The following is a 72,089-nucleotide window of genomic DNA, read 5'->3' as shown; positions in this document are numbered from 1 at the left end:
TATGGTAAAATTAAAAGATGAATATGTTTCTTGTTCTGATTTTTGTTGTAACCTACCCACAGAAACATATGTTTGTCGATTATTTTCAAACAGGTCTTGGCCAGCTTGTGTTTTTCATGAAGCAAACAGTAAAATGAACCTGACAGGCAAGTTCCAAGCAGATATATTTTTCAGTGAGGTCTTCACACATTAGAAGGTGATGTACTAAATAAAGATTTGTAGAACAAAACAGGGTATGTTGTATTCTATAAAAAAGATTATATTATCAACAGCTATACAGCTCAAGTCCTGAAGGGCCACAGTGTGGCATGACTGCATAGATAAATTGATTTAGTACTTAAGACTAAGAAAGGTGTTAAATTGGTTTAATAAGGAAGTCTTTTACCTCTAAGGGCCCTGTATTCATACATGACTAAACTGACAAATGTTCTGCTTTTTTGGGTGGGTGTACTCTGTGCTGAGGTAGCCAGAGTTCTGTAGAGGCTTTCATTAAAAAAAACAGATAAGGGTTGTGGATCAGTAATCTTTAGGTGAATAGATAGTTAAAACCAGCTGAATGGACTGCTTTCATTTCTGTTAGTTATGCTCTGCTGTTAAAATGCTGCTTTCATTTTAATACTTACATGCGCTGAAAAAATCAACGCAGTCACCAAAGAACTTTTGTATATGTTTAGCTAGTCATTTATTTCCCAGCTGTAACATAAATCAAAACCTACATATTTGTTAAATCGAAAAACAATTGTGTAACATTGAATTAACCAATTTTCTAAACATCAGCCAAGTTTATACCCTATTGCTCAGGGAAAGTAATTAAATAGAAGATATGAACTGAAGTTCATGGAGGGATAACAAAAACAAGTCAATCTCACACAGCTGCACCTAATCGTCACCACAAAACTAGCTACAGGTACATAAACTGAACTCAAACGCCTCCCTTCACATTACTTTCAAGCATCCCTCTTCCATCCCCTCTTCACCTTGCAGCTACCCCTTGGTTCACCCTTGAATGGGGTTCAAGCCTCATCCTGTGGCCAGGTAACCACTAACCAAGAGAACAAACCAAATTTGGCGAAGCCAAATTTTTCTGAAGTATTCCAAACATTTACAAACATTCAATCATTGGATGTTGTTGTCCCTAGTAAAATAATACTACTTGGAGTTGTTTTCTTATTCAAATGTCAGAAATGAGTAATACCACTAATGTTCACACTCTAGTGTGAAACGTACTGTGATTTCCTTCTTCAGGTTTGTTTGGATTATAGGGTGAAAACAATAGGAAAGAACGAGAAAGGGAAGAAACCACAGGTGCTTTCCTTTGAAATGTACACTTGTTGCGATACATTTCACTACTTACTGTATGCCTGGCAGGTTACATGGGGCATTACTGCATAGAAAACTGAGAATATACAAGCTGGCTCAAGTGAACTCAACCCAGAGCTCAGTTAATTTGCCTCTACTGATGGAATCCGGTCTCAGCAGTCTAAAAGCATAGCTCAGGCTTGAATCAGCAATATACAATATGTACTGTAGGTCTCAAACTGCAGTCTGTAAAAGAAATATATATTTTTTGTGAAAACTTGGTGTTTAGCCAAAGAAGAGTTAAGCACACCTGCCTGTTATTCCATGGATACCAATTCAGGTGACCTTTCACCAAATAGGAAATGTTGTTTCAGGTGTATTATTACAAACCTGGGAGTATCTGGTCTAAGGCCTCCTACTTGATAATTCAAAAAAGAAAACTGTAGAAGATACCTTTTGAGTCATAGACATCATTGAGAAAGGTCATCATGCTTTAGGTTTATTTTAATGGAATGTTTCTCAGCTGACAGTATAAAAGACTCGAATGTAGCTACTTCTGCATTACAATTTTTGAGGGACTAGTAGGAAAACATATACAGTACAGTATATCAAAAGAACTAGAAAGGAAAAGAAAGTAATTGACCATTTATTACATTGTATTTTTTATTTAAAAGAAAGGAGTTATGCTTTGCTTAAATGTATTCCCTGGCATGGATGATTTCCTCATTTTAGAAAGGCAACAGATTTTTACAACCTTCCAGCATAAAAAAATAAGCACTTCAATTTAACCATGCCTTTGCCTGTGAATGGAAAATTGCCAGTCTATCTTATTATTGTATGGTACAAATCGGTTTTGAGTACATAAATTGTTTGCTTTTTTTAAAAAATCTGAGACTGGTTTATAAGGATGTGATTACAGTAAAAGTTCAAGTGCGTAAAATATGAATTTGTCCAAACACAGCACTTTTATTCATTTTGTAGTGGATCAAGATGCAATGAATTATCAGACGGTACAGTAGTATAACATTGAAATAATGTATTAAAAATATTTTTTAGACAATATTAGTATATTGAGAAATAGTGTGAAGTGGTATTGAGTGTTACCGTTTTGTGTTCAGTGGACTGTTTCTCTTGAAATGTACCATTATCCCTACTTTCCTTAATTGAAATTCATCTTTACTTCTGCTGTATCAGAAAAAAATTACACAGCTGAAATTGTCAGCTGTATACGATTTCACTGTAGTTCTCATTTCAAAATGCAAGTCTTCACCTATTCACCTTTTCCTCTCTGTTCTTTGTCACATTTTCTATTCCTGGTGGATCTTTCTTTGAACTATCTACCAGTGCCCTGGAATAGCCTTCAGAAGAGGCTGAAACACACTTTGTTTTCTGTACATTTATATAGAATCACAACCAGACCTATTGTAGATCCTTCTAATTATCTGTTCTTTAACAGCTGCTCGTTTGTACAATGACCAAGGCCATTTAATTCACTGCCATGCTGCACAAGATCTTGGCATTCACATTAATAATGTTTTGAACCTTTTCAAAATGTGTTTTAAAGAAGGTTGCAGTTCTAGTTCTTTTTTTGTGTGGTATATTCAGAAAAGACTTGCAGTATTATAAGGAATGAGAGCACAGACTGCATTCAAAGTAAGTAATACAATAAAATGCCCTGGATATATTGAAAAACGATACTCAGTCTACAATTAATGGTCCGAAAACAAATTTGAAAAATGTGTGTAGCTTTTGGAATGCATTTTAAATCGTGGTATACTGTAAAGACATGTCCTAGTTATATCATTGTTTGTTGTCTGCCGTATAGATGTTTGACAAAATTAATTCATGATATAATGCAAAATTCCTCTGTTTGCATACATACAGTACATCATAAAACAATCAGCATGTCCATCAAACTTCACCCAGCAAAGGATTAGAAAACATGAAGGTGTCATAGAGGTCCTTGGTTATACTGAATGGGCAGCTATTACTGTATGCTGCCTGACAGTTGTGTTTTATGCCATTTTCTTTCCCTACATCTTTGAAAGCTGATAGTGGCACTGAAAAGGGCAAAGCCTTTTTACCCGAGGGCCTGTGAATCAGAGTGTACAGTAAGTCTTGGGTAAGCTTTTATAAATTTCATTTTTTCCTGCAATTTGTGCTATGAGCATTTGTAAGTGCTATAATGCATAACAAAACATTTAATACCCATATGTAAATATCAAAATATATTCCAACATAAAATATATTATTCAACTTTATACTCATGAAAGGATAGAAAATATTACCGGATTTATTTTCGGCATTTCCTGAAAATATGCCATACTGTTATTTATTTTTTGTCTAACCACTTTGGGATTGGATTTTGAAATCCTTAATCAGATCTCTCAAATACTGCTTTTGTTTGAGGCTTTCAGTACAGGGAATAGTTGGCCTGCATCCCCTACACTTTTGAATGAAGGAAGTTTCTCCTTTTATCATTTGATGTGTGATGAAGCAAACTAACCTACAATTGTAATCAATTTTGAGCCAGAGAACTACTGTTTGACTGGTATTATAACCCTTGATTTCTACTTGATTTGTAATGCACAATATGCATTAGCTAAATGCTTTAAGCTTGTCTTCATAATTCAAAATCAATATAGCAGAAAAGTTTTACACTTAACCTCAGATCTCTTTAACCTGGCACTAACCAGCATTCCACAATTTTAACCATAAAATGTACTACTTTTGTGGACTGGCAGAATGTGAACTAAGAAAAGTTCCTGATTATCAGTATGACAAGTGCAGCTTTGCCCTTGCTGAAATTGTCTGGTCTGTTCACGGGCCAAAAGGCAGGGCCTCCTGCAGTGGGAACCTCAATGCTTTTCAGGTTCCAAGGGAGTGACATCACCTTGTGTGTAACCAACTCAATTTAAAATAAGACCTGTTACATTTTCTCCCTCCAAATTCCTCCACTTCCTCCATAGGAACCTCAGTAACTAATCTGAGGCATCTTTTCTGTTTGGTTCATGGTGTTTATATGACTATTAGGTACTCCCTGTGGGATTTGATCAGACCCACCCACGGGCAACTCTATTTTACATCTTGATTATGTGCAGGTATTCAGTAGCCTGCAAACTTAGATTAACATTACTTTATATCACTTCTGGGACAGCAAAATATCCCTTGCTCTTCATACAAATTCTCAATAAGTAAAGTAATACCAATGTCCTAATTTTAAACATAAAATATACTGCACATATCATTTATTTCAAATGTAAAACTGTGACTATACATTAATAAATGACAGATTTTCTTAAATGTTAGACATAATGTAGAAGCTTTGATTATGCACAACATAACCAATATTTAGCCTGCTGACCTTTCAGGTTGCAATCTGCCATAGCAATTGCAGGTTTTTGGCAAAACTCCATAGAAATAGCATGCCATTTCCTATGGTGCACATTCACTTGTGCTTCACTGCTGGCATGTCTGAAAGAGACTGCTTTTCTATAGTGCTGTCTGACAGAGCTCAACTGGAATGAGAACAAGAGTCGGTCAGTGCTAAAGCCTTGAGACAGGCAATGGAGAAGTGACTGCTGCAAGCAGTCTATTGAAAATAATTTTTTGTTAAGGTTTTTCATCTGTACATTCTCTATCAACTTTTATTACTTAAATCACTCATCCACTATCAGCAAGCTGCTTGATCCTGGTAAGGGCTGAGCCCAGCAGCACTAACCACAATTCCACTATGCTGCCACCTTTAACCATAAAAAAGGTACTCCTGTAGTTGTTACTGTAGTACAATTAACAGTATTACTTATTAATGATCTTGTCTTCCAAAGAAGTGTTTTACCAGTAAATTTGAAGTTCTTTCATCCAATTAGCATTTTACTTCTAAGCCTTGTACTTTGCTTTTTATGGATATACTGTAAAAAAGAAAAAATGTAGGAGGTTTCTGGGTAGGATTTATTATTTATTATTCATAAAAAGAACAGCTAATGATATGAAACTTTGCATTATTGGAATTAACGTTTACAATGCAGTTAACCTTACAGGCATAATGAAGCTAAAGTCCTAATATTTATGTATGAGTTACAAAATTTTGAGTTTGCTCAGAATGTGTCCTTGAATGCTGTATATTTTATACAGCAATAAAGAATGGAGATTACCATTTTTTGCCAATTTCCCAATATGCTGTTATCTCTTCTAAAGAGATGATCAGAGCTACAGTTGCAAAAACATGTAAAAATGTACTGTGCTTAGATAATAAAACAGATTATCATTAGCCTAAACCAAGTGAGTGGCCCCTATCACAAGTTTAGGAAAAGGTGTCTCCTGGGAGGTTTGTAACAATAAGAAAACTTTTATTTATAAAGAGCCTGTCCAAACTCAAGGATCCTGTACATAGTGATAGAAAGAGAAAAAATACAATAACAATAAAAATAATTAAACAAACAGGATAAACTGTAAGGCAATTAGATGTACAGTAAGTTGTCATGAAAAGGTAAGTTTTAAACTAAGATTTGAAAAGAGTCAAAGAATTAATCTCCTGAAGTGTCAGAGGAAGGGCATTCCGTAACAGTGGAGCGGTTGCAGCAAAAGCATAGTCACCAATAGTCTGACATTTAGTCATAAGCACAATGAGCAAAGGATCAGCCTAAAACTGAATAGAGCCTATGGGAGGGAGTGTAAATGTGATGGAGGACAGAGATGCATGATGCAGCCAGATTATCTAGAGCCTTAAAAGTGAGTAACGAGACCTTGTATTGAATATGTCAATTTCTGTGCAACCAATGTAGATAATTAAGTGTAAGAGTGATGTGCATGTGAAACATCTGCCATTGTAATGTTACCTGTAATGTTTTATAACTACAGGAAGTCTTTGATTCAGTTGCACTGCATCGGTGGTAAACGTCCTTAGAAATAAACAGTAGGAACAGCCTCAACATCTAAAACGCCAAACAACTGACTCTACCATTAAAGGAATAACCATCTTAAAGGTGGTTACTGAAAATCTGCCTTTGGAAGTATGTTTGGAGTTCAAAGTTCTGATTGAACTCTCTATTTAAGAAATCATGATCATTACAAGCCAGCCTATCAATTAAGCAGCTGTAATCAGGATGCCCAGCTTGCAGCATTCAATTGGCTGTGTGCCAGTCAGGGAGTTGGCTAGGATTGAGTTGGGTATCCTCAGCTCTCTGTGCAACAGTGACACTTGTGGGCTTGCAGCACTGTGAGAAGATTTAATTTGTTTAAATCTCCAGTCAAAGGCCATCTTTTCCATTCTCAGTCTAGTAGGTCTGGCTGTCCTCTGAGCATAACCTGCAAAACACAGATAATATGCAGGTAACCCATTTCTCTGTGTATTTTAAACATTATATATTGCTTGATTGATTGATATCCAGTTATCACTTGTGGCTATGCCCTAATACAGTGAACAAATTTCCTGGCCAGCATGACGTCTGGTACATTTTAAGGTGATATTTACATAGCCATTGCTGTTACACAACATGTAATTGACCATATTAAGTTAAACCTCAGTGGAAACTGTTGAAATATAGCATTGGATTGGACTGACAGGAATGGGAAAATGTTCTAAATGCGGTTTTATTTTTTATGATATTGTGGCAAACACGTGTAATAACAAGGCTTTCTTTGTGTTACAAGAAAATCTGTACAATACAGATTATTGCTTAGAAACGATCACATCAGATATACTAAAAAAAGTGGTATTTCCTAATCCTAGATCATGGAGGTTTTAATCAATAAAGCTTATTGAAAACATAGATGGACAAACTGATCAAATTTAATAGTTTACTGCATTCATGACTGTCTCGCAATTCTTCTTTATGTATTCCATTTCTAGGAAGCATAGTGAGCAAGACTTCTTGCTTAGTTTCAAATGTTTGCTTCCCTATGGTTCTGTAAATCACTCTTATCAAATAATGATGTGCAGACAAAAGTGGGAATGACATCGTCAATTCTTATAATAGGAATTCATATGGCTTATTATCTGCCAGCATCTGGCACAGGTCTCATGTTCATTTCTAACTTTTTTTGCTATAATAAAATTGGAATGGATTTTAAAATACAAGGCCAATGGTTCAGTTTAAGAACTGATGAGCCAAAAAGGGTCTCTTAGAATGAAAACCAGAAAACACAGGGATACTCCCGTACCAGCTTTGGGTAGCACAGCTTCAGAATGTTGAATCTCCCTGAGTAAAGGGTAATATTTCTGGAGGACAGGTTACGTCCTTGTCTGGATTTGTCAGGAGTTGTGGATGGGGAACTACGATGTGTGCTTGTAGTGATGATTTGAGTCTGGGGGTCTCGTCAGACATCCTACACTTGCAATACCAGGGACAATCAATAGTAGAATCTTAGTCATGAATCTCTGTGCTGCTTACTCTTTGTTTGAAATTACTTTTCATAGGCTCTGATTTTCACCTTTGTGCTCTTTCTCAATATATGACCAAGCATCTTTCTGTGAGACAGAGGAAACAGGCTGAGACATGTCATTTGTGTGATAACAGATGTCTCAAATTATTTACTCAAAGCTTCACAGAGCAGTATCTCATTGGGGACCATTACAAGCATAGCATGAATTGTAGGGATGCTTCTGTAGTTGTATTCCCATGACTGTCGCAAGGTTTTCTCCTTAGGGTTGCATGCAGTAATTTACACTAAAGGGAATGAAGGTCTTTAATAGAAAATTCTGATTCATGACTTGGTGAATTGTCACTTCTTACTCTTTTTGTTTCATAAGTAAGATACCTTTTAAGTGGGAAATCAAAAGTGAAATTCTTTGTCAATATAAAATATAGATACAGTAGCACATAGTTTGCAGCAGGTGTACTGTACTTGAGAATTCAAACAATTGCAGCTGTGAAGGTGAATGTCACCTTGTTCTATCAACATGGGGGTGGTTTTTGCAGATGGTTTTAGTACAGTGTAGTGCAGGCTTACTTTGAAAATCTGGGTTAAATACAATGGGTATTGAAAGACAAACCAAAATGTAGTCAGGTTGTCATTTTTCCCCAGCTGACTCTTAACTGAAGAGATTTGCCCCCTGGGGGCAGTTTTCTGAAGCTAAAAGCTGAGAAAGGATCTAATAGAAAAGTGTGATACAGATCTTTGAGTCAATGAATCAACTCAGTATTGTTTCTTTGCCTTTTCATATTTCATTTTACTCATTAAATGCAACACTGTGGCCTTTTGAATTCGCAAAAAACTTTGAAGGTCACATTTCTGATTCAACAAACTGTATTTTCAATTTGCAGGAGAGAGATGATGATGGCCAAAAATTCTCACACCCCTGATGAACAATAATGAAAAACTGAAGACATGTATTTCAATAATGTACATATTAATATCTATTCAAACAATTTAAATGTTTTCTCAATGCTATGTTTACATTTCTTTATATCCCTCATTGTGAAGTCTCCTAATTTGAAGTTTGTCTAACAAAGAACTTCACATCTAGTAGGCTTTACATAGGTTCTTAAACTATTGAGAGATATTTCAGCATTTCTCCATGCATTTTTTGCAAAAACAGAAAGGCAAAAAGTTATTCTAAAGCCAACGATCTCTAACTGCTACCAGCAATCTTACCTTGAAACCTTTGGATGTTAAGTGTAGATAAATATTTCACAGATAAGGCATGATCATGAAGTTAATCTTTCCAACACTACAACTAATTTGTTTCTTACAATTTTAGATTTCACAATTAACAACTTAGTGGTGTAGCGGCAAAGCTTGTTAATAAGACAGAATTAAGTGTTGCTGTGCTTTCCCAAATGAGGCCTCATCTCTCCCTTCATCTCTGTGGTGCAGCCACAGAGAAGCTATTCATGCAGGCTGATTTAAAGATGTTTTCTTTTGATAAGGGACAGCTCCCAAAGGGGGATGCACTTAGCTAAGCCTGGCTATCATGATCAATGGTCATCCATTGGCGCCTATCTGTCTAGGGAGTGCCAGATGGACATCTGGACTGCATTCCTAGGTGTCAGGAGTAAATGACTCATATCTCACCTTGATCAACCAATCAGGGACTGGTAGGGCCGAGTAACCCACGTGGGAGTCTGATGCCCATGGAACTTTCAGCCGATGAATGAGCTGAAGTTCCTCCAGGTAAAAACAGGCAACACAGAGCTCCAAGAGAATTCTGTGGACAATTCTAAAGGGAATTCAAAGGAGAATTCCAGGGCAGGATGGCCCAGGAGCAGAAGGCTCCCAAGGGCAGGACATTCTCACAGAGCGCCTCCTGACCATCCTGAGACTCAGCCCGGACAACCACGGAACGGCCAGTGTGTCCGAGTGCCAGAACTTTCCTTTGTTCTAAGTGTCTAGAGCGGGGGTTGCCAGAGAGTAACCAGAGGATCCACCCGAGGTTAGCACCAGCAGCAGGCCTCGTGAACAGGTCAGAACTGTGGACAGCTGAATCACTATTCAGAACTAGCTCTTCATCAGGAACGAACCGGTCCTCTTCCTGACTTGCTGGGACCCACAGTCATCTTTTCTCCTGTGCACAAACTTTGCTAGTTAAAGCCAACACTAACTAGCCGGTCAGTGAACATCAGCAGCGCACCATCGCAAGCTGCACAGCACAGCCTGGCACGGAGCCAGAGAGCCCGCAGGAGATCTGAATCCCCAGAGATTGGATGAGTATTCAACTTCACTGCATTACTGCTCAAGAATTCAATTATTATCCCAACCAGTTGATATCAATTTAATTCCTAAGAGTTATGTACTTCTTTTGAGTATCTACTGTAGAAGTTGTAACCAAGTTCAATTACGAAACGGTCTAAATGATTGATATACTGAACGTATGTCCTCTTGATATAAAGTATGTAACACTTCGTAACTGACTGAATATAGACCTTTTGTATTCTGATAACCCTCTCGATAAGATCTGTTAGGTTTACATACATATTCTATGTATTAATAAATGTTTCCTCGTGTATTAGTACCTGTGTGTGTGCATTGTTTGAGTTACATCGCATGGTTGGATTCTAAAGCCATCAAAAGAATCAATTTTGTGATTTACTGCTACAATTAATAATTGTCCCAGTAAATGCCCAAACCCTACAGAACTGGTGCCTTCAGAGAGCACACTACAGTGGTAAGTTTCTTTTTACATGTAGCCTTGATCAAAACTAGGTTAAGTAACAAAGCTTTCCATGTGTCTACTAAATGTAACCTGTTTGGGTGAGAATTCGATGGTTGAAATGTGGAAAGCAAGCAATTAGACCTCTGTGTTGAAGAGACTGTACTTACAGTAACTGCCTTTGACAACTTACAACTGATTACATCCTTATTGATGGTTATTGCTTTAGAAAAACTGGTCTTTGATTTTTAATTTCATGTCTAAAGGTTTAAGTCATTTCCCACTGTTTCCCTCTTCTTACAGTGAACCTCAGTGAAGACTCAGTGAAGTATTTTGATTGAAGAATAAAAAGGCTAAACAGCTGAATAGATCCATAAAACACAATATCAACTGGCTATTTTTAATTTTAATTTTACCTTGTCTACTTATATACAGTAGTTATTCTTGCAAAGTCATCTGGTTCCCTGGGTTCTGAAAGTTAAAAAAAAACAGGATCTTGAAAAGCACTAATACTTTAATGCAAAGTCAATGCTAAAATAGCTGCCAAATTAACATAAACCTCTCAGAGAGTAGATCTTAAAATATGACAATGCTACAACATGAAAGCTCACAATATTTTTGTAAATCTGTATGCATCAACACGTCTGGAGACACACAAGTTGATTCTGTCTGCATTAAAACAGTGCAAACATTATTTTTTTAGTTTTAATAAGGGAACAACCAGTCAAAATAAGCAAGCCATATGCATAAAAAGCTAAAATGAAATATTTATCATTTTTAACAGTGTATTGTATCGGAAGCACAATTTCCTATCACAAGACATCACAATGTAAAGCTATTGGTGGAATGACAACATGTCTAAGAAACTTTAGGGTTTTATTTATGGAAAATGGCAGTTAAATGTGAGAATAGGGTAATCTAAACATTAATTTTAATACAGCAAATACTGTATGCTTGAATTTTCATCAATTATTTTCTTTTTGGGCCCAATTTTTGGGATTGCTAGTTATTCCACCTATTTAAATACATACAACCTATTTAAAAACCTCTCACAGGTCCCCCACAATTTGGTGGAGTAGCACATAGGGGAGTTTAGGAATAACCCTGATATTACTATACTTTTCCTCTCTATATTTTTGTAAATAAAAGCTCACCTAACTCCCTCTTTACCCAAACACTGAATCAGCAGAGAACCCAACCCAGTTTCTCAATAACTGCCTGCTTTTTTAACAGTGGGTTGGCATGGCAATGATCAAGTCTGGTACACCAGACTGTATACCTGTCTGTCAGTTTTTAAAAAAAAATTGTGCAGGAGTTACAAGTCCAAAGCTCTAACAAGAAAACTGTCTTCAAATGAAGGAATGAAGTAGCCCTTACTGATAACACTCTGCAAGCCCAGAGAGATTATTGTTGTTTTTCATTGTGCAAGGATTTCAAACCTGTCCAACTCTAGCAGTACACAACTAATTCTGTGCCACCCTCTGTATAATGACAGAGCCAAGAGATGAACTTCTGATGAACATTACCTAAAAGGTGTGGACTGCAATGCTCAAACACCAGTCTGAGAAGATAAGCGACTCAACCCATAATTAATTCCTTATTAAGGGACTAGATGTCACAAATTAACATTTTGCTCTCTCTGACAGTCCTGTAAGACCTGTATATGGGCTAGAGTGCCTAAGTGAATGGTCATTAATATAGTTGTGGATCCCCAGAGGTGTACTTACTCAGTATCAAGGTAGCCTACAAACACACTCCAAACACAGAACAAATGCTCTTTCTTCTACCTTGACGGTTTCAATATACAAATGTTATTCTTGATACTGTTAACATTCACTGTGAATCTTTAACTGTCTGTAAATTAGATTAAAAGACTGAAACAACACACTGCCCACCATTGATATTGTAACGCAACGGGGGCTCAGGCGGGCGCCCTTGTCACATCTGGTCGGCCCCTGCACCGTCCGGGGCTCGAACCCGGGACTTCCGCGTCTCTCTGCAGCGACCTAGCCCCGTGAGCTAAAGAGAGATCTCTCTACAGTCCAGTAGCTGTGGTCCTGCTATCACAGGGAAGGGCGGTGACGTCACCCGCTCTGGTACGCCGGCTCTTACACACAGTGCTTGTCGGCCGTAAGCGTTACAATATACTGTGCCTTGCAAACGTATTTAGACCATTTATTGGTTTAAAATGAACACTTTGAAGTAGCGATTCATATCCAAGATATGCACAACCTCCTCCAACTATTCAACGAAAAAGGAAGTCAATAGAAAATATGAAGCAAAAAGGAAAAAATCAAGATTGCAGAAGTACTCAAACCCTTTGCTGTTACAAACATAGAGTAAATTAATTTAGGTGCACAGATTTGCCTTAATGAGTCACACAATTAGTTGAGTGAACTCTGTGTGCAATAATAGTGGTTTGCAGATAATCTATTGTTATCTCTATGTCAGTTCAGTCAAGGAGTGACTTTTAAGCAAAGATTTAAGACCAGTGAGCTTTCAAAGCAACTTGAGGGTAAATTTGTAGAAGGGCATTTGAGGCTAAGGATATAAAAACATTTCAAATACCCTTGATATCTGTTTGATCACGTTGAAGCTGTGCATTAAGAAGTGGAAAGCACCAAGATACTGTCTAGATCAGGAATTCCTGATTCTCTGAGAGCAACTTGAGAGGTGCTGCCTTGTGAGCTGGGTCTTCAGGGGTAGAGAAGGAAGAGGAAGACTCCCCTGACTACCTGAGAGTCACTTTGAGAAGTGCTGCCTCACAACTGGGCTATGCCCACAGGGGATAGAAAGGAGGAGATAGACCTCTTGACTCTCTGAGAGTTGTTTTAAGAGGCCCTGCCTTGCAACTGGGAGCGAATCCGAAAAGGAGAAAATGAAAGTATCCCTTGACTGGAGGAATCACTTTGAGAGCCACTGCACCAGGGGTTGAGAATGAAGAGAAAGAGCTGTCTTGCAACTGGGCTAGGCCCTCAGGGGATTGAATTAGTAGGTTAGAGCTGCTGAGAACAATGTGGCCGGGGGTCTCCTCTGGCTCATGCTGTGAGAATCTCCCCAGGAGGGGTCAAGGTGGTGCTGCAGACCTCCACTTACCCCCCGGAGAAAACCTGGATGCAAAGGCAACATGAAAGAAAGAGGAGGAGGAGGAGGGAGGTGGAGAGAATTCAGAACTTAAATGTGTGTATCGACATGTTTAGGGTTTAAATAAGAAAGAGATAATTGAATGATATAGAAAGGGAGGAGGGCCCCCAGCTTCTCCCCCCAAACCTTTACCTGTTGGTTTCTATATAGATTGATATTGCAGATGTGGCAAAAATATGACCACAAAAACAGGACAAATGTGGAACCTTCTAGTCTAAATGCAAAGTAGTACACTTTGTACTGTATAAACTCAAGATAGTGCAACACTTAGTCAACACTATTTCTTCTGTGAAGCATGGTCTTTCTGCCAGGTTTGTCTGCATTTTAATAGATCTGCTTCTCATCAACAGGGACTGGGAAGCTTGTCAAGACCGATGGTAGCATAAGTGGAGCACAGTATTGACAAATATTTGAGAAAGAATTGCTTCAGACCTAAAACTGGGGTAAACATTTGTCTGTCTGGGATAATGATTCAAAGAAGCAATGGAGTGGCATAAGAATATGAAAGTGAATGTCCTTAAGTGGTATTGTCCATAAGTGATCCCAAGCAACGTGAGAAAGCTTGAGCAACTGCACTAGGTAAAATGGGCAAAAACTGCACCAAGCTGGCATCACAGTTGACATAGATTTATCCAAAAAGACTTGCAGCTATAATCACTGCCAAAGATGCTTTCACCAAATATTCAATCCAGGGATCTGGAAGCATATGGAATCTGTATTTATTTTTTTCTTTAGTTTATGCTTAAATTAAATGGAACTTATATAACCCTAAGAAGTATTCAGAGTGAGCATTAAGGTTTTGAATAAAATTAAGTTTACAAAAATGTGCATACATCATTTCACAATTTCAGAAAATGGGTTACGATAGTAAGGTTCTGAATACTTTTGCAAAACACTTGTATAGTTAAGAATTTGTACTGAATACTGAGCATACTTACCAGATTCGGTAGGTTCTTTCCAGCAGATGATAAAATGGTTTTCAATGTCACTGTGTTTTTCATGTGCATATTAGACAAATGACAATTTCTGGAGCTACAGTCTATTCAAGCATCTGTGAAGCCATTAGGGCCCCTATAACTCAGCCTATTTGCTGCCATCATTTTGAATTCTTATTTTCCCACAAAAAATGTATTTCCAAAATCAAAGAAAATTCACATAATCTGTAGAAAAATCCATTTGCTCCTGGCCAGCATATCTTCCCTAATTTTCTAAACTTTATAGTGCACAGATCAAGGGGAAGCAGGTGTACCTGTAGCTAAACCTTGGCCACTTAGATTCAGTTTACATTTTTTTTCAAGTGTCTGAGGTCTTTTGAAAATGCCCACTTCATCCAAATGATACAATTTCATTATTAGGAATTAAAGTAGTTATGCTGAGCTACTGCTTTAAATGTTAATACAAATACTGTATAAAAATAAAGACAAGACCAAGTCTACTATTACAGTATATGACAACCTAGTTCTAGAATGACAATTGTTTATGACTTGTCTTACTCTCACTGTGCAGTGCAAGAGCTGTAGCCATGAGTACCTGTGGGACATGCTTCTCTGACAGATCTGTCTTTCAGAGCCACTCATCTTTTGACATGCACTGAACTTCACTGTGCTTTATAGCAGCTTGGAACTCCTTGCAAGCTATGTGTCTGGCAAGTCAGAGTTATCTTCAACACAAGATTGCTCTGTGTTGAAGATAATGATAATGTCCACCCCACTCTGTTAATACTTCCAATTATGGAGAATCCTATTCACAGCTAACTAGTGATACTGGATAAAACCGGTGTTGGCTGGGTTTCCCTCTGAAAGTAGCTTTACTATTTGAAACTCTCAGAGGTGCCAGTCTTTATTTATTGATTTCCTCTGTACTGTGCTGTTTTGGGCATGATGATGATGATGATAGCTATCTCAACCAGGGTAGTGCATCATTGGAAAAATATGCTGCAGCCGTTGTTTCTTCAAATATCAGAGACTGTTTCATGTGTGGTCAGCATTTTAGAAAAATCCCAGATGTACAGATCTCATTTATATGTTAGTAGTTTGGCTGGCTTAAAATATGAGGTAGTAATATTTTTTGATGCTGTTTGAAATTGTTTTGTGTATCTCAGCAAATGCATAGTGAAAAGTAAACTCAATTTACCCAGAAGCATAACCCCACCGAGGTCAGTGTGTTGCTAGTATAAAAAAAAACAACTTTCCTCATATAAAATCTTTAACTGATGACAACGGAGGACACATACTGTATAGCCATTTCTTCAGTTGGCAGTCACTTTCTAAACCTGTACAGAGGATTTTCCACATGGTTTAACATGCTACTGGGTAAATTTTATCAAATCTTCTATAGCGCTTTCTTAGATTTACCAGCTCAAACTTAATTCTGTCCATCCTATATCTATCTTACATATTTTCTTCTGAAAACATTACAGTATGTGAAGGATACTACAGGACCTTTCTGCTGTATAGTTTCAGTGCTACTGTACATCAACCGTAACTGAATTGAATTATACTTTAATATTGTTTCTTAATCTCATACTGCTTAGAATGGTTATTAGTGAATCTAGTAGTTCCTGCCTTTGTGAAACTATTTCCTAAAGGATTTTTGAAGAATGTTGCATACTAAATATGCATTTCTTTTGCATACTAAAAAAATGGCAAATCTTAGACTAGATGATTGCACTATTGTATTTTTGTGAATACATTATTTGCTAAAAGTCTCTAACATATGTTTAATTGTAATTTAATCCATTATGGAAATCACTACAATCAACTACAGAATATAAACAAAATTATGAAGACAAGCTGTACAAATGATTCACATTTCACTTATTTAATGAAATAAATTCACTTTTTTTAATCGTATGTGGGTCATCTCCTTGTACAATTCAAAATCTATCTAGTGTGACATACAGCAGTATGAAAATGACAACCTTTTTTAATCATTTGAATTAGAACAGTGATGAAAATTTCTTGCACACAACTTCAGGAGCCTGCAGATTTAATTTCTCTCCATGATTAGTCACTATAGATTTGACTAATTAGCAGATGTTTCCAAACTTTAAAAAAATCTATTCAGCATTTTTTTTATGAAAGCCTTGCATTTTTTCTTGCATCTTACTTTCTGAAACAACAGATATATAGAAATAACTTAAGTAAAGCCATATCCATAAAAAAACTAAAGACAAGTCTGAAGAATAAATACAAACTGGATGGTTCAAAGTACAGTAAGTACTGTATATAGATGACCCATTTAGCCCTCTATGGACACATAACCCCTACAATAGTCACCAATAGGTTCTTAAATGTATTTTAAGGTAATAACCTCCCTCTTGATTGGCGTCCTTCCTACTAATTTAATCCTAAACTGAAAACCTGTTCTTTGAATGAAAACACAATTTTACTATTAGGTGGTTAGTATCTTTATCCAAGAGATCTGTTTGTTTCCTATGGGGATCCTGTGAAGTCAGTTTTAAAAATGTAGATTATTGTATCTCCCAGTTTTCATTGTGAAAAGATCTAGTTTTATAAACCTACCTGTAAGGTAACAAGTTTGCAAAAGGTGTTATTGCATAATTCACACTCTCACACTGACCATGTAGTAATAATGTTTGAAGTATGGGTTATCTTTTTAGAAAGTATTTAGATTTAGGCCCAGTTGTCTTTTTTTTTTCAGTTAGGACATGCTTTGCTGCACACAAGAAGTTAACCGTTACTTTAAAGCTGTAATTACCTACAAATTACCTTGGCTGGTAATTACAGCTTGGTTGGTAGGTAAATTGGTAGGAAAAACTGCATTACCTACCAATGCCACTGTACCACTGTCTACCAATTACCACTGTAATTAATCAAGTTTAGTGACAAAATTATAGATGTTCAGACGAAGTGTAGTCTGCATTTAAATATAGTAATATGGGCTTTTGTACACAGGGTCAGACACAAGAGCTGTATTGGTTATATATACAGCCCTTAAAACAAAAATGGAGCAGATATGAAACTAAAGGCACTGACTCTTGTTTCTGCACTCGTCTACCACCAGGAGAAACTCCTCACAGATTGCCAGTGCTCCTCTCACCGCCAGTCTCGGGAGAATGAAAATATTTTAATATATTTGTTGCAGGAGTAGGAATTATTGAGAATTATTTTCATCATACACACGTTTAAATTCTGTTTGCCACTCCTGTTGTTGAACTAGTTGTTTTCCCTATTACACTGTCTCTAAAATCATGGAGGCAAAAAAATCCTCAATGAGCATTGTTGAACATGATTTATTCATGTCAGCTAAACTATTTAAATATGTTTTTTTATAGTTCTCCATCATCTTTAAAATTAATTTTCTCCAAAAAATGTGTATACTTGGGCGACAAGGCATTGCAGTGGTTACCTTTGCTATAGTACCTCACAGCCCTGACTTCAATCCCTGGGGTATCTGCATGGAGATTGTATAATCTCCCTGTGTTAAAATTGATTTTCAGCGGGTGTTCCAGTTTCTTGCCACAGTCCAAACACATACTGGTAGGGTTACTGGTTTCTGGAAAAAAATGCCCAGTAGTGAATGTGTATGTGTTAGTGTCTGTGTTTGTCATGGCATCTTGATCATGCTGTATCCTGCCTTGTGCCCTTTGCTTAGTCTTAGTTTGCTTATGCTCTTCTGTGACCCTGCCCTGGATAAAGTGATTAGAGAATGGATGGAAGAACACATGTATGCAAAGTGTACTGACTGCTAGCCGCACAACATGTGGTCAGGCCAGGAACTGGCAACATTATGATATGGATAAGAAATGTACATATTGATTTACCTCTAATCTCCTTAGGAGTCTGAATTCTGCCACTTGCTGTTACCTCTGCTTCTTAAACTTGATACTGTGAACTTTAAATGCTGGAGTAATGAGCCTCTCTGACTCTCTGCATGATGCATTAAGTCAGCATGAATGCACTTTTACATTTTCTTTTCAATTTGTGCCAATCTTCATAGCATAACTCGCTCTCTGAAATGCACCATCTCCTCATTAGTTTGAAATAAGATTTCACATCATCCTCAAAGGTTTTTCACCATAGGCTGCACCCATCAGGGGACCAAAGGCTCAGCTTTTCTATAGGCTATATGAACCATTCTTCATCAGACCTCTTTAGGATGCTATCTCCACTTTGTCAACTGTTTTCAAAATATTTTAAGATAAGTTTAAAACTTTCTAATGCTCTTCTTGTACTAGAAGCAGCCTAACATGTCAGATCTTCTGTGGTTATTTTTAATGTGTTGCTTCAGAGTTTTTTTCATACCCGTGTTGCTCATTTTCTCTTTATCCATTTCATCAAAAGTAGACATTGTTTATGCTGTGCGTAGGGAGAACATCAACATTTGAGCTGCAAAGGAACAAGTAAAGATTCATTCCCAAAAAAATTGGCTGTGGTGCCTTCTTCAGGTGTTTGTTTTGTAATGTGATTGTTAGGTTGCTAACAATAAAAGTATATGATATTACAAACCTTTTTTTAGTTCCTTCCTGACTTTATTTTCTCCCCGTTGCTTTTGTATGTGAAAAATTCAAAAGTGAGCTTCAGCCTATGTGGAAAGTGTGAGAATCATACCTATTTGTTAACGAACTGGTTACAAACTTGATGTTTGGAGCGTTGTCTTTGAGGTTTCTGCAAAGAGGTTTCTTTATCATGTACAATAAAAGTATGTTACCACACTTAACAATGGGTACTCTACATACATCCATCTATTCTTATCTCTTATTGGAACAGTGTTTATCGTGGTGAAGGTCGTGCCTATCCCCAGACTATCCCCAAGGCATAGAGCACAATGAGGGACAGGTAGCACATCACTCTTCTCACCTTAGATAGGAAGCTAGCTCATTGCAGGGCCACACAGAAAACAGGGAAAATAAACAAACAAACTCTATACTGAAAGATACAGAGTAATAAAGTCAAACATAGTAATCTAGAGTTATAAGGCAGGAGTGTAGACCCATTATGTGTAGTTTAACAAAATTAAAACTTTGTAAACCATGCTGAGCAAATAAGAACTTCTAAATTATTTTTTTCTCAGTGTTGATCAAACAGCTCTGCACTGATTGCTGTAGTGGGTAGAAGCATTTCATTAGTCAATCGAATATGTAACAATATGTTGTAAATATGTAACAATTACACCTTTATCCTATTTACTGTTTGCTAATTCTAACCATGTCACTTGATGGTGGGGTCTCTTTTTTGCCTCTTGCATCTTACCAAGGGAAAGCTACCAATTAGCACAGTATTAGGTTTGGAATTTGTAGAGAGTCTGTTGGTGGGTTGGAAGCTTTGATCTTCCCTAGGTTTTAGCCTCAGATATTCACACCCTGAAAACAATGGAACAGACATTAGAATGGAGCTAGTACTCATGGAAATAGTGTATATAGCTATAGAAGAATGTGAGAGACTCAGATTTACACCTAAAAGTGTGGATATATATAGTACAGTATATACTGTAAATGCCATAATACATTTTTCCACTAAAAGCTAATATCTTTTTAAAATAAAAAGGAGAAACCCCTTTTTTTCTGCTGCAGCATGTAATTGACTCCTACAGATTTCCATAATAGCTTGAATTCAATTATACCAGAGGCTTCCTTGAGTAAGTGAATGAAATACCTGGTAAGAATGTGATGCGGGATGCAGAAAGCTTCAATAATGCTGTTAGAAAATAGTGCCAAGAATACAAGAAAGTAAGCATCCTTAAAGGCCAGATGACACCAGGCAGGAATTATGCAGTACCATGTCCTACATGTTCTGCAAATGTTCTATGGTAGAATAAGAATCAACTCCAAAGGTATTAATTTAGTAAATATGCTATATTCCATTTTGCTCCATATTTATGCTATGTTGTTTCAAAATCAAAATGGATACAGAAAAAACAGTACTAAAAATTACGCATCATGACACCAGTAAAATATCTGGTGTTACATCTGGTGTAACTAATCAACGGAAAAGGCAAACAATTTTCACAAAGTTTATACAAGACTGTTAGAAGTCTTAAAATTTCAGATTGTCGTTCAGACTTTTGCTTTGCTTCCAAAAACCATAATGAACAAATTTTCTGTTCTAACCTTACTGTGGTTTTGCTGTTCAAGATTGTAATCAGGATCTGTCAAGGAAGATGGGAAACGTCTGATTAATGCACTGGTATTTTCAGAAGCATGCTCAAATATATCTTCCTCCTGTTCTGATAAATATGGAAACATGCCCAGGATGTGATTGGATTTTAATGACTCAAAGGTCGGGTTTTCTACAAGGTTTGAGGCTGCTTTCAAGGTCAGAAAGTGGCAAATAAGTCCATAGTCTTGGGACAAAGTGGAGAGATTTGTGGAAGATTGAGCTGGGTTGCCTGTGCCTCTGGGGAATGAAGGTGACAGGGTTATTTTAAAGAACAGTATTTTTCAAAAATAAAATCAAGATGAGGCAAGGATACTGAGCAGGTAAAGGACCTGTACAGTATGTGAAATCTTGCACAGATTGTGGTGCTTCTTTTGACTTCACTATTTATCATCAAACCTTGATAAGTGTAAGTTGGTTTTGCCTTTTGCTGAAGCCTCATGTGTTTGGAGGACATTTTTATGATTAGTTGTACAATTAAGAAGTTATGACCACAAAAACATTGCAGAAGCTTTGATCAGAGGACAATTCCAACTTTCTTTTGTTCAGTGAAAATCCTTTCTTGATAGTTGTTGCTATTGACTACAATACATGTTCTGTTATTTATTGAGTTCTCAAACCCTACATTGCTAAGCAGAACCAATGCAATTACACTTACAGTGCTTAAGAACATAAGCTAATAATAGGGGGAATAGCAACAGTGGGGGGAAAAAGCTTAGTCTGTCATTCATTTCAACTGCATGCAGATGCACTGATGTATGATAGTAACATTTTACTGTATATATTCAATAAACTACCAAGAGCAAAATGAGTATAATGCATTATATTAATTACATTGAGTTCGATTTCAAAGACAGGTTGACAAAATTTCAATGTACAAAATAGCACAACAAAAGGCTTAAAGATATTGGTCAGAATAGCCATAAATAAACTGATCCTTGGCTCTAAGTAGAAACAGTCTGGTTTTAAATATTAAAAACAAGAATTAACAGTACAAGCTATCAACAGATCACTAGAGATGCTGCAAAAGATCAAATTACTAACATCACAATGTCAAATTGAAATGGTGTTTGTTGCAAATCATGTCATACATTCAATAATGCTTTCACTATTGCTTAGGCTAAAGGTCAGAAGACATCTTAAAATGTGTATAGAAGGGGTTAATTTAATCCCCATATGACAATTTTGCTTAATGCCCATCACTTGAGCTTCACATGTTCAGTATGATTCAAAGACAAATTTTAAATTGCCTGGATTAATTGAATCTAATACCTATTAAAGCTGTAATGATTACATTAAATCCACAGGTTTTGAATTAAGATGTGATAATCTTAAATGGGCAACATTTTGCATGAAGCATTAAGTCCTAGGTTCTGTCATTGAAGGTGAAACATAAAGCATTGCTTTTAGTGACTTTCACCACCCCAGACTGACAATGGAATCACTACTGCTTTTTGCAATACCAACTTCCTGTGTCAGCAGCCAGTGCTTTTGCTGAACAGTGCATGGTCAATCAATTCTAAATGTATTGAGAACCACTAGAGAGCAATTTATTCCCAGTGGCCCAATGAAAGGACATAGGATTTATTCCTGTGTCTTTTCAGTAAAACAGGTGTGTTTTTTATGGGTCCTGACCATTTGATTTGTTTAAAATTCACATTTCAAAGGAAAGTGTAACCTGGTATCAGGTGTCCAGCTTTTTCCTTTTTTTTGTTAAGTTATACTTATTTTTATACTAAAATTATTTTTCCCCAAACAGTATAGAAAATGAAAAATTGTGTATCGTATACTGTATGTTGGACAATTAAAAAGTCATTATGACCAATGTCTTGATTTACATATCTGCCACTTAACATTTAGAGTTGATCTGGCAATACACCTGCCTTTTCACTAAGTTTGAGCACAGCAAATGAACAAATATTTCTGATTTACATACAGTACGTAACAGCTAGTTTAGTTAAGGTCAGTTTTAACTAGCTGAAACATGTTGTATGATAGTCAGACCTCTCAAGATGCAGAGAACATAAGTTCAAGAGAAAAGTTTCAAATAAGAGGAGGCAAATTGGTATGACAATCAAGGGTCTCATCCATTGGTTTCTTGAATAATCCTATGGAAAGAACTTTAGTAACAAGGTAGTTTGGTCCAGACACTACTGCTCTTTGTGCATTGTACTTTTTTAAGATCATTTATTTGGTATCTATTTTACAGAAACGCACAATATGAGAATATATTTAATTTTTGTCTGTTTTATTGAGCAAAACTAATCTTTTGTTCACTGATGAAAGACCCATTTTCTAGCAATTTGTTAACAAATGATCAATATATTTCTGAATATTCTTACTGTAGATCTGCCTTGTTTTAAATAATATTGAAAGAAAATAGTTCATTGTACTTCCAATAATCCATATTCTGTCAACACTTTAGGTTTGGTAAAGCTGCTGTCATTGTAAACAATGCTTTTTTTTCTTGACTGTCTCTGAAGTTTATGAAGTCATCTTTCAAGTACTGTCTTTATAGATCCAAAAGGTTTATGGTTTGCCTCCGCACTAACATTACAAATGTGGAAGTACTGACAGAACTGTTTAGAAATTACACAGGGCTTTTTCTCTGTGCATATTTTTTCTCCAGTAACCAAAACAATATGAAGTGTACAGTGAGTGACCAACCTCCTTTCCTGTAATTGTCCAGCACCAAGTCCACATTTAGATACGTCAACTTCTTGCTGAGTTTTTGCATCATATTCTTCTTTTGTGTGCATGCACATCAAACTGCCATCCACTATGGATAGGTCTCCATTGAGTTTCTTATGACTCATTACTCTTGTGTTAAAACAGCCCTTTCAAATGTTTTTCGCCTGCCTTATTTTTATCAGCTGTGTGCATGTATGTGTATTTGGCTCACATCCAGTCACAAAATAATTATTTTTCTTAAAACTTGTAAACTTCCCACCTATATAGTGGTCTTTTATCTTGAGCACTGTTTTTTTTCCCAATAGCTGCACACATAGATCTACTGCTCTTGTTTTGTTTCCCAGTGGTTTTTGGGAGGCTTTGGTTTGTTACCATATACTTCAGATGTGCTCTTTTGAACATATAACTATCATTCTGCGTTTGATATAACTAAATGATATAACTATCATTTAGTTTGCTGTCCATTATTTTAATAAAGTGTTGTACGTTTTTATAACTTATCTATAGCCTATTTTTAAATATTCTGCCGGCCTTCACTTTTAATTTCTTCAGTGGTTTGGTAATAAAGAAAATGCATTCTCTTACCATGTTGTCACTATTTTGATACCACAGCACATAATAAGGTGCAAATCAATCACAATTGTAAAATGCTCAAAAATCCCTGAATATTATAAAAAATAGTTCTAGCTAAAAAAAATCTGGTCTGTTTTAGGTGCAGAATATGCTTCCAACCCTTTTACTGCACCTTTTTAGAACCCTTGCATCTTGTTCACTGATTCTCTAGGTTCTGATATCCCCTTTCCTTTTCTGTCCTCTCGGAGTAGTAGGTAACTGCTTTTCTTCAGTCTGAGAACATGAACTCAGCATGTTTTTTTGAATCTCTGCCATGAGTCTGAGAGATTTCTGGAATCCCAGTCCATCTTTGGTCCAGGAATGCCAGCAATGTCCATTGTTAGCTTTCAGCTTGTTTGTGGATACTCCGACACCATGTACTGTCCTTCGTATTAGGGTCACTCAGCTAGTGTCTCTTTTAATGAAACGAATATGCAGGAGCAGAATACAGTCTAAACTTTCCACTTTGTTGAGCAGGAACAAAAGTCTTTTGTGTATACGAAGAACACACTCTTTTTCCTATTGTTTGGTGCTTACTCTTCTCTTTCAGGGAGCTAGGGACACAGGAATAAAATGACTTTCAAACCCTCTAAATGTTACAAAGATTACTAAAGCTGTTAGATTAATTTTGTCGATTCTTTTCAGGACTTTGAATACTTAAATTAAGTGCCATTTTAATGTTTATGCACACTGAACACACTATGCTCTTCACATAAGATAAAATATAGAAAAGGAAAAAATATATCCTCCGATAATTAGTAACCTACTGTAAATGGGCTATATCTGCTTGATGTTGAAAAGCAATGAAAAGCATATCATAACCCTACTTAGCGTTAAGTACACAAGATAATTTTAAGAGTTCAATATATTGTATTCAGAAATGATTTCCCATAAATCAGGTAAAACACTAGGAAAAATCATGGTACTCATAGTGGATTAAATACTGTATAATATTGGAGCAATTTAAGAGAAATTCCTGAATATTCTTTTTTTTTGCAGATTTTATGCTTTTAGATCTAAAATATAACTTTTATATTAATTTTAAGATCAAATTAGCATCTTTTTGCAAAGTTTAGGCTATGTGATAAAGCATTGTAATTTCTACTATTTCTTAGGTGACACTCAGTTGCATCTCAGGCCCATTGCTAGAGGTACAAGTCTCAGCAAGAACAAATCCTTGATCAAGGTTTTTAATCCAGCTTGTTCCAGACATCCTTGATATATATAGTGTATTCAAGCACTGCAAGAGATTAACCTGTGATAGAATAGAAACTCACCCAGGGGGTGTTGCGTACTCTGTTTGCTAAACAATACAGAAGCTGAGATAACCTCTGTCCCCAGGAGACACATCCAGTCAGGGAGGACTTTAACTAAAACTAACTTGATTGTATAAGATATGCATGTACATACTTTACTCCAGTAATGAAATAGTTTTGAGGCATAGAGTTAAACAGAAGGGCAAAATAAGCCTGAAGCTGGTAAGTGGCTTAACTGCTTATTCATTTATGAGAATTGCTTTTGGGACTTCTATTTTCTTGAGTTTATACTTCACGTCTAAATTTAGTTTACTGTTAGATAAACTAAGGCAAAGCAATTAAAGATGTGAACCAATAAAATATACAGATAAGTACTACACTTAATTATTAAATCAAATTACATTAAACTAGTTTAATTTAATGACATCTCATCCACAAATGCATGCAGACACTACCAATGACAGTAGGTAAGCTCTACCATGGTATTTATAATTGGAAATGTAGTCATGTTAAAAATCCCTTATTATACTTTAAGCTCCCTTATACCGCTATTATAATCACACAATAAGAAATAAACTTTTATATTTCACTCAAGGAAAGAAAAAAGGCCATCATACCATCAATTTGAAAATGCTTTAATTCCTTTCAAAATTTAAAACACAAGTTTGATCTACAGGGAATCCGTTTTATTTTTCAGTGGCATAAGTTCAGGGATCTTTTCAAAATCCATCAGATTTCCTATTATACAAATACTTTATAGTAATGTATAAATTACATAAATGTTTTCATTAACAGAGTATATATGGCTGATGTATTGTTAAGGTGAAATGAACTGTATGCTTCATTCTTCTCACATGATCAATCCACTGTGTAATGTTCATTTTTTTGTTTCTGTGCATATTGGTGTCTTTGTGATAAAATAACATACAGCTCTGTCCACATAAGAAACAGGACACAAGAGCAAATCAGTTAGAGATTTTAGTTATCAGGGGATAGTTTTCCTTTGATAAGGAATTAGTACCAAAAACATGCGTAGATTCAATATAGATGGAAAGTCAGGGAATCTTAGCTTGCGATCTTATTTTCCAATTAACACATAATTGACACATTCTAGATTGTGATAATGAGAGGGAGTGTTGCGAATCTATTTGAAATACCATGCTTTATTAGCCACCAACATGACTAAGAAAAAAATATTTTATTGGCATAAACAATTCATAGAATTGAATTGTTGGATCATGCCTTACAGTACTCAGAAATGGACAGTCAGCCTCCCAGGCTTCACTGTTTTGTTGAGCCCTTTCTTTGGTAAATTATATGAGTAGAGCATTTTAGAAACCTTACATTTATTTGAGGTGGATTTTAATGTCATCCAGTTTGAGCCTGAATGAAAATGAGACAGGTATGGCTTACAGTGATATTTGTTGAAGACTACTAAATAATTTACATTGTTGTGATACCAGTATTGTATATTTGCCCTTGCCAGTTGATGAAGGTTTTGCAGGTTTTTCCCAGCTACAAAACTTTGTTTGCATAATGTTGTTTGAAAGCTTCAACATTACTTATTTTAGTTGTAAAGTTGTAAATTTAAAACAAACGCATGCTAAGCACTCACACAATAAACAGAATGATGGACATATGTTCAGTTAAATTCACTGATGATTAAGAAGGACCTGAATAACCTGCTATTCAGTTTAAATCCTCAACATGTTGGACTAGCGATTCAAACCACCCCCAATATATTGTACAGATTAATTAAGTAAGAAGCTAACGAATGCACATTAAATTGTTCCTAATTAGAAAGAAGGAACAATTATTCAAACCACTTTAATTCTGTAATTCTAGAAAGATATGCAGTACACACAATTCTCATGAACATTGCACGTTTTGCACATAAACAATCTTCCTTTTTTAGATCAGTGATGAGAAGGTAACCCAAGGAAGTTGGTTGTTGTTGGTGGTTTTCCAGACAAAATAAAAGCATAAATATTCAACTGTCTCAAAATACTTAAAAATATATTAAAAATCTTAAAAAAAGATTTAAAGAATATCTAGCTCAGTTGATCTAAGTCTTCCATTCTCTAGAGTTTTTTTTTTACATTCTTATTTCTCTACAATCCACAGAAATTACATTTTTTTTTCAGATATTACGTCTGACCAGAATGTCCTTTATGCTTTTTTTTACATTTTGTCCTTGGCTCACGATATCTTTGTGAATTCATTGTGGAATAAAAAAGGTTTATCCATAAAATGAATAAAATATTAAAAGTGAATGAGAAGATGTATGGAAATATGGAATAATGCATTAAGTATTCTGGACCTGAAACTAACTTGTACGCGTATTTTCTTTTTTCTGGGACATGAGGAATTATAGTAGTGACCGTGTTATATTTTTTTGCGAAAATCCAGGTATTTTGTTTCTGAAAAACATCATTAATGAGGTAAAATGAGTGACTTCAATAATTGGCACATCAGTAGCTTTTGAAATATGATGCTCTTTTGGTATCAAAACATTACTGATCTATTTGGCCATTGATGTAGCTAATTTTGAACAGTGCCTGAGGTAGTTATGTTTGTTTTATGAGATCATCAGTGTACATTGTTTAGAGACAGTTTATAGGTCTGTATAACTTCATTTTTTCACTTCAGAACAAGAACTTCAGTGTTCTTAAATAACTATGTACACATAGGTCTCCTGCCCTGTGGATATATGAAGAGCAAGTACAATAGTGCTTGTTTTTATTTCTTAGTTGTTGAGTATTTTTACTACTTGGCTGTTAGATTAGGTTGGATCTACTTGGTTGTTAGATTAGGTTGGATCAGAAATGATCACTGTATTAACAACTGTAGCTCATCAATCACAAAAAATCAACTGGCCATTTCTGGAAGGATCGCAGAGTGTCTATATACATACAGTAACATGGTTAAACTAAATTTAATTAAATAACAGTACAGATCTCCCACTAATTGCAATTTCACCGTTCAGTACCAAATGGGACTGAAAGACAATCTGAACACTGTTAGTCTCTTATGGATCTAGAATACTTGGTCAGTTAGTGTATAAAAATTGCATGTTCCACAGGGTAGGTGCAAATTTAATTACCTAAATTAAAGAATGCTGGTCATTGCCCTACAAGTTATTGTTAAATCATGGGGCCTGATGTCATTGCATTTTTCTGTGATGTCTGTGCTATGGCTAACTGGTTTACTTTGCATAATTTTTCAAGGTTCTACTGCTGTGTTGTGGTTGGTTTTTGGAGTCTCAGTGGCCACTTCAGGTTTAAAGAGACAGTGACATCCTAGTCCCAATGCTTTAGGCATTTGGCTTCTGCCATCATTTGGACTGATTTTTAAGTACAGGCCTACCATGTGGCAGCATCAACATAATATCTGAATTGATCTGTAAAATGATGCAGACAGATATTATTATATATAACAGATTGAGTAGGGCAGTGGTTCTCAAACTTTTTGGACCAAGTACCACCCCTAATCCAACCAAAGCATCCAAGTACCACCTACAAGTCATCATCTCATAGGAACCCCAGCAATTCTCAATGACCAACATGAGTGCGCGTGCACACACAGTCACACATACACATAATAAATCTTATAATAATAAACTTTATTTGATATAGCGCCTTTAAAGGTGGCTACTCAAAGTGTTTTATAGAAAAAGAAACAGTAACAACAACTAATAAAAAAAGGACCATTTCAGTGAGAGGGGTGAGCCTGTTTAGTCGAGCAAAGCAGATGTGAATCAATTTTTTGAGCCTTGATACAATTCACAACAGAGTCCAACAGATTTTAAATCGTCAGGCATTTTCTTGACGGCAAAGGTCTCGCGGTGGATGTTGCAATGCATCCTTTAATTTCTGGAACAACCTCTCTAATTCGTGCAACTACACCATTATGTCGGCTTGTCATTGCTCTAGCACCGTCTGTACAAACTCTGACACATTTTATCCAGTCGATGCCATTCTCTTCGAGAAATTCATTCAGAAGCTGAAATATGTGCTCTCCTGTAGTTCCTGTTGGTAGCGGTTTACAGAACAGAAAGTCCTCACGGGACGTACCCTCAAACTCGTATCTAACTGTAAACGAGCAAATTGGCCAAATCGACTACAGACTCATCTAATTGCAGTGAAAAACCTCTGCTCATCTTAACGCGCTCTATCAGTGTACTTTTGATATAATCCTTCATTTCAATAATTCTATGAGTGACTGTGTCTTTCGGGGGGAGGGGGGCAGCAGGTCGAGCTGTTTAGCAGCTTTTTCTCCACACATAATACGTGTCAGCTCTTTTGCCAACAGTAAATAAGGTTCTTCAAAAATAGTGTGGCTTACCTGCTTTAGCAATCCGCAAGCTTGCATTTTTCCGCGTTTCTGTTTTTATTTAAAGTTTTTATTTCATGTGCATGGGAACGAAACACGCTCGGTGTATTTTTCTCAAATTAACTTAGAACAGTTCTTAAATATTTTTCTGTTATCTATCACGCTTTCCTGTTGTAGCGGTGAGGCTTATTAATAAGGCAGAATTAAGTGTTTCTGAGCTTTCCCAAATTAGGCCTCATTTCTCTGTTCATCTCTGTGGTGCAGCCACAGAGAAACCATGCAGGCTGATTTAGGGTCCCTTTGATAAAAGACAGCTCCCAAAGGGGGATGCACTTAGCTAAGCCTGGCTATCATGATCAATGGTCATCCATTGGCGCCTATCTGTCTAGGGAGTGTCAGTTGGACATCTGGACTGCATTACTAAGTGTCAGGAGTAAGTGACTCATATCTCACCTTGATCAACCAATCAGGGACTGGTAGGGCCGAGTAACCCACGTGGGACTCTGATGCCCATGGAACTTTCAGCCAATCAATGAGCTGAAGTTCCTCCAGGTAAAAACAGGCAACACAGAGGGCCTGAGAGATTCAGTAAGATTCAGTGAGATTCAGTAAGATTCAGTAAGATTCAGTAAGATTCTGGAGAGGATTCTGTGGACAGTTCTAAAGGGAATTCAAAGGAGAATTCCAGGGCAGGACGGCCCAGGAGCAGAAGGCTCCCAAGGGCAGGACATTCTCGCAGCGCCTCCTGACCATCCTGAGACTCAACCCGGACAACCACGGAACGGCCAGTGTGTCCGAGTGCCAGAACTTTCCCTTGTTCTAAGAGTCTAGAGTGGAGGTTGCCAGAGAGTAACCAGCAGCAGGCCTCGTGAACAGGTCAGAACTGTGGACAGCTGAATCACTATTCAGAACTAGCTCTTCATCAGGAACAAACCGGTCCTCTTCCTGACTTGCTGGGACCCACAGTCATCTTTTCTCCTGTGCACAAACTTTGCTAGTTAAAGCCAACAGTGAGCATCAGCAGCGCACCATCGCAAGCCGCACAGCACAGCCTGGCACCGAGCCAGAGAGTGCGGATTGGACAGCAACAGCCTGCAACTGTTTCTTTGTGCCCGCAGGAGATCTGAATCCCCAGAAATTGGATGAGTATTCAACTTCAATGCATTACAGCTCGAGAATTCAATTGTTATCCCAACCAGTTGATATCAATTTAATTCCTAAGAGTTATGTACTTGTTTCGAGTATCTAATGTAGAAGTTATAACCAAGTTCATTTATGAAACGGTCTAAATGAATGATATACTGAACGTATGTCCTCTTGATATGTGTAACACTTCGTAACTGACTGAATATATACCTTTTGTATTCTGATAACCCTCTCGATAAGATCTGTTAGGTTTATATGCATATTCTATGTATTAATAAATGTATCCTCCTGTATTAGTACCTGTGTGTGTGCGTTGTTTGAGTTATGTCGCATGGTTGGACTCTAAAGCCATCAAAAGAATCAACTTTGTGATTTACTGCTACAATTAATAATTGTCTCAGTAAATGCCCAAACCCTACAGAACTGGTGCCTTCAGAGAGCCACTACATTACACATTTGGCGTCCCTGAACGGCTATGAATCACTACACTGTGCTCACAAGATCACCAGCGTTCGTAGCACGTATTTGCATTCCTGTGTTTACAACGTTGGCATTGTTCCAAAATCACGCACATTCTACTTCCTCCCTATTTGCTGGAGATACAGTAGCTTTTTAAAAATAAAATTGGTCACTTGCATCCGCAGCACGCATTCCTATAGAGTGGTATAGAATTACAGAGTATCTCTTGTGTCCACTGAAGTATTAGCGCGCAGTTCGTAGTACGTAGGCTGCGTATTCGACACATATTAAAATACAAAATATGAAAACCCGTCCTGATTTTTCAGCGCACAGGACACAGTTCCAGGGTCATTTGGCATACCACCTGGCGGCACTCCACGTACCACTGCCGGTACACGTACCACAGTTTGAGAACCACTGGAGTAGGGAAGTGAGAAACTGTTTCAGCAGCTGGATTAAGAGGGATCTTTAGGTACTGTAGGGCAGATTGAGGAAATACATAATAGCATTTTATATTATTTTTATTGTTTTATAGAATTTTATAAACAGTGCCATGGGGTAATGACCAATTAGTCAGAACTTCAGATAAATACCTCAACCATAGGTGGTACCTCCTATAGCATATTGCCCAGGAATAACATACTTGTACTGTACGTTGATTTGGAAATTGTGGTCAAGAGGGTCCCGCTGGAGTCCTACTGGATAGGTCTTACCTATTCTTGAAGGTTTCTCATCCCAGTAATGACCAGATCCAGTTTCTCTCTTCTGAGATCATACTAATATCTGCAAGGCATGGCAAGTCTGAGTTTTTCAGTTGCACGAGACTTGTGAAAATTAACAACAATCAATGTCCTAGATTGTTCAAATGACAGTCCATTTCTTGTTGTTCATAATTGCAAGCACAAACATTATTTGGTTTCATATCACACAGCCTATATTTTGAAAATTATTTTGAAAAAATGTGTTTTCCCTTATAAATGTCAGGCATTTTCAGAAACCTAATAATTCATAAATAAATCAACAAATCAGATGTATACTGATTACTGTAAGCTACAGTATACTCCTCTCAATTAAGCAGTTGACAGTCTCATGCTTGCATCCACCTTTCCAAACAGTACCAAGGTCACTGGATGCTATAAGTTTAAGTTATTTAAGCTCTCCAGGGCAAAAAGCATCTTGTTTTCTACATCTTTTATAGACAACTTAAGACTCTCTGCTAGTACTGTAAGAAAAGTCAAGAAGTGACATTTTCCAAGCGGTTCTTTTCAGTTGCCATGCTTTCATTTTGCCATTATTACAGCTTAACAACACTTGACAGGTAACAACACTTACATAGAAATGCTATAAAGACAGCTGCTTTAGGTTGAGTATAGGGATATATATAAAAAGTCTGTTCCTTCAATTTGATAGACTTTATTGTGTTCTTTAATACATTTTTTTTCATGGAATTCAAATTAAATGGGCCATGTAGTCCTTATAAATAAAAAGATAAAATACTTAAAGTAAACAGAATCAAATATTAGGAATTTGTTTTAAGTATGACATGACCATTTACTATTTTTCTGTTATTTAATATATACATGCAGTAAAGGTAGGTACTAGGTGAAAGGCTATCTTCTAAAAATTGACATTGTCACATCTGTTGTTCACTTATGAATGAATAATCAGGCTGAAGCACCTGTAAAAACATTGAAACCAAATTCATCTGTGGTTATGGTGGTATTCTGAGCATTTTAGTTCAAATTACTTCCCTATTTATAGGCAGTGTTGTTAATATCTCATGACTTACCAAATCATTGTGAAAAGCATGGATTTAAAAGTAAATATCTGACCAAATGTAAATTTTCCAAACTGAACTTGCAATTATTTGTACAAAAGAAAGATAGCATGAGAGATAAGCTCATTCATTTCATCTTGCTTCTTTGATTACTAGTTGTTTATTGATCCACAGATATTGATTCCAAGGGAATCTGCTTCCAAGCTATATAGTTCCAAACCCTTATTTGGCTCTTTGTGTGAAGAATTGCATTTTGATTAGAGGTCCTATTGGAGGTTAGCTCTAAAATGTGCAGGATAATAGAATGATAACTGGAAGCTTCTTGAGCTTAGCTAAGAAATCTTATCTAGGGAGTAAGCTATCACTATACAATGGACACAACAGTAAAAAAAGAAAATCCCACTTTCTCGTTACAGCCGAGGAAGTCCTTGTCCTTGAGTACTGGGTTCCTGCAGGGTATAGATGCACCTGATTAAAATTTAGACAATCAATATCTATAAGATCCTATAGTATCAACTAAGTCTCTAACTGTTGTCATTCTGTTGTAACCTTTGTTACCATGTCATCTTTAGTTACGTGCAGAAACAAATTACATGTAACACTGAGGAAAAACTAATTTACATACCAACATAGAGCATTTTAGTCATCTCCATAAGCTACTTAAGTGACTGCATATAAATTAACATTGACAAACAATTTTCAGAAATGTTCTACTTCAATTATAATTTTCAAATGTTCAGGCTAGACTGAAAATACTATAGTATCCATAGTATCCCATTAAAGTAGTTCCTTGAAAAATAGATTTTAGGATGCTGATATACTGTATAGAGTACATTATGAATTAAAGATCATAATATAGAGTACAGTACTGTCCCCTAAGGAGATTTAGACACAAAGGATGACATCAAGACACATGACCTAGTATATTATATAATACTTTTGCTTTGTGTTAAATCAGATAGTCAACATGTTTAATTGCCTGCTATATCTTCCTATGAGGTTTTGATGCACTTTATATAACAGAACATCCTATCTTTTTTCACAGGGTCCAGAATCCACTAGGGTTTTTATCAATGGCTTCCCATTGTGGAAAATGGATATACTGATATACTGTATAGTGATGCAAGGCAGCAATGCTAACCACTGTATCACTATGCCCTAAACTGATTCAGTCAGATGGATCAGTTTACTGAACAGACTTGGATCCAGCTTATTGGATTGAATCAGTTTATCCCTTTTATGAGGTGTAGAAAAGGTTATAAACCTAAATCCACAAAGGGTTGATTGTCCTTAAGAGTGAGAATTACAGCTCGAGAGGATGTGTTTCAATTCTCCCTCGCAGTCTTTTCATTTTCTGAGAGGGGATCGGATGCCCCACGAGTGTGATGATGTGTGTGATTTAAGGAGTCTAGCTTATGACCATGAGAGGAGTTAAAAATATTGTGAGACATATTTGGGTTAACATGTTCAGTGTTTTGTGTGTGGTAATTTATTTGGTGCGAGTGAAGTTTTATTTAATCTCTGACCCAGGGAAAAGTGTGGTGTGGACGGTTGAGGAGAGAAGGCAGGCTCGCGCTGTGTCCGTTATTCTTTTTCTTTTTCTTGCTTGGTCGGCCAGTGAAGGCTCTGTTTTTCTTCACATGAATGCCTAAAACCCTATACCGAACCCAGGATTTTACAATATGTAAAAAGTGCCACCCACTTCCTTGATATGTGATATTTAAACATACTAGATAGAGGCAATTGTAATGGGGAACTACAGTTGGATACCAGTCATGAAATGGGGGCTTTTCTGTGTTTCAAATACCCTCCATAAGCACTGTTGCACTATTAGTGAAACATACTGTAAAAATATATTGAAAAATATGAAAGTTCTGCCTGTGTCCTCTGTAAAGGATAAGCAATGCCTCTGTAATGAAGATACAGTGTAGCCCAGTATATACAGTATGAAACTTGCTGAGGTTAGGAACCGTATACTGAATGTTACATTATAGCTCAGATTAAAGTGTAATGCTTTATTACATTATAACTACTTAAAGGTTTCTTTGAACATGCAAACATCGAACAAACCTGTACAATGCTGTTCCTCCTATTTGGACAAAAATAATGCTCAAAATACACTCTATTTATTGTTTGCTTTCTTTAAAAAATATATCAAAAGCAACCATAGAGAATATTTAATTCCAAAACATATCCTGAACAATACTTGAAGATGTCATGTCCCTAGTTAAAATTTGTCTCATGCTAACAATTGGTATTAACAATTATTTAACCTATGACACCTTTAATGGAAAAAAATAAATAAAACAATATTCTGATTAAAACATTTCATATTATTGTAAGTAGGAATTCTGGATTTGAATTTATCTTTTATAAACAATTGGGTATAAAACAAGTTCAATAAACAAAAGCCTTGAGGATATTATCATCTTTAAGAGTTTTAGCAATTTATATAAGCAAATTACCAGCAGAGAGAAAACAGAAATGTCTGCAAATCTGCAAATGTCTGGAGTAAGCCTGAGTCGGGCAACACAAGATAATTACCAAGGCTCTAAAAGCACCCAAATTATTTACAGAATTATTTACAGAAGTGTTATCTAATTGTAATCTGTCAAATTCTCTAAGAAGTTTTGCCTTATCACTATTTTTGATAAATTGCCTAGCCTAATTTGAAGTTATGTACTACAGCTGAAAGAAAGTAATTATTGTTGTTGCGATGCTATTTTTGAGAGTCGATTGTCAATTAAATGTTTGCCTAATTTATAAACGTCTCTCTCTCTCTTTTGTGTAATTCTCAAAATTCTTATAGCTAATTTGCTTTAAAGAATACTCGTGGTCAGAATTATAGCAAACACTATCCACATTGCTGTAAAAGCTGAATGGGTTTCAAAGTTGTTGCCTGGTGACTGCACCTGCACTGTTCAGGCTGGACAGCTAGTACAATGAGTCAGCTACAGTAGTATCTTTCTAAATCTGGTGGCTACTGTTGTCATTATGACAAGTTGGGACTGGAATTTTCAGTGCCAACATTTTTAAACTTCTAGTAAATTAAATTTCTAGAAAAAAAGATTCTAAGGCCACATGAAAACTTCAAAAGGGGGATAGTTTCAATAATGTTAATACTCTTTTTATTATAATATCCATAATTGGAATGGAATCCTACATGGAATCCTATTTTATTCCTCTATCATACTTGTTTTTATATTATATTAGCACACAGTGCCTGAGTGGCACTGTGGTGCAGTGGTTGGCATTGCTGCCTTGTAGCGCTGGGGCCCTGGATTCAATTTCAAACCTGGGGAGCTGTCTTTGCAGAATCTGTATGCCCTCTGTGTTTGTGTGGGTTTCTTCAGGATGCTCCAGTTTCCTTCCACTGTTCAAAGACATACTGGTGTGTTAATTGGCTTTTTGAAAAAATTGGCCCTGGTCTATGTTTGTGTCTTTATGCCCTTCAGGGTGTATCCTGCCTTGCACCCATTTATTTCTAGGGGCTCCAGTTCCCCCATGACCCTGAATTGGAAGAAGTGTTTAGCAGATGGAAGGATGGATAATATACTGTACATAGGTAGGAAGTTTGAATATTGTCATGTGTTGATTTAGGAGACCAGTTTTAACAGGGCTATCGTTTCCAGTCCAAAGCCTAGGCAAGATCTTGGAAAGGGACCCCTCCAGATTACAGTTTGTGCCTACAGTGCTATTATGAGCTCCCACCCCAAACCTATTTTATTTATAACACTTAAAGAAATGAAAAGTTTGCTTACTAACACATAATACAGTTAATAACTTACAAACAAAAACAAGCAGTACACATTTTACAAAGATAGTGTATTTTAACATTGAAAGTAATAACGTGAATGGTGAATCTGTTAATTTCTAGCAAAACACCTCATGTACAGTAGTCCACGTGTCTACCTAGAAAAAGTGGTTTGTCTATCATTCGCTATTTACATAGATCTGACAGATTCAAATCCAAATGAAATACAAATACATTATTTCAATGACTTGATTTGCACCCAAACTCTGGAACTCTCTGCCCATGGATATCAGAGTCACCTTCTCCAAATCCAGATTCAAAGCCTTCTTCTTTAGAAGATCCTTTACTCAACTGGTTCCATCTTCACCCCTTTGCTTTTCTTAGTACCACCATCCATGGTCTCCTCTGGATATTGTAATTTTGTGTTATCTTCTGTATTCTTTTTATTTATTGTTGTTGTCATTCTGTAAAGCGCTTTGAGAAGCCACCTTTAAAGGCGCTATATAAAATAAAGTTTATTATTATCATTGATTTGGCATACTTCTGTTTCAATATTGCTTACCCTGCACTTCTTTGCTGCACTTTCTAGTCTCAGCACACGATAGGCAGGTTACACACACAGTTACATGATTTCCATTTTAAACTATCTCAACGGTTTACAATGCAAGTTAAAGTTTCATCACATGTTGGGTGTAATGAATGAGTAAAAGTGATCACATTTACTACTTTCTGAAATTAAATGAACAGCATGTGGTATAGCAGCAGCTGAAATCTCAGTGATACTGTTATCTTACAGCCAAAGATGAATCATTTACTACAGCAACAGTGAAATAAACCACTACACTTACATTCACAATTAATAATATTATAATTTATAACTATCAAACTTTAACAGCCTAGATAAGCACAACAGCAACAGAGAGAGCCACTGGAGGGAATTTTTGGCCCACATTTGAATGTGCCATTTTGGTCCCCTGCAGGCCTCAGGGCCATAAGCAGTCTCCTAGTTTGCCCAAACCAAGGGCCAGTCCTGAGAATGTCATTGCAAGTGCCTTTTCTTGTACTATTGGAAGGCATCTTTACTGGCTTCAGGGGCTACATTGGTAGAACTAATTTGGTGATTCCCCTTTTTGTCATTATGGAGATGTATTGGAGCATGTGGTTATCATACAATGGTCATCCAGTGGATTATTCCTCCACTGGCACCCCTTTTTCTGAACGCCCCATTGTCTCCTATCGCTGACCACCTAATTTGCATAACCTTCTTGTTCACACCTCCCTTGACCGCCCTCCACAGTCATCTACACCAGGCACTTTCCACTCGCTATATCACCTGTAAATATATATCAAATACCATGCTCATTCAAGGCCTCTATGAACAATTCTAGATCACTCAGATAACATCTTGTACCTCCAGCAACCTTATTTTCTGCATGTCTTGCAGAAAATGCCCAGCTATCTATATTGGTGAAACAGGAAGGCAACTGGGAGACTGCTTCAGGGAACATGTCAGGGCTGTGAGGATCAAAGATCTCTCCAAGCCCATAGTTTCTCATTTCACCTCTAACGGGCATGATCATAGTGATCTCTCTTCATCTGCATTCTTAAAGAGGAATTTTGGGTTTCCTATTGCAGAAAGGCACACAAAATCAAAATGATCCTGAAACTAGGATCACACCTTCCCCCTTCTCTCATTGACAGACTCGTTTCCTTCTAATTCTCTCTATTAATTTGCACGTTTTGACTGCATACCTCTCCTCACCTTTCTCAGCTTCACACCACCTGAGTGTGCACTCTGCTTCTCTCCTGCTCATGACTCCTCTCCACTCCTGGCTTTTGTTTTTCCATGCTCTATCAGCTGCCAATTTTCCCCTCTCTTACACCCAAAAAAGGCTCCACTGCTGAAACCTAGTTTTTTCTTCTCTTTTCAGATTATTATTTTTGTAATAAACCTGTACTTGTTCCTTTACAACCTACACATGTTGACGCAGGTACCTACTGTACCTGAACTACAGTTGTTGTACGATGATGTGTTCTGAAGTGTAGTTTAGCAGAGTTTAATGCTTCTTACAAAAAATGTTGGGATGCAGCTACTAAACCTTTGTCTTGCAAGAACCAAAGCCAGAGCTGGAAAATGACACACGAAAAAAGTTGCTTCATTAAAATGGTGCATCATTATGAGGTTGTTTCTATTCTGATTTTTTGGCACACTAAACTAATTTTAAAAGCTAGTATCCTGTCCAGAGTTAAGTCCAGCCTTGTGCACAAAAAAATCTGGAAAAATGATGAGGGATATGAGGATGTAAACCTGCACTACTATTCAATTAGAACATTTAGTTTTCTTAAAATATTTTTCCATGAACTACAACTAAGTGAGTTTCCTTGGATATTTATCTTGTTAGTTAATTGTAGTTATTTAATCTATTTTTATTTATGGACTGTGTGACAAATGTACTGCCGATATTTAATTGTTTGTTTGCAGGATCATGCACACTCCCTAGACAACAGATAACTGTGCCATACCAAAAAAGCTGGTCCCCTACCACAGCATTTTTACAGATCTAATTTTAGAAGGGCGTGACATCACTCATGTAATTTTCTCTGCCCACCTGTTACACCAGTATACAGTACATAATTTCTAGGTGGACACTTATGTAAATGCATTTTTGCCTTATGAATTTAGAATTTATTTGCCCTTACTGATTCTGCTCAGAACCCTCACAATGACTAGGAAATGGGAGACGTAGGAAAGAGGAAAGTAGAGATACAGTTCTGTCTGATTGCTCTCAGCTGTAAATATCTAGTTGGTGACAAGACTAATACGTTACTTCCTGGAGCGTTGCTCCTGGCTGCACATGTACTCCACATAATCCTGGCAGTTTTAATCACTGCTCTATCCTCCCTGCCATAGTGAGAAATACCTTAATTAATTTATGACAAATAAAAACATTAAAACATTTCTCATTCTAAATTAGTATCTAAGTAACCTTAATTCTAGTCCCCACACTTTTGGGCCAATAACCCGGCTGAACAATTTGATAAATTTATTTTTACTAGAACTTTATGACATTACATACAATACCAAATGCCTAACAAAAATACTGAACAATTTTCAGAATTAAAACACTTTTAATGCTGATTAACTGAGAGAAGCTTCCTTTAGAGCAAGTCCAACAGAAAATGTTCAGATATTATTGAACAAATCTGACAGTGGGCTGGTAAAAAGAAACTTTTATGGTGGGATGGAGTAGGTGTGTATTTTATTGTCATGTGGTGTTTATTCCTATATTTTTGTAATGAAGAAAATGTATCAAGACAGACTGGTGCTATGCTTTTATTAATATTTGTCTTTTAAAAATGTAGAAAATCACAATTTACTTACCCTATAAGGTATGCAGTGTTTTAAAAAAAATGCAGAGTTGTTGATTCTACTGTTTTCTGTATAGTGTATAATTTCCAGTTCTAGACTTTCAGAATGTAAACTGTAGGGTTTCTGCTGATCAGGATTTTCCCCCTTCTCCCCCAATTGCTCACTGAAGTTCCATTAAAATTCCTCAAACCAGAGGAGAACTGTTTGACTATAAGAATAAAAAAGAAACTATGATTTTTTTATGATTCCAGGAATTCAAGTCTAAATTTCTTGTGGCCTTTTATAGATTGGCAATTTATAGATTCCAGTTAATCTGAATGGCATGTCTCTGGACCTAAGGAAGGGAGCAGAAGCACCTGAAAAAAACTCACATACAGTAGACTAAATGCAAAACTCAACTGTGAAGTAGGTGCCTTCCTAAAGATTCAAACCCAGGACCTAGGAGCTATGAGGCAGCAGCAATACTATCCTAGCACTGTGCCGTTATCACATTCTTGTCATAAACGTTTTCAAAGACATCAAACACAAAGAGGAATTAGATATGTGGTTACAATTTGTCTTTTTCTGTAGCTTTTCTTAACTTCCCAAGCTCCTCAGTATTTTTTAAGTATTGGTCCAGCTCTAGTGTCATATACATGTAGGTGACTTATTTAAAAAATAAAAAAATAATAAATTAATGCTTTTATGTTCCTGGGCATACTGTATTCTTACCACAGGAATGATGTGCGCACTGCCACCAAAAAACTTTTGAGTATTATGAGATACCTTTTCACATCATGAACTATTGAACCTTTAAAGGATGTTTTGAGTACCTAAAGTGCTGGTGTCTCAAGTGGGACAGTTCACTACACAACCAAGCTGTGTGATGCTGAAAGTGAGCCATTTGTAATCAAGACTCTGTGCTAAGCCCTGCTAGCTTTGTGTCTTGGGACCCCAAAGCTCCAAAACTCCTATCAATGCGGGAGTGAAAATTGCCTCAGGTTAATTTGCCTCATAACACTTCAGTGGTCCCTACTTAACAAACAAGCAGTGAGGTCTAGATAAGGTCACCCTAGTTGAACTAGATACTTCAGGGTTCATTAGCTTAGTTGCTTTCAGCTTTTGGTTCGTCATGTGATAAGGGAATCTTCCCAGGCAAAGAGATCAGTGTGCATGCATTCAAGCATCAATTAACCTTGTTAAAGTGTGAGATATAGGGGTCAGTAGAGCAAGTTATTATGAATTTTAAATTGAAAACAGAAAAGGGAATGTAGAGAATTTGTTTTTAATGTTTATTGGACCACATTTAAGTGTTCCTGCACCACAAAGACCTTTGTGGTGTACTTAGGGTTGTGTAAGGAATGCTACTGTACTTCTGAAATGAGCAATGCTGTCAATTTGCATTTATGGTATTAATTAAAACGGGAAAGCAAATATAAGAATCTGCTCTGCTAACTCTGTAAGCAAAAAGCTACAGAAACATTGAGGTACCTGCTTCAAAGGTAAATATATATATTGTACAGGAGTGTCCTCTTTTATATACAATAAATAAAGAACAAATTTAAAATTCCAGACACAAACTCAGCTTTCACCAGAATGGCTAGGGGTATGACATTTACATTTATCTGACTTTTTCATGTAAAATATTTTTCTTTGTATTTTTATTTTCCTTTTCGGTCAGTGTTGAACTACTCTTACCTTCTCTAACCAAGGTCCTGATTTCCACTGGGCAGAAGCAAGAAACCTATGAATAAAAAGCTGCCTTCAGTGACCTAGTTCATATTTTGTATTTCTGTATGGACATGTTTTGCAAACTTGGCCAGATAAGGCTGCTTGCTTTTAAAATATTCCTAATAGTTTAACTGGGGCCCCAAGTACTCCTGTTTTCATACCTGTAGCATCTTTAATTATTGCTTTAAAAATGTTTGTGGTATTTGATGATCCTTGACTTCTGTTTTCACTAAACCTTTAACCTTTAAAAATACTATAACAAACACAAGAACACATTTACTGTATGTAAATACTATACTATATAGATACTATAACAAAAGCAAGAACAACTGATATTGGCTCTGCCTACCATGTCAGGGTAAAGTATTGTTCAAACATATATTGAATATCTGTCTTTGGAATGTTTTGTAATAGCAAGAAACTAGCATGTTTTAGTTCACAGCAGTTGCCCAGATGGTAAAAGACTTTATTTACAGCAGCAGAGACAGCTCAATTTGGAATACAGAAACTGCAGAAGGATGGGGCCACCTGTGCTACTTCCAAAATAACTGCCTGAAGGCAGCCAAGACATTTAACTTGTGCATGCATCACAGTTTGCATCATAACAGATTGCATTTAGGTTACTAGCTCTTGATCAAAGAGGGAAGATTCAAGCATGCCACATTCAGAATGGAATATGGTCTCAGAGCGTACTCCTCAGATCGTATGCACTACACATCCAATGAAGATACTGTATCCCATCAGTTGGGCTTCTATTAAGTACATTTTTTGCATGATCTCACACTCTGTTCCATGGGTCTCTCCAACAACCGGTACAGTATTCTTGGGTTTCCACTATTTGTCGTTTTGAATTTTCATTATGACAAAGTACCATTTTTCAGACAATATGCATGTACAGGTATTGTTTTGCATTTAAATTATTTTTAGCTGTTTCTATGCTTGACAACTTATTACAGTGTAACACATGCTCAATGACTTATCATTTCTGGGTAACATACACAAAAACACACATGCACAAAGGACTGAATTCAAACAAATTTTCTGTGGATTACAAAAAGGCTTAACCAAGAAAAATGTTTTTCTTGGTGAGAGATTGACTCAGATATTGGAAGTTCAAACCTGGATTTTGTCATTATCTGTCACTCAACAGCATTTCTCAAGTGGCTGTGCAATTTTGGCTGGGTGGCTGTTACTGCTGGAGTATGGCTAGGAATAGATAGAACACACTCACCTTTCCAGCAAACAGCAACTCCCACAAATCCTAGACACCGACAGGCTTGCCGTGATGTTAGAAATTTGTTCTGTTCCTTCAATTGGAATGAACTATAGAGTTTATAGAATATCAAAAGATGAATGGCTATGTAGGAAGGATATTAGAAGAGTATGTTTATGTGTGAGACTCCTCCAAGCACATTCTTTTTGCTGGAGAGCCAAGTCTTAAAACATGCCAAAAAATTGGTTCTTCTACTGTACCTAATGGACACCTGGCTTCCAAAATACTGGGTTTGTCTTTGATTGGCAGGTGGGTCGATAATGGAAGTTTGGACATCACTGAATAGAGCTTCCATGTTTTTTGTAACCATCAAGTTGTCGATACCTGTGTATACGGATTTGATTATATCCTTCATTGTACTCTAGTTTTGACAAATTCCAGGACACAAATGGCAGAGCACAAATTGAAAAAGTATACTATAAAACCAAGCATTGAGCAGTTTAATTACTAAATCACAGTTTAATGAGAAATGTAATTCTGTTATATTTTAGTGATCTGTCAGGTCTGGAACGAGTTGTATTCAAAATGGTGACTTGTTCACAACCAATACTGAAGAGTGAAGGCAATCAGTGGAATCTTTTCAAAATCTGAATTGCTTACATGTTCCATTAAGTATGAGGAGAAGCTTTCATGCATCTGCATACTTATACAGTATATCTGCATACTTATAAGTCAGCTATCGGAGACTAAAGTATGTCTGTCAGCACCCAGAAATGGCAGCTATTCATGAGCTCAGGCACCCTATTCAACTGAACCTGCAATGCCTTTGTCACACTAATATAAAAGAGCAAAATGCTTCTTAGATACCTGAGTAAGTGAGTAAAAGAACCATGTGATTAAGCTGAATGATTGGATTGCAGGAAAATGGATTTAAATTCTAGTTTGCTTAAATGGTTTATTCTCAGTTTTTTAATTAGTTTTTAATTTGTATCAGTATAAAGTAAAGGCTTATTACCCAGTGCTAACTCTTAAAGATAATTTCTTTTATATAAGGTGTAGCATGTTTTACTCTGATGTATCTTTATTACAATATGCAGTACATTGGACTCAAAGTGAGTAGTGTTGAACAATACCACTGAAAATGTACACTGAAATGTAGCAACATATAACAATAGCACAATTTTTTTTAAGAGTGCTGCAATTATGGTTCATCTTTGACAAGAATTGTTCCACTATTGGAAGGTAAGAATATTTTTAAAACGCATACTTGAATACCTACAGTGCTGTCCACTGGCATTTGTCAAAAAGTCAGCTCACTCTCACCTCCATGACCATTCTGGTAAAGAGACTACATACTGTACAAACAAACATCTGAATCTGATAATTAGATCAATTTACATACAACCCAGTAATATGGTGATGACCTTGTGGAATTTCTTTTATGACTACTGTATGTACTTCAAGTATAGTTGGAGAACGTGGGTTTCTTTAAGAATGCATTCCAAGATAGGGCACTAGAGTGGGGTTGTACAGTACAGTATGTGTAATAATTTATAGAAGTATCTCAGGAGTATTGTTCCCTGTAGCTTTTTTCTAGTATGTACTGTATCATCCTTGAGGAAATTAGAAAAAAGAAATGTGCATGGTACAGCAATTTGAAAGAGTACATTTTTCACCTAAGTTTAACATTGTTTCATTGTCTTTTCAGTTTCTAATCAAAGCAACAAGGAAGTGATGCAAATGCAAGTTTAATACATTGTTGCTTTCTCCAGTCTTATTTTATGCTCAGTGCAAAAGTTGCTATCTGACTAAAGTGTGAAGAACACCAAATGCCTGCCTTAAAACTGCTCGTTCATGTTGATTATCTGCTTTTTGAGCCATTTGGCCCTTTTTGTTCTTGTGAAACTCAAAAAGATAAAGCTGATTTTTTTTTGCATGCCTTGAAATTTATTTAATTCTATGCACAAAAATGATCTTACAAACACAAAAACTTGTTTTCATGGATATGCAAAATTGTTTTAAAAGGCAATGTCTTTTTTGTTTACTGTTGAATTGCTATCCATCGAAACATTATTCTCGATACTAATATTTCACAACTGTTTTCATGTGCGCATATACTGTACAGGATATCACTTTTTAGAAATGATTGTGGCTCTAGGTTGCAGCATTGAAGGATTTATATTTTGCCCAAAATGTTTAAGCAGAATGTGTTATGAATTTGATAATATGAAATTATTAAACCACAGCCTAACAAGAAACATAATTCCTTTATTATATTCTAGTGCTCTGTCAGGTACTTTAAAAATCTCATAATGTTTATGTAACGAACAGTTCTTTCCGGACCCTATGCGGACGACACAATCCAGAATTGTGAGGTAACACAGGGACAAAAACAGGGGGGCGTGTCCATGCAGTGCTGGTGATCCGGGGAGGTGTGGCCGAGGCAAACAATCCAAAGAATAAGTCCAAGGAAGAATCCAAAAAACGAAAGTCCATGGCCGGGTAATCCATCCAAAACAAGGGATTAAAAACAGGTGCCGGGTCGGGACCGGCTGGGGGAACAGGAACAGGAGCAGGAAGCTAAAAGCATAACGGAGCCAGGCGCAGCCAGGTCCCAGGCTTGCACGATGTGGAAATTAGATGCAGAGCCTTGATTGCCGACTGCATCTAGCTTTTAAAGGGACAGGAAGGAGACTGGAACAAGGGGCAGGTGCGGGGAATAGAGCAAACAAGGAAGAGCCGGAGCGCCCTTAAGGAGGAAGACTACAATCTACACTACATATAGAAAGGTAATATTTGTCAATTGTTATTGAATTTCAGAAAACAAGAATCACATTTATTCACTCTCCTAAATATTCCTTTAAATAAAATTAAAAACAAATCTTAAGGTAGTCAAGATGCTCTTTGAAGACTGCAGGCAAATGGTCATTGTCTTCTATGAGTTTGGGAGTGGACACTTTCTAATGTAGCCTTACGTTTCTTAAAATAGACACTACATGTGAAGTGGCAACCCTGCTATGAATATAACACAAGTGTATCTTGGCATCACAGTAGTGAAACCAATGCTTTGAAAGGCAACTAATGCATATATCCAGAGGCAACAGCTGATGATCTTCAGTAGGTATGGAGATCTGCTAGCTCCAATACACTGGTATCTTCACAATGCAATGTCTCCTGCATTCATAGCTGTGTTGCAAGGAATAAGCCTCCTCAAAGGGCGATTCACACAAATGGGTGACTCAATCTTGAAAATCATAAATTTAATGACAACATGAAACAATTCTTTATGATCACATGAAAATTAGCTTTTTGGACATGGTCATCAGAGTTTGGTGTAAAAAAAAAAGGTTAAGCTCATGTTTAGAAAACACTCAGGTCACTCACTGTGAAATATTGTAGGGGAGTTTTAGCTCTCATGTGATCATGTGATCCATTATGTAATGGATTTCATCCCGCCATTTCTTGAATGAAGCCATAGTATCAGTTTGAAGTTAATTGATTAACGTGTAATCAATACAGCGTCTGATAACAGGTTGATATGTACATCTTACAAGAATATATTTGTTTTTAGTGAACAAAATAATTGGCTATAATTAAGCTTTAATACAGTAATAAAATTACTCTCATCACCACAAAATGTCATACAGTATACTGGACAGGACTGCTGCATGTAAGGTTTCAAAATCTGTTTATGATTTCTAAACTCCAAATATTAACAAGAGCTTATGGAAAAAGCATCAGTATAATGAGGGATTTTTTGCCCTGAAAATCAAAGTATGACCATTATAACTATAATAGTAGCTGATAACAATATGTGTTTCCTTTTTAGATGGCATTCCCACTGTTCCCTTCAATATTTGCTTTTGTTAATATCTAATTGTAATATAAATGATGCTTGCCTGCTCATTTACTGTAACACCATTACATCTCCTACAACTTGACTCCCTTCTGCATGCTTGAATTTCAAACAGGATACTTAGAGATTAGAGAGGAGTAGGAGAAAAGCTACTTCAGGGTCTGGGAAAGATGATATTCTATATTAGACAATAAATCAGTAAGTCAAGCAGATTTTCAACTGACTTAGTATCTTAACAGGTACAGTATGTTTTAGGTGCTGGGATATCTTAGGTAGACAATATGTTTTTCATTTTATTTGTCTTGTACTGTACTTTTGCTTGTCTCTGCTTAATTTTTGTTGGTGTTAATAGCCATGATTGTATAGAAGGTAGTTAGTGCGACAGAAGAAAACAAATATTGCATCTGAGTGAGAGAACCATACCTTTACAATAAAAAAAAATCAATAATGTTACTTTGTAAAAAATTTTGCCGTATATACTGTAATATATTGCAATATACAACATTGCAATATTGCACAGTATGTGCAATAATGTTGTCCCTTGCAAAATACGATTTTAATTAACAAAAACAGAATATCATCACAATCTGCTTTGGGCAAATTAATTAGTAGAAAAGGAGAATTTGTACTGTCTTTTTCATACATGAAGTACTGTATAAAACTCTGTCACTGAACATTTCTTGGTTAAACACACATCATTTTCTGTTTTGTGAAAAACAGAAAACACATGACTTTACATGTTTTATTCTTGATCTGATACTGTAAATGTTTACAATTATCCGGTTCTGCATTCCCATACTTACAATGTTCAGTTTAGTAAAAAAAATTTAAACCATGAAACAGAATTATTTATTCATAATATTTAAAGAAATATTCACACCTTTAACATTTCATAAACAAGTGAATCACAGTTTTCTACATTAATTCAGTGTTGTTTTCCTTGTCCAACATTTACACTTTCATTCTCAAATCTTACTTTTTTCCAGAGCAACTGCTCATTCTTTCAAATTGTCAAAACCTAGTTAGTATATTAGTGCTCTTATTTGAATGTTTCTACATGAAGATTTTTGCATTACTATTTTCAGAACCTTCAGCGTTCTTGTTAATGGGTAGAAAGAAAGCTGTTACTCATTGCTTGGTAGTGTTTTGCTGCCCCCAGCCTGCAAAAAGCACAGACCAAAAGTATAGGATTTATGTGTTGATTTATAATAGATATGCACAGAGCGGGTGTAGTATAGTAAGTTCTACCTTGTTCATTAAAATGGTATAAAAAGCAGTCCATTAAGCAACTGGAGACTTTAAGTTAGTTAATAACTGGCACTGAAATTAATTCTCATTGATGATATCATTGATATTTTTACCACAGACTAAAGATGTTCTTCTGTAGTACAATACACCTGGTTAGATATGAACATATTTTTGTACCTAAATGCAAAATAAAAATAGCATCTGTATTTGACTAACAATCCAAATGGTTTACTTCAGTAAGCTGCAAAACATGAGACACCTTTTATTGTACATTGCAATGACTTATGACCCTAGATTCTGTTGCTGCCAGCACAAATGTTGTTGATTGGCTCTTTCCCTCTTGTTTTTGATTTAAAGAAAGGCATCTGAGTGTGCCCCCCAATGCTCTTGTATACTTATGTAGACATCAAAATACTGTAAATGTATAACTATGCATGTATAACTTTAGAAAAAATAAGTATATGGATTAAGTGTATTGATTAAATGTTTGTGGTGTTATTTTGATTAATTGATTGTTCAGACTGTGATTCACTCTAGTGACATTGTTTCATATGCAATAAATCACCTCATAAGTGACAGAGTTGACTGGGCATTGGTGATGAAGTCATTTTGTAGCACTCAGTGGAATTTGCCCTTTGCTTTACATTGCCTGATGCAATATATTGTGTTGTGAGTGTCACATGGCATCCCTCTCCGTATAGTGGGAAAGATCCAGAAAAGTGCAGAAGTTTTTCGATGTCACAGTCAGGATCTGTCTTAACAGAAACTTGTTATATAAAATAATTAAAGGTATCCAAATCCATGTGATGAACAATTTAACCTGCTGTTTTTGAGCCAGGTGAGCATTATGAAAGAAAAACACAGAAAGCAGCCCTTTTTGCCCTGCTTGCCAAGAAAATAAAGTCATGAGTATGTAGGAGACTGGTCTCACCTGAGCTGAACTTCCCAGTAGTGGAACAAGGCCCTCTGCATGTTAATTGTTATACAAAAGACAAATGGATGATGAGGTATACGTTGATGGTTTAGGTAGCTAGTCACTGCAGTACTCTACTTGTAGTTATTGATGGCAACCTGACTATATGGCACTCCATTGATCAAGACGATCAAGTCTTTACTGTCCATTTTGAGGGTTCATCCTAATGTAAGGACAATGGGCATCCTCATGCTATCAACATCTATCTTACAAGTTGCAACCGTGACAGGTACATCACTAATGCTCTACTTGCCAACACTGCTTGAATTTGCTGTCATCCTGTACTCGGAGACCAGTGAACAGGTACAGTATATAATTGCCCAGGCACTGTTAAAGGAATGGAATCGACAGACGGCACAGCAAAATGTCGCTTGGTGCATTATGTAACAATGACCATGTTTAACATGGTGTGATTCCTATATGGACAAAACAATTTTAAGGAGGTCTGTTTATTAAAGATCTTCATATACAGTACTGTAACATTCACAGTGCAGAGAATCTAAAATGATATCCAGAAAAAAATAGAAGACTCAAGAAAGGGTTGAATTGTATGGCCTACATGTGATTCAAGCCTAAGTCTTGTCCCTAGCCACATGTTTGCTCATGTAGTGGCTGAATTTGCAGATCTATAAAGTTGATGTTTGTTGGACAGGGCTATCTTGGCTTCAAGTGAAAGAGCAGCCCCTGGTACTTCCCATTTACCTGCAGTCTTGTAGTGATGCCAGATTGTCTTGCTTCTCAAATTGGTGCTATCTTTACTGTAAGATAATGTAGAATTTAGAGAACAATATTTGAATATTCATATTGAGTGGGTACAGTGCCTTGCGAAAGTATTCGGCCCCCTTGAACTTTTCAACCTTTTGCCACATTTCAGGCTTCAAACATAAAGATATAAATTTTTTATTTTATGTGAAGAATCACCAACAAGTGGGACACAATTGTGAAGTGGAACGAAATCTATTGGATTTTTGAAACTTTTTTAACTAATAAAAAAATGAAAAGTGGGGCGTGCAAAATTATTCGGCCCCCTTGCGTTAATACTTTGTAGAGCCACCTTTTGCTGCGATTACAGCTGCAAGTCGCTTGGGGTATGTCTCTATCAGTTTTGCACATCGAGAGACTGAAATTCTTGCCCATTCTTCCTTGCAAAACAGCTCGAGCTCAGTGAGGTTGGATGGAGAGCGTTTGTGAACAGCAGTTTTCAGCTCTTTCCACAGATTCTCGATTGGATTCAGGTCTGGACTTTGACTTGGCCATTCAAACACCTGGATACGTTTATTTGTGAACCATTCCTTTGTAGATTTTGCTGTATGTTTGGGATCATTGTCTTGTTGGAAGATAAATCTCCGTCCCAGTTTCAGGTCTTTTGCAGACTCCAACAGGTTTTCATCCAGAATGGTCCTGTATTTGGCTGCATCCATCTTCCCCTCAATTTTAACCATCTTCCCTGTCCCTGCTGAAGAAAAGCAGGCCCAAACCATGATGCTGCCACCACCATGTTTGACAGTGGGGATGGTGTGTTGAGGGTGATGAGCTGTGTTGCTTTTACGCCAAACATATCGTTTTGCATTGTGGCCAAAAAGTTCGATTTTGGTTTCATCTGACCAGAGCACCTTCTTCCACATGTTTGGGGTGTCTCCCAGGTGGCTTGTGGCAAACTTTAGACGAGACTTTTTATGGATATCTTTGAGAAATGGCTTTCTTCTTGCCACTCTTCCATAAAGGCCAGATTTGTGCAGTGTAAGACTGATTGTTGTCCTATGGACAGACTCTCCCACCTCAGCTGTAGTTCTCTGCAGTTCATCCAGAGTGATCATGGGCCTCTTGGCTGCATCTCTGATCAGTCTTCTCCTTGTCTGAGCTGAAAGTTTAGAGGGACGGCCAGGTCTTGGTAGATTTGCAGTGGTCTGATACTCCTTCCATTTCAAGATGATCGCTTGCACAGTGCTCCTTGGGATGTTTGAAGCTTGGGAAATCTTTTTGTATCCAAATCCGGCTTTAAACTTCTCCACAACAGTATTACGGACCTGCCTGGTGTGTTCCTTGGTCTTCATGATGCTCTCTGCGCTTTCAACAGAACCTTGAGACTATCACAGAGCAGGTGCATTTATACAGAGACTTGATTACACACAGGTGGATTCTATTTATCACCATCAGTCATTTAGGACAACATTGGATCATTCAGAGATCCTCGCTGAACTTCTGGAGTGAGTTTGCTGCACTGAAAGTAAAGGGGCCGAATAATTTTGCACGCCCCACTTTTCATTTTTTTATTAGTTAAAAAAGTTTCAAAAATCCAATAGATTTCGTTCCACTTCACAATTGTGTCCCACTTGTTGGTGATTCTTCACATAAAATAAAAAATTTATATCTTTATGTTTGAAGCCTGAAATGTGGCAAAAGGTTGAAAAGTTCAAGGGGGCCGAATACTTTCGCAAGGCACTGTATGTTGGAGGAGCACGTCTGCCCATCTTCATTCTATCTATCCAGGACAGGAATTACTACTTTTAGGAAAGAGATAAAGAAACAAAATGGTTTTTGATGAAAAACAAATCAAAACAATCAGAACTCATGCTCCTGATGGGATCAACCATTTTAAAAAAAGCCCATTGAGCCCTGAAGTTTAGATATGCCCGTTTCCCAATGGGCTATGATATCAGATGTGACCATGAATCACCAGTTAAATTAATTGTGCATGAAGAGAGTCTGATGGGTATAGAATCTGCCAAGGTATCTCTGGCTTGCTATGCATCTGTAAGCCAGGTGAGTTTGCAGTGTTCTTAGTGACAGGTGATTAACTCTTCTGATCAACACTACCTTTTCTGTGGATATTCTTGGCTGTGCAGTATGTATAAGAAGCAGGCGGCTGTGACAATACACATTTTACAGGGAAGCATACTTCGAATTTATCCCTCCTGTGCTGGATCAATTTATTGATGACTGTTTCTTCTGCAGTTGGGAAATGACCAATAAGCTAAAACAAAATAAATCAAATAAAAAAAAAAACAATTCACCTGCACTCTAAGAAGTCTAAGTAATTAAGATTTCATGTGGAACAAAAAGCAGGATGTGCCATGGTCCAAGATTGAGAAATATATTTTGGTTATTGTTTAGTTATTTAATATACGGTCACAATAAAGCATCAGAAAATACAGTATTGTTCACAAGACACAAGACCAGACTTGTCTCCCAATGTTGTACTCTGAAAACCTTAGGACCTAAATTTGTTTTCATGTTTTCTTGTAATGTGAGTATTTATTCATTAGTTATTTATATCATATTACACTCACATTTTATTTGGCATTTCACCCATGTTATGATCTGATTTTTTTAAAATTTGCACAGTAATATTATGGATTATTTAATGGCATTATATCATGAAACATTATATTCACATTAGTATTATTATAATGCATGTACTGTACCACATAGTAGAAGCTGCTAAAAACAAAGAGGGATGACAATTTAAGGAAACAAGGAGCTCTGCCAATTTCATTTTTCGGCTTTATTAATTCTCTTTTAAAATTCAGTCACAGTCACCTACAAGTTACACCTTTGCAACTTGCTTGATGAGATAAACTGATTTCAAAGAGTTTCATCTGTTCAGATGTGAATGAAAAGACCTTGCAAAAAAAATCAAGTGATTTCTGTAAAATATAAATCACAATATCCTCCTTGATCCGAGCCAGAAAGCTTTTATAGTCCTAATTGCCATGAAAAAAAAAGTGTAATAGATTTAATTATTGCACGTAAACTATTTTTTTAGCTGAGACTCTTCTCTAAATCACCTTACATGTGTAATCTTTATACAATAAATTGGAACATTCTAGGGGAAATGCCCTGCTCAAAAGCACAAGGGCTTGAACCCATGATTTGAACCCATGACCTTTCAAGTACAGTAGGTGTCTAAAACCCCTTAATACAACTCCATTTTGATGCCAATCAAAGGTCCTGTGGGATTCAATCATTCCCCCTAACTGCACTATCCTAAATCACAATAAGCTGGTGCCTAACCCTGCAGGCACAAGGCACAAGGCACAAGGCATTATTGAAAACACCATAAATGGGATGTCATATACTGTATTTTCTTGTCCATGTCAATTAACATTAGTACAGCTGTAAACATAAACCCTGGAGCCCTGTGGTAGTTTCTATATTTCATTTGAAGATCTTAACCAGCACTCATTAGAGGGAATGACTGATGAATAACCTTGGGAAAAAAGAATATTGACATATAAGCATAGCTGAACACATTATAATTGTTATACTTTATCAATTAGTGAATAACCATTTTTGTGAGTGACAATACCGTTATCTATAAATGTCGTTTTAGATCTTAAATACTTAGTAGTTTATTCAGTTATTTAATCTTTTCATTAAATATGTCAATGAACTGATTTATGAAGTTTATTTTAGAAGAAAACAAAGATTTTAATTTTATTGAGCAATAATCATGCCCTTTTTGTTTTAACAAAAATATTTTTACAATTCTACTTTTTTTCTAATACGATTTGTAGTAAGCATTCTTCTACCTTTAATTGTGTAAACTTAAATGTACTGTCTGTAGTAAAGCAACTATTCAGTATTCACAAATATTTTAAAAAATCAATTTGTTAGTTGTTAGTAATGAAAGTTGTATTTCCATTAAATGGAAAATGCTGTTGTAAGCATCAGAGGTATTGATGGATACAAATCGTTACCGAAGAGGGCAATCAATATACATGTTAAATTAGTGTAAAGGGCAGTTTAGTCTAGGAGAAAGTGGGACCAAAGTAATTTCGCAGTCATACAGACATACTGTACGTAGTGTGCATGCTGTGTGTTTTAGTAGACAGAGGTAGAAAGTGTTTTTGTTCCAAAGGGGATCCCGGAGCAACCACCTTAATAAATGAAGGTTCTACTGTAGAACCAATCACCATCTAAGAAAACAGTCATTTTCATTTGTAGAACAAATGTTTAGCATACATATACAGTAGTTATATAGTGCAATTAAGGTCATATTAGTTACATCTGTTACTTCAGTCCTGCATTTTGGAATGCTCAATGTTTTAGTACAAGTAAAGCAATGCATAATTCATTTTGGCATTGCATCTAATATAGTGAAGCCTATGTCTTTGCATAGTTAGGCATTATGCCATTTTTGTAGACATACCAAAATTTATAAAAATAGATGTTTGTATGTACGGTATAATCAAATGCTTTATGTAGACTATTTCACTTTTCTGATCTAAAAAAAATGACTGGCCAGCAGTCATCTGTGGCAGGAGATAGACTTGGGCAGATACAATCAGGTCAGCTACAGTATTTCAGGCCATGAAGGTACATGAATCTAGTATTTTCCTTTGCACTCTTTAAGATGTCTCTTAAACATATTTTTCTCCTCAATAACAAAAAGCATCTGATGTTAGGCAAAAGACAACTTCAAAACCAGTTTGTTCTTGACTTCCAGGATGGAACTGTTGTTTGCCTTTTATCCATCAAGCCATTGAGGGCCTTCACTGTTGCTTGATGTCCACAGTGTCTATACATTTTTTTTTAAATATGTGCCTGACACAGTAATAGTGCCGGTCTTCCAATTTGTGTTAACCTAACTGTTCATGTGTTTTTTTGCGCGTTGTATTTATATGATCATCATTGTAAATTTCATATGAAGTGTACATAAATGCACAGTACATAAATACTAATCCTACTACTATTAAAAGCGTTTTTGAATAACAATATTTTATGTAATGCAGAGTTCTCCAGTCCTGTTTCTGGAAAATCCAGAAATCAGTTCATTATTGGCTGTACTGGACTAATTTAACTTCTGTCTGGTGCTGGAGCTTTAAAGAGACCCAGAAAACGTGCAGACACAGAAGTCCTTCAGATACATAGATGTTTGATTTAAAACATATCCTCACCTTGACAGACAATTTAGGTATGATTCAATAGAACACCTCTCTGTCAAAATCCCCAGCAGTATGCTTAATCTTTCTGAGAATGTGTTTGGCTGAAGAAAGTGTCTTTGCTTCACCATAGCCATTAAACTCTCAAAAATGTTTGTTAATGAGGTTAAGAATGGGAAAGACTGATATTTAATGAAGACACATCTGCTTACAGCCAGACAGAATTGCTCTGATGCCTGTGTTCAGCACCAACAGACAGCAATTGTGTCCTTGGCAGTTGGAACATTTGAGTAAATGGCCTTTGAAAAGACATGCTTTACAGAAACCTCTCTTTCAAGAGGTCAGTATTTTTTATGATTAATCAAGATGTAACTGCTAGCATCTGGAAAGTTGTTAGTGTGTACATTTCCACCTGTTTCTGCTGGAAAACATCAGTGGTGTACTGAGAGTACTATAAATTTAAGCTTGTTACTAAGTGGCCACCTCAATAAAAGCTGACAATTTTAGTGTTTATCCCACACAATGCACAATTATGGGTGCATGTTTCCATGACAACTGTGTGGGCTCATCAAGACTTCTTAAAGTAAATTTATGTACAGATGTTATTACTATCTTAAGTTATTTAGGCAAAAGAAAAACAAAAATCCCAAACATGATGCATGTTTGTTAAATAGGTCTTGGAGATGTGTAAACATTGTCCTTTTTGGCAACACTGTGTAGTACTTGTTTTCATTTAAGAATGTGTTTTATTTATTACATTTGTTTTGATCAGTAAAAGGCGTTCCTTGTTAATTATTTAAGATTTGATGTACACTTTTGTGTTTTCTGGTACTTGGCAGTAACTCTTTAGCTGTGCAAAGACATTAAATGGCTCTTTTTAGCTTGTTTAATGTGAAATCCTTGAGTCTTTCAAGAGCAGGTGTTGGCAGTCTTCAGATCTTTGAATGCATAGAAGGGGCTCTTTAAAACTCCCCATTATAAACAAAAATTAGTATTTTCAGTAATTGCTATAATAGAAAAAATGTATGGAAAAACAAAGAATCAGACACGTAGATACAGAATTCGAGAAGCAGGTGGTGAGCTCGGTCATGAAGATCTGGTTGAATCACTACAACAGTCCATGACGCAGTGACCTAACCTGCTCCACCACATGGGGAGCTCCTGGAAAGCCATGGACTCATATTTCCTGCCATAGTCACTGTGGAGCACCTCTGGGTCCAAAATATAAGCTCTCACCCCTTCAGCAGTGTGTCCACAACCATGGGTATGCTCTTGCCTAGAAGTAAGTAGGCCACAGGATACTCAGTGAAATAATCCCTGGCTACATGGCAGAGGTATGTCTTTGCAAAAGAGCGGCCAAAACATCAGTCTGCATATGTTTACTCCCACCTGCCTGGGACTGCAGCAGGCTAGCAAGTGACTGCCCTATCTGTTCTGTGCCACACACCTGCAGATCTAGCAGGAGTTCTGGGTACTCCAGTGGCAGTTTCCATGCTAAGAATACAGGCAAAGGTGGTACAGAATTCTCACTGTCCATAAGCAGACTCTTGGTGTCCTGTGCACAGCCTGTAGTGACGTTTTTCTCAGTACCAACAAGACCATTTAGCTACCAGAGGCTGTGCCCACTGCCCAACATGGTACAATGTACATGTTTGGTAACTGGTGGTACAGCACACAGTAACTGGTGCTCAGCCATTGTGATTCCCAGTGTGTGGTCAGTTTTATTAACACTCTGGAGTGGGCAGCCAGCTCTGAATACCTCAGCTGTTGACTTTTCTGCCAGATCACCAGACTGAAACTGTCTACACCCAGATAGCTTGCTAGTCTTTTCAGTCTACACCAATACCTAGCCCTAGTACTAGTAGATAAAATTAAGTGTTGGTCACATACTGTAAATACTTAAAATACATACTGTAGATACAGATAAAAAAAAATTATACAGTATTTTTTTATATAAAAAGTATTTATATACTTATAAATTGTATATATATTTAATATGTGTTTTATATAAAAAATACACAGTTAGAGATGCTTAACATTAAGTGTTTTTTAAGCCCTTTTTAAACTATGAAAACATTAAGTACATTGTGGTTCTGTTATCTGGTACCTGTAGACAAGTAAAAGAAAAGCATTACCACATAACAAAATTACAAATACAATCAAGCCAAAGTGAATACAAAGATGCTGCTTTGATTTAGTATAAATTTCATGGTTCACCAAAAGAACAACTTCATGTACTGTAGACAGCAATCACATAATCCAATGTAAAATTTGGTAATAGTTTTGGAAATAACTATGCAGCTTGATCTCTTGGTTATTTTAGATTACGGTGTGATGAGGCAACTCATCCCTTCTTCGTTTTTTTCTGTGTGCACCACCTTTCGAGCTCTGTCTAGTCAAAATGAATTTATTTTTTGAGCATGTGGATTTTTTGTCAGCTCTTGGTGTCTGCTTTGCTTAACAGTTTCACATTAGATTGCCTGTAAAAGGCACCATGAGCTTTTAAAACCCTACCTGTTTCCTGTATCAATTTTCTGCTATATCCCTAAACATGGTCTGGGATCATCTTCAAGGTTGTACATACCCTTTGACTATAACCAGTTTTTCTTCTGAAAAGATTTTTTCTCTTTCAAGGGTATTCTTTCAGCATTCGTAGCAATTTTACTTCATACTGAGTGTTTTCTCAGTGGTGGAGGAGGGGAGTCTCTATTACCTGTAAAGCGCTTTGAGTGGAGTGTCTAGAAAAGCGCTATATAAGCGTAAGCAATTATTATTCTCCATTGCATTTTCACACATATGTTTATCACAAGGTTTTATTAAAAAAAGGAACTACTCATGCAGTCTTTCAAATGTGACATCAATACCATTCAGAAATGTCACACAAAAATCTTTATTATTGCTTAACTAATCCGATTAAAATTAATAACCTTAATTAAATGAATTGGAATACACTAGAGAAGTACAAACCTCCCTGGTCCCTAATTTGGAACATGCTCACCCTTCTGATTCCCAAATTAAGGCAACAAAATTGCCGTCAAAACTCAGCTGGCATTCTGAACTATATCGTAGCAATTAATTACAGAAAGACCTTTAACAAAACATGAGAAAAGATGTTACAATTCCTCATATTTAATGACCAACAGAATGAACTGAAGATGGTGCACTTTGAAATTCAGATTTCGTTAAAAAAATGTAACCATTGGAGCCTGGGTTTCACCAATTTGTATTCCTCTTGTGACAGCTCAACGTGAATCATATTTAGAAGAAAAACAATTGAATCTTCCTTTCATGTCTGATGTTCACAATACATCTTAATCTAACAAGGAAGAACTTCGCAAAAGGTTCTCACACACACAATCCAAACTCAAACATACATTATAGTTTGTCGATGTGGATGTTTGACTGTTATGCCTTCCAGCATGTAGGGGCAGCAACGTCCTGTTGCTGTTTCTGTAACATTAGTTTGTTTTACAGGACAGAGTTGTTACCCACTACCCTGAGATTGAATTGTATGCTCTATCAATAGAGCTCGATGGGGCCCTATTATAGTTTGTATAAAACATAAAATGTATATATTCACAGAGCTGAAAAACACCAGTAATGGGTTTAGCAAATGATGTAAATATCTTGTGTAGATGTAAAATATCCTTACCAAAGCGTGTAGATTTACTACTATCTTGGAAACAATAACTTTTTTGTGTATATTACTAGTACAGGCACACAGTACATCATATTTCTTTCATTGCTGAAGACAGTGTTTTACAGATATGGTTGGTGGCTCATGCTTTGTGATCCCAGTTAACAAAAAAACAAAATATTTTTCTTGTGAAAACTGTTGTACATGCACATCTACAAATACCCAGTTTACATATTCAGTGTACCAAAAAACTACTACTCAAGAAAGGTCATTCAACCCACTTACTTGGTGCTTCAGAGCTCTGACATGACACAAGCATAGTAAGAACAGTACTGCATTAGAGGCATTGGTGACTGTGACACTAGACTCTCAGACAGGAGGATATGACATTAGGAGATTTGAGAATGGTTGCTTTTTTCAGCTAGTGGACAGTAGCTGTGAATACTAGGCAAGATGATCACTGTGTCAATGCTGCATCAAATCAGATGTAATATACTATGCATTATAGCTGACTATAATGAACAGAGATATTGGTAACAATGGGCACTATTATCATACAGGGTGTCCACAGTGCTGGACAGCAAACAGGGGTGCCGTTGTGTAGAGAACAGATGCTTTATCATCATTATTTTTGTACATAATGTGTGAGGAGCTATGATTTAGGAGATACAAGAGAGTGTATAGCGGAGCACAGAAGGTGCACTGGAGGTACATAGACACCAATCAGCACAGAGACATGGAAGTGCACTATGTAAAGCAATGTAGTCTATGTGGGTAGATGGAAGCACCAAAATGCACCGAGGTATGGAGCTGCATCTTGATTGTGTAAAGCAGCCTGGTACTTGAAGACTGCAAAGAGGCATGGAGGTACACTGAGGTTGCATTGAAGGTGATGTAGGGGAGCTCACATGCTATCCAGTAGAGATCTGCAGTATAAAGATATATCAGCAGAGTTCTCCAAGGTGTATTCTTTCTCTACTTTTCACCACAAATAAAAAAGAGGAAGGGATAACTGCCAACAGCAGAGAACACAACAAAAGAGAGCAACAATCTCTCTCTCACAGAAGATAAGAGAAATAACTTTACTCTGAGTAAAAAAAAATAAGATAAGGGGAAGTTCTGAAGCATCCTGACTTGTAGTGCAAACAAAAGACTAGGAAAGATTGAGACATGCTCAGATCCTAATTGAGGTCTCTCAAATATATAAATTTTATAATATATAATATATATATAATATATAATATTAAAAAAAAATACAAAAGCAAACAAGGAGAAGAAAGAGAGCTGTGTTGTATCTTCAACACACACTACTCCAAAAAGAACTATTTTGTCATTTTCATTTTTGCCTTTGAGAAAGAGACAAAAAAGGGATGTGGTTCAATCCAGTGAAGGGGCGCAGGCCAGCTTTCAAGTGGATACACATACTCAGCGAAACAGAGACAGATGTTCAGTAAAATTCCTACATGAGGAAACAAAATAGGAAAAGTAGCTAGCTCGATATCTGTACAAGTAAGGAGGAGGAGGAGATAAAGCAACAAGCGTCATGCTGACCCATTGACAGCGCTTGTATAAATACACTTTCCAGCCTTACGGGCAGCGATATCAAATAGGTTGGAGGGTACGCTTCAGACTTAATTTCAGTATCAAAATATAATTTTGTTATCAGTAACTGAACTAATTGAATGTGTAAGAAAAGACAGGAAATGAGATCTTTGTAAGTAAAAATTTTAAGTGGAATCCTCACTAATTAAAGCAATATCTCATGTCCTAAAATGTTTTAAAGTGAAAGATTTTGTAAACACCACAATGGATCCCAGACAGCTTCATATACAGTATAGGAGGGGACCCACTTCAGCCACCTCTGCAGTGCTGCACCCTACAAAACAAGAGACACTGTGCACCAGCAGCTCCACTACACATCATATCAGTTTAAGAAATGAGAGTACGATGAGGAAGTACAGTATTTTTTATCGTTATTAATTGTTACAGACATTAACAGGGAAATTGGGGGAATTTAGATTGTGTAAGGACATCTACCTCCCACCAGTGTTCATAGCCATGAGTGTGGTTAAAACATTTCTTAGCTTAATACAGAAAGAAAAAGCAGACATCATGCTTACCAGTCACAGGTCACACACCACTGATTCCTTTCTTTTTCATGGTGGGAACACCATTATGGTTATCATCTGTTATCATCTTTTTGACATTACTGAAAAAGAAACTAAAAATAATTTACTAAAACACATTCAGGAAAGCATTACCTAATGTCAAAGATTCTGTGACAGCACTGTGCAGTAAAACAAGGTTCTGAAACAGCACAATCTTATACAGTTCCCTGAACTACTTTGCCAATGTTGCAAGCTTTTTGTTAAACGTTTTTTATTCAGTTTTTAAAACAAGACAAAAAAATTCAAAAAGATGTGGAAAATGTATATAAAAGAAAGTTTGCAGTATAAGAAGAGGGTAATCCAAAAATTCTGGAGATTTTGCTAAATTCAGTCCAACCAAATACAGTTTATTCACTCAAATATAGAATACAGTATGTTATACAATATTAATATACCTATCCCAGGTGTACTGTACTGTATGTTACAGTATTTATACAAAGTGTAGTCATTATTTTGTAAGGATTTATCCATTATTGCAGATGTAATATCTTCCAAAATGAACTATTTAGGTGAATATGATCTTATCAGAAAGTATACCTTCCATTTCTCAGGTGAGAAAAGGCATAGGGATTAATGGGGATAGGGATTAAAATGGTCCTTTTGGAAGTTTCTTAAAGGCACCTAAACAAGTCTGTTTATTATCTTACTTCATGATGTGGACATAGAAAGGATTCTATGTACTGTAGTACTGATAACAGATTTAGAAAAGGCAGTTCTTGCTTAAATGTTAGACTTCCTTTATCAAGCAACAATACTGTACTAATCGATAGTTATTTGCCATAGTATGTATTGTATAGCGTATTTAGATTTTTAAAATATTATTGCTTAAACTAAATTTGCTAATAGTAATAGGAGGATCAGCAAACAGCATAAAAACAGCAAAATAGAAAAAGATGTAGAAAAAAATTAACACTAGGCAACAACCTGGTAAATTGCATTTAATGTAGACAAATTCAGCATAAGAGAAAATAAATATATAATAGAAAATAATGAACTTCAAATAGTTTTCTACTGTATAGTATGTAAAAGATGGTGTATATGATGGAACATGTGGCAAAGAAAATATCAAGAAAAGTAAAATAAATAAAAAAGGCAAATGGAATGTCAATTGAGATGTTATGTTAAAATTGTACAATGCACCTAATTCCAAATACTAATAATTTAGTCACAGTGTTATAAAAATGACATAGCTGCCCAGGAAACAGTCCAGAGAAGAATAACCACCTCTGTTTCTGAGATTAAAGAACTAACTCTGATAGGCTAAAAGAATTGGGTCTTTCAATGGACAAGACTATGGGAAAACCTGCTTCGTGTTTTCCTGTAAAGTTAATGCACTGGATATCTTCAAAGCCAAAATTGAATTACAAACCAGAGAACACAAGTGGAAACTACAGCTACTTGCAGCCAAGCAAACTAGATAGGTCAAATGGCTAACTCCTGTTTGTAAACTTTGTTACTGTATGTTTTTAAGTGACTGGGTTTCTTGCTAAGGTCTTATTCTCAGGAAATGTACACCTCATGATACATTTAGTAGGAGCAGCAATGATAAACCCATTCTTTTATGAGCAGGTTAGGTTGTATGCGAGTATTTTAATACTTTATATTTGTATTTAACGGATGGCATCCCTCTCAGCTGAAAAAAGCCCCTTGTATTGCATTTTTAATAATTTAGCTGCCTTTGGTGTACATCTTTTCTCATTATTTTAGAAAAATATTTTTTCTTATTCAAAAATATCTTCTTCAGAATAATGTTTATATTAGTGAGAACAAACCTTCTGTGAGCAACATTCTTCTAAAAACTGATTTAATTTTCTTCTGAAGCACAGTACAATTTGCACTACTGGACTTACTGTATGTTCCCCTCTGTTGAGAATGGAGATATGATTTCCTCAGATTGTCTTCATCTGATGCTGTTAAGTAGGTTCTGAAGATGTTTTAGCATTTAGAGAAGAGCCAATACTCAGATGGGTAACAAAAACACCGGAAACAATCTGTGGATTGAAAGGAATTAAAATTGGAAAGACAGAATAAGAATTATACATGAGTAGAGAGAATGTAATGCATTAAGTGACCATGTGCCTGAATTAAATCTCTTGTGCAATGTTTAAAAGCAGATTTTGGCAGATTAACTGCTGCTTCTACCTAATCTGCCAGCCAAAATGAAATGCAGAAAGTGATCCAAGTATAGGCGTTTTGAATCTGTTTGAAAAGATTTGCAGACTATGAGCTCAACTCAATGCCAGTCTAAATGTTCTACTGCGTTTTCTTTTAGCATGCAGTGCTCAAATAAAGTCTAAAGATCAAAATAGGATGGATAAATGAATTGCGGTGACATGAACATGAAATTAAATTAAATTTGTTATGTTTTTACTGATACCACCAACTGAGAGCTAATTAGTTAGCAAACAAACTAAAAAAACAGACTCCACACACTAGCATGAACATATTGAATACAAATTATCTACCGGTTTAATAATTACTCTACTGAATCAGATTAAAAAATGCTGTTTGAAATAAAAATTTACATTTAATGTGATTAACATTGTTTTGCAGGGCACTTAATTATGCAACCATATATGTTAATGCAGTTTGGAATCCAGAATTTACCCAATGGATCTAGTTTATTTTTAAATTAGAGCAGTCTAAAAACTGAATATTTTGCTGAAAGGGATGATGTTTTAACACATATCTCATGTTGAAAGAATGAAGACTGTTTTTTGTATTCACCTGTGCAATGTTCTTATTATACTGTCATAGGTAGTGCCACAAATGTAGTTGTTGTGTATGTCATTAAAATAAAAGGCTCTTTTTCAGACCTACAAATTAATTGGCAGCTTTTCTGTACATACTAGACAAAAGACCCTAGCATGCAGCTTTAACTTCTTTTGTTAAATTACACTCTCTTCATTTGCTTGCAAGTCCAGTCAGTGAATACTGAAGGGGATATTGTTGTTCTGCAACTTCTACAATGTCAGTGGAACAAAAACAGTGCACCTTTTATCAAAACTGGACAAATTAAATTAACATTGTTAATTTGTGCATTGGCTTAAATGCTCATTTTATTTAACAGTATCAGACAATATTGACCAAAAAGACAACTATCTCTTCGTAAAAAAACAGTTTCTCATCTCAACACCAACTGACATTTAATCCCTGTGTTCTTCTAATGTGCCATATCCTACTAAAGTATACCAATTGTGCAGTGTGTGTGAAGGGCAGTCCAGCTGGAAACTGCTATAGTATATTTGGTTCACAATCTGCTTAGGTCTGTTCAGATGCAAAAAATTCTGCTTTAGCTGCTACAGAAGAAAAAGACAAAGAGTAACATGGAAATATTAATATCCATTTAAATTGAAATAAACTGCAGATTTGATATTTCCTTCTGTCTTGGCACTTCTGTTTTCTTTAAAGGCAAATAACCGGCTTCTGATACAGCATTATACCTATTTGCATTTATTACAAATGATAACGGAATACTTTAGTTCCTTTTTTTTCTTCATACATGGGCATTCACTTTATAATCAGACTGCTTGAAATGCAAGATTTTGCTTTAAATACATTTGATACAAGTTGGAAGAAATATCACAAAAATATCCAATGTGTTTCTGTTCAAACGGGTGGTATAAATCAAAAACATTTCTCCCATCCCCATAATTTTATCTCATAGTATGAATCATTGTTTCAGCTAGATGTTGTTTACATTTAATGTCTCTGTGCAGACAAAGTTTCTTTGAATTTAACAAGACCAGTTTTTGATAGAGTTTTACATTTGCGTTGTTTACATAACAGAATAAAGTAAATATGCTAACGGTATTTTGATTGCAAATTATAAAACCACATCAGTTCCCTGTGCTTATATTTAAACATGATCCTTTGATTATTTTTTACTACTAAATGTTTGCCTAAGTGGTTTATTAAGTGCAATCTTATATTTTAAATCGGCTCAATGCATTGCATCTTTAAATGGTATTTGTGGTTCAGAAGATGACCCTCTCTGCTCTGGACATAGCCTTGCTGATAAAAATAAAGTGCTCTAGTGCTCACCAAGAAATCCACAGACATGTAGCATTACTGGCATCCTAAATTGTCCCTTTCTTTGCGTACCCTGCAGTGGACTACTGTATAGTCGAGGTTGTATCCTGCTTTCCATCCAATGGCTTTGTAAGGCACCAGGGAGCACTACATCAAACGCTCAATCTTACAGATTATTTTGGGAGATGGAATGGGAATGGCAAATCACCTGGGGATGGTCTGGGGGAGGTCAGCAGGGGGACATGGCAGAAAATTTTGAATGGTCCCACTCAAATATTTGATAAAAAAATAAATGTGCATTTTGAATTCATGCAGTCCTGTGAAGACTCCATGTGCTTTTTCGGCTCTGTCCGATGAGGGGGAATGTCAGTGTACTTCCTGTTTTGCCAAGTGATTGCTTGGAGGTCATGGGTATGGGGCTTAAGGCTCTAAGTGATGTAATGCAAAATATGCTTTTAGAAGCTTAATTATGCTTCGTCAATACCTATGTAAAATAATGCTCCTGACTTAAATATAGTATATAGCAATATCTGACATCCAGACCAAGACTGTGTTTTCAGAGTCCATCTCTGGGAGTCTGTGATTCTGAATCACTATACAGTACCTCTCTGTTGTTAACCATAATTCCCAGATCTGAACCAGTGTTGTCTTGGACTGCAGTTACACTCTACACCTGAAATTGCATTTTTGGCTTCAAACCTCATACTGAATTTGTTACTTGCATTTACAGAGGAATGTCAACATTCTAAAGGAAATAAGAATGTTTATCTGTGGGGAAAAAAAGCACTTCTTATGCTTCTGTGCTCAGAAGCCCTGTTTGCAATCTATTATTAATGCAATTTGTAATTTATTTACTTTAATCTAATATGACCATTTTGTCAGCAAAGCCTACTTGGCAGATTGTTCTTTTTTATCTCTTTGCTGAAGGATAATTAGATAACATTTGGCTAATTTTACATGACAAAACTTATCAACAAATCATAGGCTACAGTGTCACACTGTGACTGTGACTGACTATAGCTTTATGTTCTTTTAATACAACACCAACAGCCAAATCATTATTTGCCAATTAACAGATCTCATTATCTGAAATCTATTTGATCTTAAAAGCATTTTACTTTTGCTTTTTGCTGCCAATTAATTATGAATAAAAGGATTCCATTTCGAGATTGTTGTTTCTTTTTTGTCATGGATATTTGGTATTGTTGAAAAACACTATGTCACGAAATTAGTTCCCCCTCCTTAAGGGTGCTCCAGCCCTATCACTCTAGACTTTATTCCATGCACCTGCGCCCTATTCCCTGCCCACCTTAAAAGCCAGGCGCTGACGCTCTTCCGGGCTCTGCATCTGATTTCCATATCGTGCGAGTCCGGGACCAGGAAGCGCCTGGTCCCGTTAAGGTTTTAACCTCCGTTCCCGTTCCTGTTCCCCGTCCGCCGGTTCCGACCCGGCCTTCGTGGTTTTAATTCCGAGTTCTGATGGATCTCCTGGTTTTGGATTTACCTTCGTGTTTTGGATACTCTATGGATTATTCTTTGGGATTGTTCGCCTCGGCCACACCTCCCCCGTGCACCAGCGCACCTTGGACACGCCCCCCTGTCTTCAGCCCTGTTTTCCTGCATGACGTTTCCCTAGTGTTCCCCCACTCCGTCGGACTGTGTTGTCCTCATAGGGTCCGGAAAGAACTGTTCGTTACAGAATGCAGAGCCTACACCTGGACCCCGCGGACGGCACCCTGGCAGCCTGGATTCCATCGGTTTTTTTTTCTCTCCCTTTTTTTTTCTTAGGGCTTCGGAGCCGCCCTGAAAAGGAGGGGCGTACTGTCACGAAATTAGTTCCCCCTCCTTAAGGGTGCTCCAGCCCTATCACTCTAGACTTTATTCCATGCACCTGCGCCCTATTCCCTGCCCACCTTAAAAGCCAGGCGCTGACGCTCTTCCGGGCTCTGCATCTGATTTCCATATCGTGCGAGTCCGGGACCAGGAAGCGCCTGGTCCCGTTAAGGTTTTAACCTCCGTTCCCGTTCCTGTTCCCCGTCCGCCGGTTCCGACCCGGCCTTCGTGGTTTTAATTCCGAGTTCTGATGGATCTCCTGGTTTTGGATTTACCTTCGTGTTTTGGATACTCTATGGATTATTCTTTGGGATTGTTCGCCTCGGCCACACCTCCCCCGTGCACCAGCGCACCTTGGACACGCCCCCCTGTCTTCAGCCCTGTTTTCCTGCATGACGTTTCCCTAGTGTTCCCCCACTCCGTCGGACTGTGTTGTCCGCATAGGGTCCGGAAAGAACTGTTCGTTACACACTACTAATAATTGGAATAATGTATTTATCAGTGTTTGTACATAGTTTCTACTCTAAATGGAACCATATTAATATTGTTGCTTAATCTCTGTAACATCAAGGGATTGTTGATTGTGTGGTGTTATACTGTATATCCACAGAGATGCACTGGTTAGCATTACTGCCATGCAGCACTGGGGCTCTGGGTTAAATTCCTGGGGGCTATCTGCATGGAGTTGTATGTTCTCACCATATTTGTGTGTTTTGCCCCACAGTCCAAAAACATATTGATAGGTTAATTGACCTCTGGGAAAATTGGTCCTAGGTGTGAGTGTGTCTGTGTTTGTCTGTGTGTGCCCTGCGATGGACTGGTGTCTGATCCAGGGTGTACACTGTCTTGCGCCCATTACGTACCACTATAGACTCTGGTTTTCCTGAGACCCAGAATTGGAATAAGCAGTTAAATTATGAATGTATTATTATTTTAATCACTTATAGGCATTCAAAGCCTTTGCATGCTCGATGATGTGTTTTTTATTTATTTTTCATACTGCTTAATCATTGAAAAATGATTTGGCAAAATTTATGGATGGCAAATTATAAATTCAATGCAATGGCTATTTGCAAGCCCAGAATGTAATGTAACAACTGTTATCCAAGATGGCATCTTACATTAGCATCAAAAGAAACATCAATCTATTTCTGCATGTATATTTTGGAAACATAAAATATACAAAAACTTGACTTTTTTATATTTTGGTGTCATTTTGGGTAATTGATCATTATGACTGACTGTGATGCACTTGAGTGCTTTTGACAATTAGATCGCTAGATTACTTCATAAGTAGGAAGTTGTTTGGGCACACGTAGTGAGGTGATTTAATTTGCTGAATGACAAGCCTGGTGAAAAACAAGAAACACAGAAAGGAAGCAATATGCTCAATCAAGAGAACAATGCCTTTGTGTCATTGGTATATTAGAAGCTGTTCATCAGTAGTGGAGCCAAGTCCTCTTTAGCAATAAATCAAGGTTTTGCGAAGCCCAGCCTGTTGGATGTCATCAGGTTTAGCACAGTATTGGAGACTGAGGTAATAATTACTGTGTATAACAGCCCATCATTGAGAAGGTGTAAGTTTGATGGTCAGACTCTCAGTCTGGGGTGTCAAAAAGCAGCCATTTTGGAAAGGTTAGAAACAATGCCTGTCTAAGAGACAACAAGTCACAGCACCTCAACAAAATCCCTAGACAGCCAGGACTGTCTAGGTGACACAGATCTGTACTTGTAGTGATTTCGGCAGGGTGACTGCCAAACCCTACACTGTTCAAGTCCTGGGACCTTAATTTCAACCTGTCCTGTGAGCTCATTGTGACATTCCAGGAGGTCTGTGTACAGCACATCTTTGTGTTGCTAATTTAACAATAGCTTTTTGGTGAAATAAAATTATGGCACAGATGTTCTATTAGCCAGAGAGGAGTCCCACTGAACATTTTTCAGATGAATTGGAACTATGGTTATCTAGAATTCAGAGACCAATGAAAAGGCACATGCTTGTCCTGTCATCATAATATGAAGTGGACTGAATCACAGAAGACGATATCTGCATCCTAATGAATTTCTACTAATATGGATTGGGATAGTAGAACTTTTGATCATCCCTGTAGATGACAAATATTAATTAACATAATGAATGTCATATATTAGTTCCAATTATATATCAGCACACCTGCTGCAAATAACTGTCATTTTCCAGATTCCAGTTTGTGAATCTGCTTCCATTATAAGTCATAACATTTGGTGTTGAGTGTGCACTGTGAATTAAAAAATAATAATTTGCAGAAAATTGATATTGGTGGGAGAATTCTGATTGCAAAGTCAAATTTGTGAATATTTTAAAAAGTCATGCAAAAGTTTTCTACAATAATAAAATTGATAATAGATTTTTTGTCTAACACGTTTCTTCAAACCCACAGAAAAGGTCAGAGTATTTGTGGTATTTTTACCTTGTGGTATATCTGAAACCAAGGGTACTTCAGTCTAAAATGCACAATATTAAGGATTTAAAGGTAAAAAGTATAGTTTACTGTACCAATCTAGAATACTTCAGCTGTGCTGTTGGAGCACACTGCTAAATATACCTAGGTTTTATGTTTTCAAGTATCAATTATATTTTCAAAATTATGCCGTAAGTAGAAAGATAAGGTGATAGGTTTTGCATTGGAATATGTTCACACTACAAGAAGAATAGATGCTTAAAAAGTATGCATCTTTATAAAACTTGTTATGTTATGTTTTCAGAGACAGCAAAACAAATTGTGCAAGTAAACAGAGTACTGATCAAAGGAAAGAATCTTCCCATCCAACAATTCCTTGCTTTTTTTCTTTTATTTCACTGAGGCATAGCTGGAAAAGAATGAGAAGAGGAGCAAAATTAATACCACAAGGATCTGGATTTGCAGGGGCCTGCAGGCTTTAAAATCATATTGATTAGATATTTTACTGAAGCATTTTCCTGGGTTTCCTTTTAAGATTCTAAATCCCTATTGAAAGCGAGGAGGCACATATTGCCAATGTGAGGAACAGAACAAAGTGATCTATTATAAAACAGATTGTTGTTGCTGTTGTGAGTGAAAGTGTTTCCAAGTGCACCAGAAAATCTTGTAATTGACAAACAGAGTAGGTAGTCGGAAGAACCGAAAACTAGTCATTATTGACTGGTAATGGCAATATATGAGCCTTTAGACAGGGTATTCCCCTTTCAGGATATTTTATGACCACATTATTTTTGAATGAAGAAATACATTATGTCCATATTTGTGATTCTTTATATTTCATAAATAATAAACCAACATTCCGCCCTTATTCCTTCCATATGACATCATCTTACATTAAGTTGTGTCATTTTCTGCAGGGCAGCAAAAGGGGAAAAGGTGTTAGGATATATACTGAAAACTGAGAAGTTTAAATAAAATGTCCCAAATGACCCAAATGTTGGGTCAGACTATTGCAATGCAGTAGTATGTCTTCATTTAAAAGTACAGTTTTGGTCACCATGTTACAAAAAGAAGCTGTTCTGGAATCATTTCAAAGGAGGACACCAAGGCTTAACACTGGCCTGAAGGAAATGTCAAAAAAAGGGAAAAGGATTGAATTGCTTTAGTCTTGAGCAGAGGAAACTACGAAGGGACTTGATACAAGTGTTTAAAATCCTGAAAGCGAGCCAAGATAACTACTATCAGGCCCAATAGAGAAACAAGAGGAATAAAGAGGATGCTTAAGGATACAATGGAAACTATATTTAAAAGAGTGTACTTGTACATTTAGAACCAAAAACCATGCTTATTTATAGAAAGAGCTGTAGAACAAACCATGCAGTTATGTTGAAACTGATTCCTTGGGATCTTTCACATCCCAAGATGAGATCTTCAGGTCAACAATATACTAACATCCAAAAGAGCAAGATAAGTACTGTATTTCCGACTGGTTTCTGCCCAAACACTTAAAAGCGTCTTTGTTTTAGGACTCATAGTATAAATGATCAACAGTTGTTCATGATGAACAAATAACAGCTATCCTTTCCGTTTCACACATTCCAACAAATTCCTATTATAAAAAATGCCTTTAAATACAGTGAGATATTTACATCTTTGTGCTTCGGATATTCTTTTTCTATCCTTCTTAAAAACACTTCCCTAATGGGAAGTCATCAGTCCCATTAGATTGAAATACTGACAATGAATAAGCATGCTTGTTTTTCTTTAAATTCAAACCTCTAAAAATAGCACAATGTACGTAGTATGACAGGTACCTGTAATGCACTTATTTTTTGGCACTGTCACACAGTTTGCATTATATATTTGTAAATCTGCAGTATACAGTTAAATAATAAAAAAAACACTTTTTATTTTCTTTCACATTTTCCAGATCTACGGCTTAATTCTTGACCTACTGTAATCACCCTCCTGGTAAGTGCAATTGACAGTGTAAAATTAAAAATCTGTTACAAGTTTTGCCCACAACAAGTTGGTCCTCCACTACAGCAAGTTATTATTTATTCTGTTCACAAATTCAGCTTTTAATAAAAAAAGCAATCTTTTTTAAAGAATGGAGAACACCATTTCTATTAGCAAAACTGTAACACTAGTACAGTACTTCACTTTACAGTACAATTTCAAGGTTAAAAGAAGTTCTCTGACTCAAAGTTTTTTTTAATAGCTATTATGTGGCATCTACTTAATTTACTCTTAATGTTAAAATGAAATAGAGTTGGCAGTATGGGTTGATTATGTGTCAAAGAACTGAGACTATCATATGTTCTCTGATGTCTTGCTGATGTCAAAGAATTCTCCAGTACATTCTAACTGAGGAGCTAACATGTGAAGGACAGTCTTTGCTATTGAACCCTAATTAAACCTTATTTTTGGAACTAGGATTTGTCAATGGTTAGTTGCTTTTTTTCCCTTATAGAGAAGTTTCTTTCCATGCAACATGGTTTTAAATAAGACCCACTGGATTGGTGAATTGAAGGCATTCTCGTTTGGCTGTTGGTTCATTTTTCTGTTTTGACATTGACACTATATTATATGGAGTTATATGGCTGAAATATGGGTTCTCACAGAAACACTTTCAACAACTTTACGAACTTGGCTATTGTGGACTGAACATACAGTACAATATATAAAATGCGCTTAAATCAATAAATGTTATATTAATACTGTAAATATTGCCTAATTGTCATTGTCGTAATCCAGCAACAACTTTATGCTTATAATAGTGGTAACTATACATTTATTCACAACTACTATAGTGTGTCTTAACAAAATCTGTATAAGGTGTTTTTTTTTTTACTGGTCTTCTATTCTAAAATGTTGTGGCATGCTATCCTTCCCAATTTGTAAACCATATAAATCCCATTTTCATTCTGCTAGTAGAATATTTTATATCTTACAAAACAATTACTGTAAAAGTAATGGATAAGTAGCCTTTCATATGTTAACTGAAACACCAATTGAATATGTACTATTTTTTTATTTTGCTT

The sequence above is a fragment of the Lepisosteus platostomus genome, chromosome 7 (assembly GCF_059453375.1).
Source record: "Lepisosteus platostomus isolate fLepPlt1 chromosome 7, fLepPlt1.hap1, whole genome shotgun sequence".
NCBI classification, from domain to species: domain Eukaryota; kingdom Metazoa; phylum Chordata; class Actinopteri; order Semionotiformes; family Lepisosteidae; genus Lepisosteus; species Lepisosteus platostomus.
This window is presented reverse-complemented; position numbering follows the sequence as displayed.